General features: G+C 42.8%; 2 protein-coding genes across 2 annotated transcripts; both read right to left on the reverse strand.

Moving 5' to 3' along the window:
- Window positions 1-1,795: 1,795 nt before the first annotated feature.
- On the reverse strand, window positions 1,796-24,799 carry CDH17 (cadherin 17). The gene is made up of 17 exons (XM_009981096.2): window positions 24,755-24,799; window positions 21,623-21,721; window positions 20,837-20,974; window positions 19,152-19,290; window positions 17,799-17,957; window positions 16,925-17,124; window positions 15,040-15,171; window positions 14,029-14,179; window positions 13,104-13,319; window positions 11,769-11,845; window positions 10,461-10,652; window positions 9,007-9,251; window positions 6,997-7,127; window positions 5,577-5,813; window positions 4,787-4,903; window positions 4,564-4,680; window positions 1,796-1,905 (listed from the first exon to the last, which is right to left on the reverse strand). Exons 1-17 carry the CDS (start codon window positions 24,797-24,799, stop codon window positions 1,796-1,798), a joined length of 2,505 nt encoding a protein of 834 aa, XP_009979398.2.
- A 23,691-nt stretch (window positions 24,800-48,490) lies between these two features.
- Window positions 48,491-54,616, reverse strand: GEM (GTP binding protein overexpressed in skeletal muscle). The gene is made up of 4 exons (XM_009981095.2): window positions 54,283-54,616; window positions 51,090-51,166; window positions 50,403-50,607; window positions 48,491-48,768 (listed from the first exon to the last, which is right to left on the reverse strand). The coding sequence occupies exons 1-4, from the start codon at window positions 54,614-54,616 to the stop codon at window positions 48,491-48,493; spliced, it is 894 nt and encodes a 297-aa protein (XP_009979397.1).
- Window positions 54,617-60,948: the final 6,332 nt, after the last annotated feature.

The following is a 60,948-nucleotide window of genomic DNA, read 5'->3' on the forward strand; positions in this document are numbered from 1 at the left end:
TTGTTTGTCCTGGCAGCTCTGTTATCCACCGGTCTAAGGGCAGCTGTGCAGTGAATTCCTCCATGAGATACAAGAAATTGCGGCAATGCTTCTGGAGGCTGAGGAAAGGGAAAAGGTCCTGCTATCAAATGAGCCATGAATGTAAGTAAATAAGACAAGAAATTTTTGACTTTCCAGAAAAGAAATTGTTGAAAATAGGAGACATGTTTGGGTAAAATTATCAAAGAGAAAGACAGGTCAGGGAGATAAAGCAACATGAAACTTCTGCACATTTTCCCCATCTTTAGATAAAGCTGTATTGGTATACACAAGTACGACGACTCCTGAACTTTGACTCCTTTATTTATAAAACAATATACTAATCCCAATCCCTGGATACACTGACGTAACCGAATGTCATACTTTCCAAATATAATGGATCGCATTCCCATCATAAAATAAATACATTCCAGCAGTGAGCCCCGCAGCAAATAACTGAGCTCCAACAGCTGGGGTAAGAGGTACAACAATTGGGTTGTGTCGCTGAAGCCCAAAAGCAAAGTTTTTGCTGGCAGCATTCTAGGAAAACCTATTATAATGCAATGCTACCAAAAAAGTGCTCTTTTCTTTCTAGTTCTGTGCTGCATGCAAAAGCGATTAAAAAAATCCTGCATAAACAAACATACTCTTTTCCATATGACCTTTTCTTCAGTGTTTTCAAAGTATATTGTCTTTTCAGTTTAACACAATATTTGTCAGCTTTTATTTATAGCTTAAAAGAAAAGCCTCCCTCAAACTGTCACCAAAAATGCCCTTCTATAGGCATGCTGTCAGGAGAAAGGCTTTCCTTCTCTGAGTGTCGTCTTGAGCTGAAAAGCATTTTACTGAAATCAAGATACAAGTGCCTCCAGCAATCATTGCATCTTGAATCAGCCGGACATGTACCACTCTGGCCTGAGAGCCATTTTTAATCTGTATTATGTGAAAGTGAGGGTTAAATACGTTAGATAACTGAGCAGCAATGGTTTGCTCTCATGCACACTCTCTTCTTTTTTTTGATTAAATAAAATAAGCAGACACTAAAACCTTTAAAGAACATTTTTATTTTTATCCAATGTGTAGGAGGCAAGAACAATATTTGCAACAGTATGATAAAACAGCACATTACCCAGTTCTGCATGAGTCAACACGCATTTTTTAACTTAGAAACTGTAATGAAAGGCCGTGATGCTTCAAAAACTGGTTATACTCTGTGGATATCAAAAATGAAAAACTGAAATGTCACGTTGCTAGTGAATATTTCTAGCACAAATTCACCAGCATAATGTAAGCAGGCATGACCCAGGACAGATTACAGATTGCAATAAATTTGGGAGCTCCTTTGCTGCAACTTTATGGGAGATCTTCATATGTACCACAGGACTTCATTCCTCATTCTGCTATTCAGTAACTTATTGTGATGGAAAGAGCCAAAGATGTGCAGTTAGATAAAATGTAGTTCTCTTGAAAGTTCATATTTAATTCAGCTGCCAAGCAAAGAAGGCTGGTCCCAAGTATTGATCCTTGCAGAAGCTCAGCATTTGGTTGTGTCATGAGTTAACACTTCAGTCAAAGCTGATATTCTTACTAATGGCTGCTGCTGAAGTGTACATACATTTTTTTGTTTCATAACTAAATAGTATTACCTACAAAATCCTGGGATGCTTTTGCATGTTTGTATCCTCAGTTTGTGATAGTACACTTCTGGGTTTTGGGAGATACAAAGCTCACTCCTTCCCCATCCAAAGGGCATTTTTGTTTCTTGACGAAACAGTCATTACGCCAGTCTATTGAGTTCAGACTTATCCATTACTTCGTTGTGATGGCTCTTCTTTTCATTTTTCTGTTTATAATTCATGTGAAGAAACCCACCCCCTACAATAAGACCTGAAAAACAGAGAACACTCATCAGTAAAGGGAAGAAAAAACCTTCTGAAAAGGTATTTCAGCAAAGGATCTGTCACCCTCACTGTAATATCCATAACGCTTTACCTCGTGTTCAGGGACCTGTGGCACTGGTGGGTACGATCAGATGCCTCAGGGCTCAGGAGACTTCCCCCAAAGGAGAAGTTCTCCTCTAGGATCTGACCAGATGGCAGTGTCTTTTTTAGCCCCCCCTCCCTTTGACCAGTGATTTGTCATGTTTGTTTTGAATTGTAGTCCCAGGGTTTTTTCCCAATGGAATGGCAACTCTGTCATAGCAAAGCTGAGACTACTGCCAGCAAAACAGTTCTTCAGGAACTCCTTGGTATCTGTTAGGAGCAGCTGATGGACCCCAGAGATTTGTGCACTTATGGCCGAGAATGACTAAGATTTTCTTTTGGCCTGGACTAGAAATGCTTATACCCTTTATCATCCCTTGTCATATCCAATCTGAAGTGTCTAGATGTCTTCATATGCATACATACATCTATATATGTATATATACACATCAAATATGCATATGTGTGTATATATATATTTGATCTTTTCAGATCATTATGAGCTTGTTACACTGTATGTAAATTTATTTCCTCTCTATCAGCATTAGATTATCTATCACTTTAAACGTCTCTCTGTTCCTTTACTAAATTAGAAGTGCTGAGCTACTCGCCTTGCCTCATTCATTGCTCTGAATATCTGTTCTGTAGTTCTTATTTTACATTCATATTTGTGATATCTGAGTAGTTAATCAAGGAACATGCCTAGTATCTGCCACATGATGTTTATTTTCCCACCTTCTTCTTAGTGGGAGAAATACCTTACAGGAGAGAGACAGTTTGTCTTAACGAAAGAGTTTCTCCCATCAGAATGGATTGACTGAGCGTTTGGGGTGTATTTTTTGTTTTGTTATATTTTGTTGTCCACTGTCAATACTCTGTGTTTCTTTTAAAGAAAGTAAGACTGCAGAGGATCCTGGCTCTTAGATGAAAAGGTGCTGAGGCCTGAGAGAGGCCTTAGCTCATGCAGGAATTCATTCTGGTGTCAGACAGGCCCCCAAGAGACTGCTGGTTTTATGGTCATATGTTCTGAGCTTCAAGGCCAAACTCAATGCTTGTAATCTCCCCAGGTTTCATAACATCTTTAGATACTTCTCATTGGTTTTTCCTTGCCCATCTCTGATCCCTGTTAAATCCACCTGAGAGGCTATCATCTGATTTTGCCTTTACAGCAAAAAGAACTTCCTATTGAAAAAACCTGCGTATTCATTTCAGGAATTCTTTTAAAAATCCTTTATGAGCTACTGTGTGTTTCAAAAGTCATAAAGCAGTAGCAACTTCTACTGTGCTCTCTGAAGCTGACCAGCTCTCTTGTAACGAAACATCTTTAGTCAGTTATCCAACATAATTTTCACTTAAATATGGCGCTATACTCAGTGAGGGATCAGACTAAGGCATTATGCAGAAATAGGTGATGTGAGAAGCTTGAACAGAGATTATAAAGATGCAGTTTGAGGGGTTTCTCTGTCAGTTGCATGGTCTGAGTATGGCTTCTTCCATTTTAAGTTAAGGGCAACAAAGCTGGTGAAAGGATGGGAAGTCATGTCCTGTGAGGAGCGGCTAAGGACTTTGGACTTGTCTAGTTTGGAGGAAAGGAGACTGAGGGGCAACCTTATCGCTCTCTATAGCTTCCTGAGGAGGGGATGTGGAGAGGGAGGTGCTGAGCTCTTTTACATGATATCCAGCGATAGAATGCATGGGAGGGGCTCAAAGCTGCACCAGGGGAGGTTTAGACTGGCTATTAGGAAGCATTTCTTTACTGAGAGGGTAGTCAAACACTGCAATGGGCTTCCTAGAGAGGTGGTTGATGCCCCAAGCATGTCAATGTTTAAAAGGCATTTGTATAATACCCTTAATAACATGCTTTAACTTTTGATCAGCCCTGAAGTGGTCAGGCAGTTGAACTAGATGATCATTGTATGACCCTTCCAACTGAAATATGCTATTCTATTCTATTCTATTCTATTCCATTCCATTCTAATATGAAAAAAAGATTACCTCATGTTTTGGAAAAAGTTTTAAGCTACTTGTTGAAGTTGCATCAGCTCATGCCTGTAAGAACATAATACTGTTCTCTACCACTTAACAATATAACTGTAGTTTGTTCATGTAAATGCCAGTTTCTCATAGCTCAAAACAATTCTCCATATGAAAAATGAGATAGGTGAATGGAAACATAACTGTAAGCAATGGGTACCGACATTGTAAGCATGACATCCCTGGATGCTTCGCTATTTTTACTATAATCTGGAAGACAAAGACGAGGCTCCAATCCCTTCCCTGGTGGGCAAAAGGCAGTAGGAAACAATGAAGTGGCAATATGCTGCAAGTGCAGCATTTTCTTCCATCAGAGCTGCTTTCTGTGCCATTGTACATGCATGCAGAAGCACAGACTAAAGAAAGCTATTCCTATGACCAAAGACAAGTTTGCAGCAATCATGGTACCAAATAATGAGATCTTCCGTCTTTTGCTCATTCTGCATTCATGATATCTCTTCACCCAACAAGTGAATCAGTGTCAGATGTACAGCAGTACCATTATATCAACCAAGAAAAAGTGACCTACCAATGATGAGTAGGACTGCGATAAGAATCCCAATTGCTTGGCCAGGGCTTGGCCAGGAGTGCTGACGCTGTACTTCGATAAAACATGACTTTTCACTTGAACACCTGCAGATGTTTACTGCAAAAAGAAATGCCATGAGGTTAATGAGAAGTGTGGTAGTCCAGTTTGATTATTCATAAACATAACTGTTGTCTTGAAAATAATAGTTCTGTGCATAGTATACCTTCAAGATTGACTTTTCTTTCCAAAGGTGGGTTTCCATTGTCATTAATTAGTACTGGAACATTATACACCTTTTCTTCAAAGTTAGCATGTTTGGGAGAGAGGTAAGCATGAGTAGCTGTAAGTAGGAAATGAGACATTCATGTCAGTGCAACAAGGAAAGTTTGCTCAACATTCATCCTAGCTGCAAATGCTCTTTTTTAAGGCTGCTTTGCGCATGATGGTAGTTCCTGTTTTCCCCCATGTCTTCCCAAGTCTCATTGGTTTGCAAGCATTAAGTCAAAAGGGACCATCTGAATGTCTAGTCTGGCTTTCAGCATAACATGGTCAGAGAATTTTCTTCCTAGTTTCTACAGCAGGCCAAATCTGATCTTGGGTAGTGCTACACTGATAGCATCACATATAAACAAAGAATATCCCTCCATACTCATAGAAGCTATAACCAACTTAAATTGTCCCCAGGAAAACTTAGTAGGACAGACCATGCAGAAGTGATTTGTATTCATTTAAGGACATAGTACATTTTATTCTTATACACTTCTCTCGTAAGTACTAGTGAAATTTTAGCTTGCAGCATATTAGATGTAATCTCTTGAAAAAAAATATTGATGATGGAGGTGTTCAAATAAATACATGCCAAAATGCATGTAATTTCTCAACAATCTAATTTTTTTCTATATGGAATACTGGATATGCAATAGTAGGAACAAAAAGGAATTCAATATTTCTTTATATTTCCCAGAGTACTTAGAGAGTCCCATATCATTACAAGAATAGCTTTATTAACTTACCATTGACTTTCGAGATTTCCCAATTATTTCTTGCACTGGTATCATCCACGAGAGAAAAAGTAAATGCTGAAAAATACCACTGTTTATCATCATCAGTAGCTTTAATTAAAGTTTTCTCTCGTCCACTGATTGGATGGCAGAAGAAAGGAGTATAATCCATAGCTAACCGTGGAGGGTTGTCATTCACATCTTTTAAGTGTAGTGTCAAGGTTGTTTTGGATTTCTTCGCTGGATTATCTGTAGAGTTTAACAGAATGCAAAGTTACACGCACATCTTGGACTTACATGCTGGGTCGTTCCATGTGGAGGTGTTGCATAGGTACACCATCAGGCAGGCAGTAGGAGGTGGTGTTCTGTCTGCAGATTGCAGAGGCAAGGTCTCAGGAGGTCCTGAGGGACTCGTGGTAGCTGCCACCACTTTTTAAAAAGCATTGTCTATTTATCCCCAACTCTTGCTAACTACGGAACACTTGGAAGTGAAAGGAGGCAGATAGACCATGGTATCTAGTAAGCAGTAACATCCATCATATCTGGTAAGTGATCACATCCAAGGTGACCAGTGCTCTTTGAAGCACTCTCTTAAGCATAGAACTCCTTAAGTTTCCCATCTCTTTTCTATATATAGGAAATGCAAGCCGATATTCTGCCTTAGAGCCAAGACAAGGGGCCCAAGAAGAGCTTTCAGAGCTCTGTCATTTTTCCAGCCTGTTCCTGTAGACACAGCCCCACTCCATCTCAGTGCTTGAGGAAGCACTCCTTTTTCCTGACATACAGGAACTGCATCTTTACCCATATCCCCCAAAATGTTGGCCAGCATTATTGTTTATCTGTGTTTAATAAGGGAAATCTAGATTTATACCTCATTCAATCAGATACAGTCCAGAGTTTAAAATCTCTATTCAATGTAAATCATGTAATGAAATCTCCTCAGATGGGCTATCTGAAAGATTCTAATGGCTGGAACTAGGAGCCCTAATATATTTCAGACTAACTAGTGTAATAGTTAATAAAATGAAATTGTGTACAAGATTGCAAGTTATTCTCCAGGTATGTTTTTGGGAAGCCTAAACGTATCTACAAGAAAAACCAAAATCTTTATCGCTACAGAGGAAAAACGTGACAGAAAATGTTGATGCTGAAAACACTGAAGAAATTCTAACCTTCTCTATAGCCATGTGGCTCAAGCAAATACAAGGGCATATGATAGCTAACTTCATGAAAGCTATTTTAATCCTCATTATCTATGACATCAAGATTTCTTGGAAGAAAGTTAAATTCTTAAGAAATATATACTGCTGAGTACACATCATATGTGCCTGTACTTTTCACGGATTCATTCATGGGAAGTATGATAATTCCTCATAAAGCAGTAAGGGCAGGGGATTCCTCTGCATGTATTTGTAGTTGTTTCCTCGCTTACTTAGCTCTGATGCAACAACATCAACTGTGTACGTTTCATGCTGTTCTCGATCCAAAGTGGAAGCAGTGTATATCTGCCCAGTGGTTGAATCAATCCTCAGCCATTTCCTTATGTCACCTTGTAAGGAGTATCTTTGGAAAGAAATAAGAAAAAATCACATATACTATTCCAAATCAGGAAAAGCTGTTGACCAAGCAAATACTACTTTATTGATTTTATGCAAGTAGCTTGATTACAATTGTACTCAAGGAGAGAGTTCTTGGAAGAGTCCCAGTACTACAGCCATCCAGGAGAGACGGACAGAGGAAGAGAGGCCAAAATCATCGAGAATAAAGAGTGAGGGCAGAACCATGTGAACGCCACTGCTCCTCCAGCCTGCGTACTGCAGCATCACCTTCCTCCTAACTGGGAAACCTGGGGCTTTCCTGAGCTTTTGGTCCAGAAGTGTGCTCTGTCTCAACCCCATGTCCCTCTCTCCAGCACATCTCCCATGTCTTGGTTTTGATGGGGGAACAAGCCAAAGGCTGAGGGGCAGAGGAAGCAGTACAGCCAGGCACCCTTTTTTGGATCAGTCAGGGGCCAGGATTCCAAGGTAGACTACGAAGGTCATCTGCTGCCAGTCTGGAGAAGCCTGCCATTACCATAGGGGCAGCCTTGGAACAGAGAGTGCCTTAAACATCACCATATAATTGCCTTTATATTATTGTTTAAAAAAAACCCCAAGGTCTCTGGATATTTGCTTATACAAATTTAACCATGAACATACGACCCAGCTAAAGCACAGGCATTTGCTTGAGTAGATGTGACCTGACCTTCTCCTTCAGTGCTTTTGTTCTTTCAGTACCCCTTGCATTAAAGACGGCATGCTGACATGCTTGTACATCTTTTACTTTCTATACTTTTTATTTTATGTCCTTTAACCTATTTTTTAGCAGAAATGTGGTTTATGTAAATATGAATTCCTGTCATCTGTCTCTGTCATCATCCCCCAGAGCTTCTGGACTATGTGGCTCCCATTCAAACCAGTTTGACACAAGGTCAAATATGCTAAGTTCCCAAAAGTTAGGGGTGAGTAGAAAGCCAGATGAGAAACCTCTGGGAATAAAAATCCACGGGAAGCTTAACAGTCATATTCTGCAACTCCATTAACTACTTGGTGTTTTGCTGAATTTTAGTTAAATTTCAAAGATTTTTTTATTTTAGATTGATCTGTTCAGCATTCCAGCTTGGAACCATGCAGTGAGAGCCACAAATAATTCTTCTATCCAACTCTACTGTGTAAAGTGCATTTATACCATGCAACACAGCACTGTGCATAGATCTGTGAACTGGCAGAGACTCAAGGTGGCTTGACCATACAATATGGCATTAGGCTACCAAAAGAGCCAGTTTGAAATTTTGCATCCTGCTCACAAGCGTAGGAGTTGTCTTGCACAGAGCTTCACATCCGCAGTAGAAGCAGACCTATTGTCTTCGGCAGTTAGAAAATGAAATTAATTAATTATCAATTATAGACTTGAGCTTCACTACAGGTTGTGTGTTTTGGTGGAGAAAAAGCCCTGTCTGGTTTCCTGTGTAACATGAAAAGCAGCAACTATCCTGCTGATTCCTAGGGGTACACAGTATATGCCTCATTCATTAGTTAAAGGTGTTACAGATATGGAAACCCTGTTATTCTCAGACCAGCTCTGCATTTTTCCTGGATACATATATCGCCTTTCTTCCTTTTTAGTTTTCTGGTTCAAGGGTCCCACTGGCTGATGCTTGTCACAGGACAGAGAGAAGCTGGTTAGAAAAGCACTGCCCTGCAGTCTCCTTCAGATGAGTCACCGGCCACCACCCCACCACACCTTCCCCTTCTAGTAGGACATGAGACTTCCATAAAAAAGTCTTTTCCTGCATGCCAAGTATGGAGCATGTTTTCCTTGTACCTCTTTTAGAACAATTTTCTAAATCCTAAATTCAATCAATCAATCAATCAATAAATAAATCATGAACACTTTTTTTTACCGTACAGTATCCCCCTCAGGATCGTGGGCCTCCACTGTCATGACCAAGCTATTGACAGGAATATCTTCGGACACTTCTCCTTTGTAAACTGTCTTGTGGAAAACAGGTGGCTCATCCACATTTGTCACAAAAACTTTAAACAAGGTGAGGGAGCTTGAGTTGTACTGCACGCCTGACACCAGCGGTTCGGGGTTTGTAGCGTTGATCACCAGGTTGTGCACTGGAGCTGCTTCAAAATCAAGAGTCTGGATAAATCAGGAAAAAAAGATGCTTTAAGCAGCAGCCCTGCTGCTGCAGGGATCTCCCATGGAAAACCACAAAGTCCCCCTCTTCTCAAGGAGGATATTGCATCCCAGATACAGACGAAATAAGGAAGAGCTGTCAGGAGCAAAATGACATTGTGAACAGTCAATTTAAATGAAACCATATGCCCATTTGGAGGCCTCCTCAGCAATGGCATTTCCTAATAATGCTGCCACCTGCCTGACTAAGTTTAACAACTATATGCTGTTTACAGCAATAGTATTTATAGCTCTGTACGAGAAGGTCTTGGGTGGCCTCCGGGTGACAAAAGTCATGTGAAGGTTGTTACACCATGGAGTTTCTCACAATTGTCTCCTTGAGAAAAAATGATACGGAGGTTGAGCCTGAAGATGGTCCAGCAAACGCTGCATCTGCCTGTCCTTGGCCTGGCCAGCAGCAGGTGAACTGGATGCGAACAACATATCACCCCTTGGAAAACGAGCGATTGGTTTTCTGGACCTATAGCTCAAGCATCTTTGAGAAAGCTCATTTCAAAGAAAGAGCACTTTTGCTATTGAAATTCATGGATGCAGCAGAAAATGTTCCTTGTATTCCTGTCTCCAGCATTCAACATATGGGTTGTATCACCTACCCCAGCACGTGCTGACCTTAGCTTTTTTGCAGTTAATGTTTGCTTCAGCAGGAACAAACTGTCTCTCCATCCTGACATTGAGACATGCTGGTTTCACTTGCACCTCCCATTGCAAAAGCTGCCAATGGCCCAGAGCACCAGCAGGGAGGAGGATCTGCCCCGTGACAGCCCACCGCCACAACCACAGCCCATGGAGGCATTTAGCTGGGTTTCTCTTTTCCAGGAATGCTACTTCAAAATAACTCTAGTAAGGCCATTTTTTTTCTTTATGGTGCATAAAGACCTACTTCATTAGCCAGAGCCTGCTCTGTTGGAGAAGGGGCCAGCAGCAGAGCCAGTGGAGGGGGCTACTGGTGGCAGTCAGTGGGTAGGGGTCAGCGAAGGCAGGAAGATAGGTGTGCCTGAGCCCAAGAGTGAGGCCTCCTGCAGTCTGCACCGTGCTCAGGGTGTCCTCACCCCACCACCAGCCAACACCCTGCTCTGAAAATCATCACCAGGATAATTGTTGTTTATGACAAATACGTATATATACAAGAGAAGAATAAACCCATCTAGTCACCTTGTTGATCTTGAGGAACCCTCGGTTTGTTTCAGGATCTGTCTCTATGATGAACGTGTTGTTTGGATCGCCTTCCTTCACTTGGTAAATGATGTAGGAGCTACCTGTGCCAGGCTCGTCTCCATCAGTAGCTTGAATTTCTAATATCACTGTCCCTATCGGGAGACTTTCTGCAACAGTCACGCTGTGATACTGAGAAGAGAGAGATAGTTGAAACATGACACACCGAGCACCGTCTGCTGATAAAAACCTGAGTGCTACTACAAGCTTGTGACCCACAAGCGCGGATGCATTTTAACCCGCAGCAGCCTTGCAAGGGACGGAAGCAGTGGGTGCAGTTCACAGCAGAGACATAGCCAGGCTAGGGAGATGTACAAAAGCATCGGTGAAGTGCCTTGCAGCAGTACAGGTGAGCTACCTCGCAGCCCAGGAGAACCCAGAGCTGCAAGATGGACACTAGAGCCTCTGCAAAGTTGCTATATCCCCCTTTTCCCAGAAACTGGACCACTGTTTCTGGTTAAAGCAAATAAAGCCTTTGATTTCCATTCACCTTCTGGCTTTTCTGGATAGAGTAATAACGTGTTTGGAAGGGAACTTTGGAGATGTTAGCTTTTTTCCATTTAGCTATTTTAATTAATTGTGAAGCCTTTTCTTCCCCCTTTCCCTCCAGAACTTATATTTCTGGAACAAACTGTTTTAAAAGAATCATTTATTTCTGTACACATAGTTTCCCACTGAGCAAATTACCTTACAATTCAGAATTAACTATCAGTCAGTCCTACTGTTCACTGTTTAGATGCAGCTTGCCTACGGGAAAGCTGGAGAGGGACTTTTTACAAGAGCGTGTCATGATAGGACAAGGGGCAATGGCTTTAAACTGAAAGAGGGGAGATTTAGATTAGATATAAGGAAGACATTTTTTACTCAGAGGGTGGTGAAGCACTGGAACAGGTTGCCCAGAGAAGTTGTAGATGTCCCATCCCTGAAAGTGTTCAAGGCCAGGCTGGATGAGGCTTTGGGCAACCTGGTGTAGTGGAGGGTGTCCCTGCCCATGGCAGGGGGGTTGGAACTAGATGATCTTTGAGGTCCCTTCCAACCCAACCCATTCTATGATTCTATGACTCTATGATTATATGGTTATATGCAGGCTTTCCAGCAAATCCTTGCCTTTGTTTTCACTGGTGTATTGCTCTGTTACTTGTTCTGTAAATGGTTAGTTTCCCATTGACATTCTATAGATGTTGAACGTATGCTTGAACATTTGTCAAAAGTTATTGGGATATTGAAAACTGTGTTAAAAATACTCACATCTGATTTTTCAAAGATGGGAATCTGATCGTTGATGTCGATGACATGTACTTGCACGTCACAGGTTGTTTGGAATACTGCACAAAAAGAGAACAAACAACGTCACAGCAACCCTTCTGCCCAAAACAACTTTCCTCCAAAAGGGTTCACTGTGAACAAAAGTGAGCGCTGCCAAGTTACCCAATCCGAGCAAAGTTTTGCCGTTGTAAGAAGCACTTGATCTCCGATATCTCTTAGTCAGTGACAACCTCGCTCTCTAACTTACTATTCATCTTCCCAATTTCTTCAGCATTGTCCCATCCTGTTTCATTTCACTTCCCTCACATTTTTTAACCATTTGCCTTTACCAGGACAGTGATAGCTATGAATTGTGTTAGCTTTCTCATTATCACTTTTGCACATTCAAAAGTAAACACCGAGTTGTTATGCTGCCTTGTCCTCTTGCTGGGCCATCAGGCAGCACCCTCGCTTTCGTTAGAGTCAGACTTAAACTTCAGATCTATGTAAATCGAAGCACTGTCTGAGCAGGGGCACCCATAGCAATGAGTGTCTGTGATTTTAAAAGCGTACTCTGTCTGGTCATGTGCTATTCATATGTAGCTGGATTTTATTGTTCTACAGACGTGCTTCATGAGCCGAAAGCTAAGAAATATTCTAAACAAAACTGTTTGGATGAAATTCAAATAAACATCCAAAACAAATCACCATCTTCTCCCCCTGCAAAGTTTTCATATCATCTGCCTAAGTGATGCTATTTCATTTTCAGACATGTCACACTGCTTTCTTTACATGCCAGTTCCTCCATCCACAAGTTTTGCCTGACTATAAGGACTCCAACACAAAGCGTTAAGCTTTAGTACGGAGTTTGATTTCCTTTCCGTTCAGTGAACCACAAAGGACTCCTGGGAACATACATAATTGACAAGATTCTTTCTGAAGATTTATTTCAGCTCTTAATCTGAGCAGCTGTGTTTAATTTCTTGATTTTTTTCAGTGAGTCCCTTTGAAAGATTTTAGGGGAAAACCACAATCATGATCTCTTAAGTTTTTTTCCCCTGTGGAAGGAAATCTCTTACTGGTGTACTTGTTAACAAGCTTCCCAATTTATCCACACTCTGCCCTAGAGCTGGTTTCCTTTCATACTTGCATTATGAATCATGATTAACCTCTCTGCATCTTGAGAACAAGGCAGCACTACGCCAGAGCAAGCCAGCTCCCAGTGCTGCTGGCTGTCCAGGAAATCCTTCAGGTCTCCTGTCATCCCTTGGACACTGAGCATGGGGGATGTGAGTGTGAACAAGATTATTCCAATATATAACAGCAGGCATTACATACCTGTATCTGTCACCAGCACCTTCAAGGAATAGCTGGATGCAATGCGCTTGTTTAACGAACGGCTGGTTAACTGCAAAATCCCAGTGTCTTGCTGAATAAAGAACAGATTACTTGCAGGAACAGCAGGAACCTGACTTTCAATTTTGAACTGCAGACGAGAGTTAAGAGTGTCCTCCTCATCCCGGTCTGTAGCGAACACGGTGCCGATATGACTTCCTGTGGTAGAGGAGAGACCGGAGTCAGTCAGATAATGCCGTGGCCCTGTTCCTTCACAGAGGTGCACGCTGACAACAGTGACACCAAGGCAATAAAAATACATTTCTGTGGGAAGCACCGCAACGAACACCATCATTTGACTTCTGGAGTTTTTCCTTTAGCATCCCAACCAGCTAGGGGCAGCCCGAAAGGACAGTGCTACGTGTTCTAATCAGAAGAAGTGACTGTAACAACAGACATGTCAGCCTTGAAACCAAACAACTGATGAAAAGACTTAGGGACTGATTTTGGTAACGGTCTGTGGAAGTCAGAGGCGTTATGCTTGGAGGAGCATGTGGATGAGGGAAAATGGGCTCATGCCACTTTTAGAGTGGTATTTCTTATATTAGTAATAAAAGGGGTGGTTTTCTTTTTATGTTCTAAACAGTTGTCCAAAACTGTGATTGTGGGAAAATGCAATTTTATACTTTAAATGGAAGAGCATTTTTTAAGTAGGGATCTCAGGTCTGTCCTCCTCAGGTTATTGAAATCCTTTCCGTATGAATTATTAAAGTGAAAACAACAGGACTATTTGCACAGGAAAACATTTCCCTAGGAGAGCTACATTTTACTCTTTGGGATCAGAATTTCTAGCTTTATTTGTACCCAGCTGGAAAAAAACAACAGGACTAGAATGATGTGTATAAATTAGTAGAAGCTGTTTTCTTACCTCCACCTTCATTTTCTTGAACTTCAATTACAGTGAGGGCCTGCTGGCACACAGGAGGATTGTCATTAATGTCTTTCACAATAACACTAATTTGCAGAGGCTTGTCCACCAGTTCTCCCTCTTTATCTTTTGTGATCGCAAAGAAATTATACTGCAATAAGAATATTGAGATTAGATGTGTTGAATGTCCGCTCTGACAATATTTTGCACTTCAATGTGCAACTATGGGTTCCATTCAAATTAAATGTCCTCTCATATGCTTGTTCAGTATTTTCACTCTGTTTAATTCAGAACTCTTCCATCACACCTTAGTACCTCAGGTCTGAGTTCTCAAAAGAATTAAAAAGTCCTGAACTCTTTACTGCATTGTGAACTTTTTTCTTGAAAAATTCAAGAAAAGCAGGAGTCTCATTTTTGTAACTTTGCAAATTCATGTGTTACAAACAGAGATAGAATTCCTCCAGCATATCTGATCTCTGGTCTATTCTGTGTCCAAATTTCCTCCAAGAACAAAAGGAGACAGAGGGTTTTCTCTTTAAAAGTTCCCCAGGTGAGGATCTTCAGGGCAACTTTACAGTTGCAACTGCAAGTTAAACTCTGCTTCTGCTGTGGAGAGATCCCTGAGGCCCTGGGATCTGGAACAGATCCGAAACATCCAAATCTCCTGCCCTCCACAAATGTCATCGCCCACCTCTTGCTCACGCATCTACAATCCTGCCGTGGTTGGTCCATATTGTGCATTATACATACATCGTGGGCAGTGATTGCTACTGCCAGACCCATGGAGAAATGTTGTAGGGTACCAAACTGAAGGCTGTTTACAGTGTAGTAGATGAATGTGCTTTCATATCTATCAAGTCATTCCCAAACCAAAATGACAAGAAACAAAGTTTTTGGGTTTTTTTTGCCCTTCTATCCTTTCTAGTGAGCTTTCTCATATTTACTCCCACACCAATAATCAGCTTCCTGGTATGGTCTCTTCCATCAGTGAGGTTTTATGTGTTTACTTACAGTATCTTTTTCTTCCCTGTCCAGTGGTTGGGTCACATAAATAATCCCATTCCGATCAATGGAAAATGGGAACTTGGGCAGATTTTCTTTTACAAAAATGTCATAAATTACATTTGGCTCATTTGAGTGCACCTAAAAACACAAAAATAAGTCAGGATAGTAAGTCAGAAGTGTAGACTGAGATATAACAGAGATTATTTCTGAACCAAAACCAGAAAAGACTGCATTCCTGTTAGCTTCATAAACCAGAAAATTAACAGTTTGGCAGAGTCTTGGGACGAGCTGCAGAAAACCAGACTGATAATCCACATCTTCTCTCTGAATTGTTGTGGTGAAGCCATTTTACCTCAGTTTCTCCAGCTGTCCAGATGGGCTATGACACATCTTTTTACGGAAGGTTTTAGTTCATGGAGCTAAACGGTGATACATGAGAAGAAAGCATTTTATGTATTTGAATGTCTTGACATGAATTTATTCCATCTCCTTGCACTATGTCCATTCCTGCCTGTTGTTTTGGTTTATCTAATTCAGAGATGTGGAACAGCAAAACAAATATCCAGTATCTATCTGCATGTATACGTGTGAATGCTCTTTACATGCATCAAAGTCTGTGACGAATGATCTTTAGTGGGATGCTTCGGATTTAAAATGCAATGCAGTTAACACATTGCCAAACTAACGAAGGAGTCAGTAATACTATTCATGTTTTATACAATATAGCAGTAACTGCATTTCATTTTCCCCTAGGCAGAATCAACATGTCATTGGCTGCCACATGAAATATATATATATATATATATACACACACACAAGTGACCCCAGAATGGGAGCACTGTTGCACGTTAGCTTTTCTTCCACCTGTTTTCACTCTAGACTTCCTCGGGCTGTTACTGAGGCCAGTGGGAATAGCACAGAGTCAGTTACTCTTGCAGACAGGATCCGAGAAATCTTGCCATATCAAAGGGATGACAGCATTGGGGGTGTCAGTGCCAAAGCATTTTTCAAAGTCAAACATTTCTGAGAGGCTGCTGGCCTGTTAGTTAATATTTACTGATGTACACATCGCTATCGGTCTGCAGTTATGGGCAAAATATTTTGCATTTGCTCTGCAAAAAGAGGGAAAGCGTGGGAATGCAGGATGCTGAAGGAGCGCATTTCAGTCCTTCCTAGGTACTTTTGATATAGCAGGTGTGCTGCATCACACAAAACTGGTCACAGCATATGTCCCTGAGTGTGGGGGACTGCTCATAGCAGGGTTGCAGTGGAGCTGGTCCCCTGCCAGCGGATGGATGAAGCTAAGCTCAAAATAACTTTCTAACAGGTTAGCTCCTGATTCACCCAAAGACTGGGGGGCCCATGGTATTAAAGTGCAGCTGGAAGTGCTCAAAGAAACCCATCAGGAGAGAACAGCGGCACCTCCACAGAGGCACCCAACTACCACATGTCTGTCTGGGAGCTCACCTGGCGTGTCTCAAGAGCTTTATCTTTCATATTGTGCCAAATAGCCTTGTAAAGCACCTTTTTTCTTCCAGTCAGTATGCTGTAACAGAATTCTCCGAATGTTTCCTCTATCTATGAGATATTTTCACATACGGGCGGTGCTAACAGTCTCTCCAAACTGAAGGGCAAAGTCCAGTCACTCTAACATTTGTATTGACTGTATCTAGTCACCTTCAAACCATTAACTTTCATACTAACAATAAGTTAATGAGACCTGCACTAAAGATAATTTGCAAAGGATATCATATGATAAAGAACCGGGAGGCGCCAAAGTCCTTCTGAAGAGCCTGGTGTTAAACGCAGTGAGGACACTTCACAGTTAGCTGGGAAGAAATGACTCTGTGGCACCAAGGAGAGTGGCAGGGAGCGTGGCCAAGGGCCCTACCTGGCTGATGTTGACAGGGTGGACCCGGGTTGAATTTTCTTGGATGTAGATGGTGGGGGGAGCTTTCCACAGGCTCTCTTTTACAGTGATGATCACATCGGCACTGCTGGTGAAAGCATTCATTGTCGTCCCTGCCATGTCCTTCACGGCGACGACGAGCGTGAAGGTGTCCTGCTTTTGAGGATCTAAGTAATAAGAGCCTATAGACAGAGCAAAGAACCAAGTAAAACAAAGTAGAGGCTGTGAAGATGATTCATCTGCCCATTGACTCCTACATGCATTATGCTTCTTCATTTGCTCCAGACTCATTCCTTCAATGGGCCTCTGTGCCAAAACTCAGCAAGCCATTTCCTCTGGCTTCTCTGAACGATGCAGCACAGCGTCATGTGGACGTAACCATATGAGACTCCTTTGCTGTGGTCTCATGTTGTGCAGACGCATCACTGAACAGCCCTCACTCCAGTTAGGCACTTGTTCAGCCCAGCAGAAAAGACGGTGTTTTTAAACCATTGCAGTTTAGTTGGGTTTTAGGTGACCAGCTGAGTTTTCTCTGCATTTTTTATGCTACTGCTTTTGGGATTCTAGATTTCAAGGAAGCGAATTAATCCCAAGATATGACTCAGCATAGTCCTGAGGACCAGAGGATCTACCTCTCATCTCAATGTACTTTTACATCCCAAACTCCATTTCTGCTAACATCCCTTGAATTTGGTGGGACACAAAGAAAGTTCCCTAAGACCAGGGCCTCAGTGGAGTATGTCCTACTGACTACGTTTATTCAGAATTTAACATCAGAGCTGTGTTTTTGTTTTGTTCCTATGTACATTCAGGAACTCATGTTTGCTTTTTGACAAACAAGAATCTTTTTACATACCTGTCCTACTCAGTGAGATTTCTCCAGTTACATTATTGATCTGGAAAAGCATTTCCGCATAAGGATTGGGAAAATGATGGAGAATACTGTACGTCAGTTGTGCATGGAGAGTTGTAGGATCATCACGGTCAGTGGCATGGACAGACATGAAGGGCTTGCCTGTTCAGATTAGAGAAGAAACAGTGGTAAGAGGAGACCAAAATCTCAATACATAGTCCGTTTGAGCAGAGCTCTCAAACCAGGAAGGCAGCTTATGGGGAGCTGCTGTTGTTTCATAACGCATCTCTCATGGTAAGCCACTCTTGCATGTGGAGATTGCATTGCCTGTGTACCGTCCCACAGGTTCCCCCTCCACCAGCTCTGCTTAATAGGATCACAATAGGTGTGAAGACCAGTTGATGAAGATGACAGAGCAAAATCAGAGAGCTATCTAACACCCAAGAGTGCCTGCACCCAGAACGTAGCTCACTGGTATCTCTCTTTAAGACCACTTTACAGTCCTTATACAAATCAGTTCAATCCAAAGCACCTTGACAAAAATGCCCTGCAGCTGTGACACAGAATTAGAGGAACAATCCAATAGTGAGAAAAAATATGGAAATGCATGGTGACATAAGTGAATTTCTGCATTTTGATCAGCAATGCAACATTCAAAATCTTTTTGACTTGCATGAAGTTGAAGAACACAGTAAAATATTGCAGAATGGTTTTCTGACCCCATGGAGATTTACATGTGTATTCTTTGGCGAAATTTTCTTCTTGAGTCCATAGTCACAGTGATAACAGCTGACTGAGTCCTTTGTTTCATTCCCAAGATGTTGGTCTTGAATTGCTCTTTGATACTTTCCTGATTTCTGGACTGGGTCACTGCAATCCATAATCTAAGACTCTTCTAAATTGTAATGTTCAGACCACGTTCCAAGAAGCATTGGTCTCAGTAAACACATACCCCATATCTACACTGGCATTTTATTTCACTGATGTGCAAAGACTTACATATTCTTAGCATTCTCTTTCTGTTTAGTCTTTGGCAACCTTTAAACTTCTCCTAGCACAGGGGGTTTTTCAGTGCAATGGAGAGGGCAGCAATACTTGCCTGTTAAGTGATACTTGTAAAGCAACAAGTAGTATGAAACATTTCTGATTACATTCATCCCTTCACACCACATAGTGGTCACCTCTTTGCACTTTCATTATATTATACATGTTTGCATCCTTATTTTGTATAATCCTGTGGGAAGCGAGACTGATCTCTTTTGAGCTTGTTGAAGTGTATCACCTACTTTATCTTCCTGTTTAACCAATTTACCTAGCTTCCTATTAACTACAATATTCAATTATTATGACGATCACCTGGACGGTAGTTCTGCCTCACTACTCCAGTGTACTTTATTTGGTCAAATTCTGGTGGGTTGTCATTGATATCCTCCACATATATGGTAACAGCGCAGGGGCCTTTCACTGTGTTTCCCGTTTCATCCAGACTTTCCACCTTGATTTGGAAAAAGAAGGAACAGCAAAGGAATATTTTCATGTAGATAAATTAAAAGACATAAATGAACATCAAAATGGATGACATCAATGGATGTCAAAAGCCAAGTCATTCTTACTGTGACACAAATTTGGTGAGAGCCATCACTGAGTGGCTTCACCTACAAGGACAAATTTATCACAGTAGCCCACTGACAATAATTCACCACAGTATATAATGCCAACAAAATGAAATAACCCACTTCTGCATCTGAGACACTTTTCAGAGGGCAATTTCTCACTTGCAGTCTCAGTAGACTACTTGTATTTTTGCACAGCTTAGACTTCATGCTTTACTTTAATTAGATATTTTCTAAAGAACAAAGAGAAAACCCAACATGATATGGTGGACTCAAGTGTGCTATTGTAAATATCAACCAGAAAAACAGGCTGATCTAAGAGTTTGTAAAGAAAACTTAATTCTTAGTTGTGATTACATTTTTATTCTGAACAATTTGACTTCTTATTTTTCAGCCTTCTTTGACTTTAAAGCACCAAGTATATATCAGGTCTGTCAGACTTCATTTTGTTTGCACATAGTAGGTCAAATCATGATTATTTATGTCTAAACAACTAAAATCAGACCAGTTCTGTCATCACTTCTTCTTGTTTGTAATGGATCCCCATGTTTAGGGTTAATAACTACTGGTGCTAGAAAATTACCCTCTCTAATTCCAATTCAAGGGTGCTTTAGAGCTGAGAACATGAAACTATTAAACCTGAAGTGCTAGACTTTAGAAAGATAGCTAAGGCTAACAAAAACATCATTATGGACTTTGTTCAGATATTGATCCTCTCATGATTGTCTTCTCAGTTGCTTTGCCTCAGAAAAATACAATACGTTTTTTCTGACACAGAATAAGTGCACAAGGCTATCCTGAGACCAAAAGATCGCCTACCCGCTGTCCCACTCCCAACTGTGTTTACAATGAGATCCTTATGAGAAGAGCATAATAGCAGGACAAGCACACATGCTCTTTCCTCTAATAGCCTCCAACATCTGCCAAACAGCTTTCTGCTGTTACCTAACAGAGGTTAGGTCTGCGCCTCTGTGTCTAAGTGTCATTTGCTCACACCATTTGTCACTAAATAGATTATAATCTTCGTAAGTAAATTACAATAGTTTATTTTCCCATTCCAGCCGTGGAATTCACCCTATCAGTCTTCGGGGGTAACAAGCAAATCTCATTCATGGGGCCAGGTTTCACTTCCAGTCAAGTGTCCTCCTCGTATTAGAAGAATTAAAGGACTGGTGTTGGCATCAGGGTAATTTTTGTTTTCTCAACATAACCTTATTCTGCTAAGGAGCATTTTCCTGTGCAAAGTCTTTCAGAACTATAAAACCACACACCTTTCAGTAAAGCTGAATATTAAAAATTAAAAAGCTGCCTGTAAACATAGACAAAAGAAATAATTTGATATTTCAATGGTTTTCCCTTAATTTCAAGTTTACCAAAAAAGGGTGAATATGAATAACCAGCTCATCCTATTTTTCATTGAGTTTTTACCTGCAGCCTGTGCACTGCTTTGGTCTCCCAGTCCAGGGACCCATTGAGATACAGGATGCCTGTCTTCGGCACAATGTCAATTATTCCATCTTTTTCACCAGTTACTCTGAAACTCACAGCAGGTGGCTCAGATGTGAACTAGAACAGGGGAAAATCATAAGGAAAATCATCCTTTTTTCAGTATTTTCACCATAATCTAAGTTATTTCATGCTTTTGTGTCTTTGTCTTTTAAAATCCATTGCAAACAGTGTACTTGGCTAGGGGAATGACATTCCAAGAGTCTGCTCAAACAAATCTGCTCTTTTCTGATCCTCAACAGAGGAGATTTAACACTATTTCCTGAATGCTGCAGGAAATCCCAACTGTGGTTTCTTTCCAAAACAAATGTCTGCTTGGGACAGGGCTTTGTCTGAGCACGGGAATGGAAAAAAATGACACACATCCTCCATTTGCCTGGGAGCTGGTTCTATCCTTCTGTGGTTAAGGCTTTGGGAAGAAAACCTCAAAGCTGAAGGAAAATGATGACACAAATTACAACATGGAAACCCATTCTCTAGGAATGCTGATTTTATTTATCCTCTTAAAATGTGTTTGAGAGAAGGGGTTGTCTCCTGCTTTTTGCATGTAGACTCTTGAATTCTCAGACAGAGGAAGTCAAAGTTAATTTCAGATCCTCTCAGGGGACTGTCATCCCACCAGCACAGATGGCAACACTGCCTGTGAGGTCAGCACGTGCAAACTATGGGGTTTTTGACTGGAGTGGATACCAAGAGACACTTGATTACCTGGTAAATGAAGCGTACTCCCCCTCCTTCTGGAAGAGAGAAATTCATGTCCTTCAGAGGCCCACTTACATGCAGGTTCGCCAAATTCTGGCACATAGCCTGTGAGAGAGAGAAAGGGATGTAGGAATGCAGCTGAGGGATGTCTGCTGTCACCACACACGAACAGCAGCTCTCCATCACTGAGCCCTTTGCAAGTTATTTTGCTGCAGTATGATGGAAGAGACTCTTGTTGGTTTGTACTGAAGATTTTTGCGTTATTTAGTGCACATCCATTTTTAAAAGCAGCATTGTTTATTAATTAATTTGAAAACAAACATTTGAGCCCTGCTCTTTTCTAACCACTACATAATTAAATGAGATTTGATCTGCCTTCAAGAGCAAACAGAAGCACTGAAGAACTGAGGGCAGACTGAGAGCAAGAGGAAATTCATAAAAGCATTTCTGGATCACCTCTGTGTTCCCACCAGGACCAGCCATGTCCCATTCAGGAGCCGCACAGTCCTGTGGCCATGAGTATGTCCAGAGACCCAATGTCACACTTGGGGATGGGAAGGAATCGGGGCTCTCAATTTTCTCAGTGTATCACTACATTTTTCTGTAAGGGAAACAGGTGGACCTCCCCAGAGCCCCTACCCCACCACCCTCAGCGCCCCAGTGATCTGGGCAAGCCACTCAGGCCCTAAGCTTCCACAAGCCAGAGCAAACACATCTTGCTGATATCTGGCTTCTACCTCACAGCAGAAATGCCATGTAAGTCTGTCTGTCTGTCTTGGCCTCTGTTTTCTTCCTACGGCTGGCAATGCCTTCACATGGTGTTTTTTCTGGCAAATTTTTAATGAGTTGTATATAAGTTTTATAACCATCCCCTCCCTAGTGCCCAAAGACCTCCAGACACGCTCCTGCCTTAATGTTTCAGGGCTGTTCCTGCTTTCAAACAAAAAAAGCAAAGTAAAAATCAGCCTCCTAGAGTAGTCCTTGCACACAAGACAATTCCGTTTATGGTTCAGTTAATCTACCTGTTTCTTCAAAGGCAAGACCAAACTGCGTTTGAAGTTTGAAGGCAATGGATTTATACTGAAAGAGGGCAGATTTAGGTTAGATAGAAGAAAGAAATTTTTCACTCTGAGAGTGGTGAGGCAGTGGAACAGGTTGCCCAGAGAAGTTGTGGATGCCCCATCCCTGGCAGTGTTCAAGGCCAGGTTGGATGAGGCTTTGGGCAACCTGGTGTAGTGGAGGGTTTCCCTGCCCATGGCAGGGGGGTTGGAACTAGATGATCTTTGAGGTCCCTTCCAACCCTAACCATTCTATGATTCTATGATTCTATGCCTTAAACACCCACCCTTCTCTCTCTGTCACCCTCCTCTTGCCAAAACTGAGAAATCACCTACCAGATTTAGGGCTCCATCATTTGGCTGCACAGGTAAAACTCCCTTTCTTCTCATGTAAAAATGACTTTATTCTGCTTTACAGATTCAGAATGTCATTGCCACACTGTCCATCACCCCTGGTGTCGGGTTCCAGGAGTACATGTTCTCTGCTGCGTGACTTTTCCCCTGGATTTGGTCCTATTGCTGCTGGGACAGCTATTTGGCCTCTCACAGAAAAGCACAGCTTACATATTACCAAGGGAAAACTTAATTCTGGCTATGACAAAAACATAGCTAAGTTCAGCACAATTTACCCTAAAGTGCTCCTCTGCGTGTGTGTGTGTGTCACAAGTGGTGTTTCAATAACACCAGATTCTGCTTAATAATAGCCAGAGATGCTGCTCTCCTCGCCTACAAGGGTTTGTGACCCTTTTTGTAAACAGGAAAACCAGAATATTGTTACAACTGGGGAAGAAGGGGGAGGGATGCTAGTGAACACTACTGGCAGTAGAAAAATATCCCCAAAACCCATGTAATAGCTACGCGTACCAGGAAAGAGTACTTTGCAGCTACCCTTTACTATTTTTGCTAAATGCTGACTGCTGGCCTCTGCCAGGGACAAGAAAGCAAGACCCTGGATCGGACCTGATACAGCTGTTCCCATGTCGTGCTGATGGGCACAGCCTGGCTCCTGGAGGTTTTTCCCAGGGCCATTTTGCAGAGAGGTCTTGCTTGGTCATGTTCCTCTCTGTGGAAGAACAAAGGCTGATGCTGTAAAACCCAAGGGGTTCAAAGTGCAGGCTGTGAAGCAAGTAAGAGATATCTCTTCCTGTTGATTAAAATTACTTTATATGGACCATAAATATTTCCAAACGTATGTCTACAGCATGAATCACAACTCAGGAACCTGAAGGGGAAATAGGGCTTTCTCCTTGGCCCATATCTGGCTGGCATCCCTTTTGAAGATGGCTGTAAGGTCTGTGGAGTGGCTTCACAGGGGTTAGCACTGCCACGGGCAGCAACTCATGAAATGGGAAGGATAAAGGAGGTGTTCACTACTGCACATCAACCTCACCTTGAGGGTCTCCAAATTCTGAGGAAATTTTTTTGTAGACTTGAATTTGACTCATTTTTTTATCTTTTCCATTAATTTCAGTTGTAAAGTAGAAGCCGCCACTGTAGCCTTTACAGACATCAGTAAATCTATTGACTTTAATAGACAAGGATCATAAATAGCATAATTAATACATTTCAGTTCCAAAAAGTCTTCTAAACAGGGATTCACATAGATGGAATAATGAGGATAAATAATTAATATGCGTGGTTTAAACTATGTGCCATTATATGTCTTAGAATACATTTAATATGTCAGCACATGTATGTATAATACACACAAGCACGATACAGATGCCTTCACCATCTGGTGAATTGTTGGAGTATTTTTTTCCTTTTCTAGCACGAAATCCAAGTACTGGAAGAAGTAACATCTAAGGGGGCAACTACAAGAGGCAAAATAGGTAAATGGGTTTCTTCCAGTTTTTTTTACATTTTTTTTCCTAATGATTGACACATCTTCTTAACTTTTGGCCATGGGGTCACAGAGGTGTCGGGGCCGCACTCCCACACCCAGAGCTACAGCCACCCCGCCAGCACACGTGTCCAGCCCACCCTGCAGACTGGGACGCCCCGCGGGTGAGAGCGCAGAGGCTCGCAGAAAATCTTTGCCATTTGCTCCCCAATAAATGAAGGAAAAGCTGTAACTCACTGCGTGAATGACAAGCAGAAATTGAAGTCCACACAGCTTAAACATACTGGAATATCCTTTGCTTCAGCTCCTGCAAAGGAGAGATGATAGTCACTTTAACCCCATAGAGTTGTCCCAATCTATTTGCTAACAAAGGCTACAGCTCAGCTTTCCTGAAGCTGTAGAGACAGAGCAGCCGAGGAGTGAGCTCTGAAGGACCAGACACAGCTCTGCCCGTGGAAGGCGAGACGACTGGTGTCACCAGGCTGACCAGGAGGATTGTGCCCATCAGGCCTGTCCCCAGTAGTGCAGGAGGTGTCATATGCTCTGAGAGCCTCAAACAGCTGTCAGAAGCTGAAACTGGCTCAAAACGTCAAACCATGCAACCCCACTGTTGCAACGATTCTATGTCACACAAGCCCTGTTCTCATCTCTACTTTACTGAAGGCAACAACATGTTCACAGAAAACATGATCACAAGATGAAGGTCGTGCAGGGACATCCTGAGGTCTCTGTCTTTCTGTTACAAAAAACAACTGCTTAGTGCAGCTTGCAGAGGCAGAGGAAGCCAGAGGTGTCTGCACCCCTTAAAACAACACGACTACTGGAAACGAAATTTGTCCAAGGAGCAAAAATAATTCAAAAAAATGCTGAGCACATGCTACAGTGACTTGTGTTACATCCTCCTGGAAAACAGATGGGTGCCTCAAAAATTAAATCTTTCTTACTCACTACTTCTATCTACATCTTAACAAAAAGGACAAGGCTGGTTCTGGAGAGAGGTGAAGCGGGTGTACAGTGCTGCTATCTTCAGTGGTGCTCCGTGTTACTTGTCTCACACCTACAGGTATCCTTCAGCCACCACAGCTCTGACCCATGGAGGCTCCCAAGGAGAAGAAGATGGTGTTGAGGCACAGCTCCCTCCAGATGCCTTCCTGCTTGGGCTTCCCATCATATCTCTTTTGCCCCACTTCTTTTCTTTCCTCAACAGCTGACCAGAAAAGAGGCCTGTAAATATAGAAAGTGCTGCCCACACTGATATTGTCTCCAGCACTGATTTTAGGACATGCCACAGGGTTTTATCTTGCAAATCCCATTCTGAGCAGGGTCTCACTGTGTGAGCAATTATGCCCTTTGGAATTACTGGGCTCTTTCCTTGGGCAGGAGCTAACTGCATGGGTACCAGAAGAAAATAAAATTATGCTCCTTCGAAACCAGAGGTGATCAGGAAAAAAATTAGATTTGTCAGGAAACAAGGGCTGAAGGTGAACTCCCTGTAGCTGCCTGTAACCAGAGGAGCTGGGGCCTTCACAAGTAAGACAGAGGGGTAGAAAAGACACTTTGAACCTCCTGAGAAGACACTTTGAACCAAGACCATTGCTGATATTTTGGTTAGATAGTCGACGGAAGTTCATTCAGTTCCTCCATCTGTCTGACAGCCTCTTCACTCCTCTCTGCCTGGTCTCTTCTGAACATTTTCACCAGTTTCAGCCACACTTAATAGCAGGGTGGGAACTTCAAAAAGCTAATTCTGTATTAATTTGGGGTGGCAGGTGGGACAGAGCACCCAAAACCTGCCCTCCCTGAGGGTAAGGCTGCCAAGGGTGCCCAGTGGCTGCCTGCGGGGTGTCCCCTGTCCCTCCAGGGAGGCATGGCTGCACATACCTCTCCGCCAGTCAGCTAGGGAGGGACACCAGGCACCTAAAAGTCCTGGAGAGAGGCTGACAAGAGGTGAGGAAAAAGGGTATGAAGTGATTAGGGGATACCACGGTCTGGATTCAGGGAAAAGAGAGGAAGCAAGACCTACTATGGTGAGAAGAAAATTTAAGGAAGGGATGTGTCCAGCCTTAGTGTAGGAGACAGAAATTTCTGGAAAATGCACTCCTTCATGTGGCTGTCTGACTGCGCTGTGTCTCGGTCAAGTGTCTCTGCCCAGATCCAGCTACGAAAGACAGCAGTGGAAATGCAGCCATTTTGCAGGTTACGGGTTTGCATAAGTGTCTTTGCTGTTCTCTTCTCTTTCAATATAAATATCATTCCTTAATGTCATGCCATTTCCGGTGCCCATTGCAAGGCCAGGATAAGTGGCTTGATCCGCCCTCGAACGTTTTTTGCCTGGAAGCAGCTACCAAGTCTCGTGAAGCATCGCACTGCCAAGGACCAAAGCCCCGAAATACATACTCCTCTGTCACCCAGAATAGTGTTTCACTATATATAAACTCATGCAAAAGTTTTCAATAATAGACAGTTTCAGGATTAGAATAGGATCAGCTTAACTAATAGCAGCCTGAGATCTGGCTGAGGACTGGAGCCATATTTCCCCCTTCATTTCTCAGTTTCACCTCTGCACTATATCCCTAATAATCCCTTATGGTTCCCCTATCTGAAAAGAAATCTGTAGGATAACCAACATACGAATATCCCAGTGACTTTCAATAATAAACATTCAGAGAGCAAAGAATATTCCCAGAGGCTAAAGATCAATAACAATCACGTGTATTTGGTTCCACAAAAAAAAAAGTTGATTTTCTTTAAATGATTGATCTCAGATGTTCGAACTCAGTAAAGAGAAAACAGAGGAAATTGATCCAAATCAAATACAAACCAGACTAAGCCTTAGCACAGCAGTCATCCATTTTACAAGGACAGCTGAGTTCCTTTTTTCCTGCCAGAAAAGCCTTCAGCAAAACCCTTGCTTCAGCTTTTAAAATCTTTCCATGAAATGACAGTTAGATTATCCCTTACCTGTAACATGAAAAGCTTATTTTGCTCTAAAAATACTTCTTTCTTTCGGCTGCAGGAATCACCTTTGCACAGGTTGGTGGTGTCCGTCTGTGCTTCTCCACACAGTTTATAGTTCCTCAGACTCGCCCTAGAGGTTCGGCAGCTCAAACATTAACAGCATGGAGAATTATTGATTCTTAATGACTAGGTGTGGTACGAAACAGCAGCCATGTAAGGAAGCAGTGTAGCTCCGAGATAATTCACAGCCTTCTATGTTTTTATGTCCTTTGGGGTTTTCTTTCTGAATTCAGTTTTATCAGTGGAGCTGCGAGAAATGAACACGCAGGGCATGGGCTGGAGCCGCAGGGGGAAGGTTGTCCTTTCTGTAGGAGAGGAGGTGGAAAGGAGAAGGCATGGGCCTCGGGCAGAGATAACATTTGCTACTTGCCTAATTGCAGGGATAATTTCCATGCAGAAGACAAGAATTTGGACATGAAGATGACTTGTTTTCACAGCAGATCTGTGCATGGGAAGGACCCAGCCTAGTTATGAGAATAATTCAGCAGTCGTCAACTCAGAAAGGTCAAATTCTGTCTGAGCTCTGCAACAAATTTCCTTTGAGGAAATTTTGAGCAAATCACTTTACTTGCCTGTTTCCAGATACACATCTCATAATGGATGTAATCATTCCTTTCCCTCGTGTGTCATCTTTTATGTCAGTTTGTGTTTTCAGCCCTTCAAGGAAATCAGGCCTTGCTGGTCTCTGCATTATAGTACCTGTAGTAAGGGGAACTGAAATCAACTGGACTGCAAAGGACTATGGCAAAATAAATCATAAAAAAAATATTGGGAAAAATAGAAGTTTTAAAAAAATCATAATCCTTAAAATGTTATGCTTTCTGACAACTCACTTTTTAATACCATGCTTATTTCAGAAGTTTTGAACAGGCTTATTTTATTCTGTCATGAAATGTTACTTTTCATTCAGGTCGCGACTTCTGCTTTCAGTTTCCTCAGTATGGCAGATTGCTCTTGAACATTGTTAAATTACTTGTGCAGCACATTTTTTCATACCCAAAGAAACAAGCATTTAGAGTTGAATACAGAATCGAGTACAATTCTGAGAAAGATGAGCTTTCTCTTTGTGCTTCAGATCACACTTTTCCCTCGAAATCAGCATTTGTTTCTCAAAAAAAAAAAAACCCTCTAGATTGTGCTTTCAGCATGCTTTCAAACACAACTGTCCTCCATTTGCTCATGCACTCGGAATGATTCAGACTTTCTCAAAGCTGCCTGCTAGCAATGAGTTATCTTTAGAGCACAGCTCAAAACCAACAGTTTCCATTAAAGCATTAGAACTCATCGCTAATGATTTCAAAGTAAAAACAATAAGGGGGAGGGAACTGAACTTTCTTGGAAATATGATGACTTTAAGTGACTTAGATGCAAATGAATTGTGTACTAGTTGGATATGAATGAGAAGTACTTTCAGCATGAAATATGAGTTCCAAAACAGTCAGAATTCATACTGAAATAACAAATTCACATAAACAAGTTCCTAATGTCATTTTTAGCCCACCTGTATATGACAAGTGCAGAACAACTCAAGTCATGATGTCAGAAGTCTGAGCTTCATAAACAAATCAGGCATTTGTCTTTCAAATGCTCAAGTCTCTGCTTGGAATTTCAGTTATTATGAAATGCAGTGGGGTACTTGAAATACAAATTTAAGGTATCATCTAATATGCTTAATTGAATGCCTTTATTTTTTAAAGTCACTGGAAGAGACAAGCCTGCTCATCCCTAATGTCATTCTCTGGCTGAAATAATTTCCCAGCTGCAGAGCAACTGCTTACAAGTTGTAACCAAACAGGAAAAAAAAATTCTCCCATGTCAAATAACGTTACAAAGTCCAGAAGTACTTAAGGCTTTACAACAGTCATAGCATGGTGCTGCAGATAAAAATCACAAGAAGAAACTCAGCAGTGAGACTGATGCCTTGAGCCAGCTGTTTCTCTGAGGAAATCTGATGAAAAGAAGGCAAATGTCCAGGTGTTTATTGTGTGAATCATTGTTCAACGAGTCAGTTTTTCCAGAAACAACTCTTCTCATATCGTTAGTCACATCCTTTTCACTCTTCCCATTTATCAGCTTTGTCATTCCTTCCTTGCTCCTTTTTCATTTTTTCTCTTTGTCTTCTTACTTTTACTCCTGATTTTGATTCACCTCATGTCTCTCCATGTACCTGTTCCATTTCCAAAACTAACAGGACCTCCCTGACCTCAGCTTCTTTCCTTTTCTGCTTGCTTAGAATATATTTCTTTTATGGATCTCTTAGGGCATGATAATTTCACAGCATCATCAATACGTATCAAAATAAGCTAGCACCAATGGAGGAAAAAGAAGCATAAAATGATGCTTAAAAGAAACTTGAGTTTCTGGTTATCTAGTTCCTTTACTTCTCCTGAGGCAGAATCAGCCACACCTGCAACCTCCCTGATTGTGAAAAATGCAAATAATGGCCACTCCTAGTCTCCAAAGGTAATCTGTTGTAGTACTTCCAGACATCTGCTCATTCATATTGCTGTTCCCCGAATGCTGCTTAGTCAATCTCCACTTTTGCTGATGAGCTGTGCCCCAGATTCTCTCAGGTGAGACTTCCCAGTGCTGCTGAGGACAGGCTCTTACAAACAACATTTCCCAAGCAATGCAATGCTTATCGATGCACTTATAAAGTATGTTTAAAATTATGTTTTATAAAGTATGTTATAAAGCATGTTCATGTTATCTTCATTGCACTGGTAGTTCCACTTCCATAATTCTGATTTTGTCTATATTCTCCTATGCTATATACTCACCTTTAGTGCTGTAACCTGCTTTCAACAGTCTTGTGCTTCCTTTGTGAGTTTGAGGAGACTGAAGAGCTCTGATTTAGCAAAGTTGTTCTTACAACCCTTCCTAATACTACCCCTGCATTGGGACGTATTATGCCCTTCATTTCATTTATACTGAAACCCGGTCATTCCTGCTAATGCTTTTCTTTGGTTTATTTATTGATGAAATTTTTCTTACTGATAATCTTATTTTATAGACATTTGCTTTTTCAAGTCCATTGTGATTTTTTTTTTTCCTTTTCCCTCTTCCCCTTTGCAAGGACTGTGGATTCTCATCATGGTATGATTACCAGACACTTACATCACCCCTATCGTCCATACTCTGCACTTCAAAATGAATATACTCATCCTCATTAACATTTCACTTTTTCTCCTGACAGTTCTTTCTGAAGCATTTTACCCTTCTATAAAAACATTCTAGTCTCAAATTATTCCACCAATTCCACCAATTACTCCCCATGTTACAGGGCCTCATATTAATTGAGTTTAAGATGTTCTTCAGACCTTCTTTTTACACCTCTCACTCTATTTCGATACCCTTGCCCTTTCTACCGTTTATATCCCTGTTCACATTGAGATAACTTATGTTTATACAATGGTGCAAGATGTGGTATAGGTGGGAGGGAATTTGGACAAAAAGCACAAACCAAGAAGATCAGATGGACACAGCTTTGTGAGCAATCATTCAAAACAAGAGGCACCATAGTAAATGGGATAAACAGGGGTGGTGAAATATGTAGGTATATGTTGGGATAGGAGCAAAGCATGACACTGTTCAGCAAGTTCCCTGAATTATTTTTGTACTATGGGGCTTCACCATCAGCCTGCTTTGATCCTCGTTTAAACTCTTCTTGCTAGCTTAGCCAACAGGAGCACAAAAAGGGTAAGCAGATGTATCCAGCAGTTCACAATACTAATGCTTGATGGCCAGGGTCAATGAAGCTACACCACCTGTGCAACCCTGTTCCCTACCCAGGAGATATGGCCCTTGAAAGCCTTTGCCTTGAATGAGGAAAATCTTACCTGAATCAGCCCTGTTCCCAGAACCTGATTCTCAGTTTTGACCTGTTAACCTTAATTCTTGGACAGATTCTTGGTGCTTGTCCGGTCTGAGGGAGCAGGTAACAGCACCAGGAGTTCAGGAGAGCTACCTAGAATGGACACTGCCTCAGAAACAGAAGCACTCTCTGACTTCTTTCTTCCTTGGAGCTGTCATTGCGAATTGCTCGTCTGCTGCAAGACATGGGCTCTGTCTTTCCTCGAGGAAGCTCACAGGTCATTTCCACCCCACTGAGAGACCTGCTCCTTGCCCACTGTTGTTGCTCTATGTCTCCAGCATCTTTGTTTGGCTATCCTTGGAGGACTCCATGTCATTATATTGACGAAACTCTCTCAGCAACTGATGAGTCTCAGCCTAGTCACCTCCTCCAGCAGCCCTCCGCCCATGTAGTACCTTGTTCTCAGCTCGCCTTGACACCAATACTGTCTCGCAGTTCAATAAGTCCCCACCGCGACTTGGGCAGAGGTATCCCAAGCTGGTTTCATTCGCAGATTCCTCAAGGCAGGAGAAAGTTGAATCAGCAGCATGCCTGGCTCTCATGAGGCAGCACATCCCCACCTTGTTCCCAGAGGGTCTCCTTGAAGGCTTTGGTCAGCCCCAGCCCTGCAGAAGTTTCCCCACACACGTAGTGCTCCCAGTCACGACATCCATTTCCCCCAGGCACAGACATCTGACCTCTCCCACCGCACACAGACAGACCTTACTGGCTTGCCTTCTTCATTGCTGACAGAAGAGGCCTGTTGAGAAGTTCCCCCATTTGCTGCCATCAGGTCCTGGCCCCTGTTAGGTGCTGAGCTAATCCTGTTAAACTCCTGGGCTATTAAACTTGCCCAGGTCAAGATGATAGATTTTAGTTTCCCTTTTTCTTCTTGCAAGCAATGACATAATGGAACCAAATGGCTCTTCTGGAATAAACAATGCATATTCTAGAGATTACTTGTGTTTACACTACTTACTGCAAGACCTCCAAAGGAGATTAAAACTTGAGCTCCATACTGAAGCACAGGGAAATTCACTTTCTTTCAGAGTGCTGGTGTCCTCTAGCTAATTCTCATGATGTCTTAGAGTGGCATAGGCATTAGAAGCTATGAACTGCATATTTCAAAGTCATAGTTTTTTCCTTGTAAATGGAGAAGAAACAATTATTTTACCTCTTTTGTTCATTACTGCATACGTAAAAAGACATGTCCACAACTGGCCCAGCTCAAAATATATAACACTGTGTCAAAGCAAAATAGAAAACTCAAGTCTTTTCTCAGCTATAGTCTGTTTAGAAAGCATGATAGTATTATGACATGAAACAACCATCAAGCTGGCAGACTGACACTATTTTTTGTTTGTTCACACACGTGTGTAAATGCAGATGGCCTTAGGACCCATGAAGCAGATGGTCGTACATAGATGTACATGCCCACCTGTAGGATATTGAAATAGGCATGATAAAACAAACTAGTCTCTAGGGCTTTGTTTATCACTATCTTCACACATGCTGCTGCCTGGACTGTTTCATATAGCAGTCACTGGATAAAAATCAGAAATAAGCCCAGCAGCAAAGCCCAGATGCTAAGACTCCCCCTTCAAATTGAAGTAGGACTCAGGTGCTCTTCATTTCCCTTCTCCACTCATCAGAAATCACAGCCAGACAACCCCCATGGATCCCAGAGGGAGATATGGGGTTCTGGGTGCCAGATGTAGAGACACACACTTTCCTGCAGGCATCCAAGCCCCTGAGCAGGGACAGGTGCTCGTGTCCAGCCCAGCTTAGCCTTTCCTGGTCTCCAGCACTGTGCAGATCACTGCTTCACCTCCTCACTTCCTGGGTTTGCACTCCTGAGGCGTTTCACTGTCCCCTTTAGCAGGGTCAGGAATAAGATCTTGGAGCTTTGGGGTTGGATTTTACTCCAAGCACTTGAGAAAAAAGCCCAGCAGTGTTTGAGCTTTTTCTTATATCTGGTTCTCAACCTCTTTGTTAAATATACAATATGCATATGGTGCAATACACATACGATGCATATGCAATATGATGCATATGTATGTATGCTATATGTATATAGTGACTGACTTACAAAGTAAAGCCAAGCCAAAATTCACTGCACCATGCACACAAATCTGCAGTGCCTGGGCAGTCCCATGTCCCACAGTTCAGCTGGGAACCTGGAAACTCACCTTTGAATGAAAATATCGTTCAAAATCCAGCACAAGTGACTGGGAGCCGATGCCATTTGCCTCTCCCACCTGCCCAGCTTTGAATACAAAACGAGTTCCTGCTGCCCAGGCCTTCCTGACTCTCACTTTGCCCTGGCTGTGTAAAACCAGCAACAGGCAGCAGTCCAAGACCCTTGTATCAAGTTTGACTCTGAGAGTTCTCTAAATGGTGGGATTTATTGATGCCTAAGACCAGTGAAGAAAAAACTGTTTCAGCTTTATAGTTTATAACCAGTTTGTTCTGCTGAGATGGGTTAAAAGAAATCGTGCTTTTTCCCTAAGCAGGGATCAGATAACGATGGTTCATTTTCCCCTGGTTTTAGCCCCTCCTTTCCCCACATAGCCAGTGTTCAGACTGACACTGTTCCACATCACAGGGTGGAACATTTACAACCTGATAAAATACCAAGTGGCTCCTGTGAGCACAGTACCTCTCATAAATATTTGTCCCAGCAACTGTAACAGCCAGTAGAGCACCAAACTTGAGCTCATTATGAATCCTTACTGGTAGCTGAGTTCCCGGAGTACTTTTCCCTAAACAATATCTTCATTTTCAACACTGAATTGGCTTTCTTAAAGCCTTCAACAAGGCTAGTAATTGGTAGCAGGGGACTGAATGTTTGCATTGATTTTGGCTAGCAATGAAGGTATGTTATGTCTAAATATCAAATTCAGGCTTCGTTTTAGTGCACGTCCTTTCTAGAGGAACTGCGAGATGGCCATAAATGTAATTTCTGCTGGAAAAATTGTCACAAATCAGTTCTATTACCTCTCACCTCAGCAGGACAATGAGGTCTTGTTGCAGCCGTGCCTTCCACTGGAAGTATTATGAACTCCCAGAGAAGTGTTAGAAGTGGACTTGAGCCTTCTAGGGATCTGGTTATTTCATTTCAGAGTCAAGTTATATGGCTCACATCACAATCCTGAATCAATGTTGAGACTGACCTTTATTGGAAGAAATTTTACATGCATTAGAGGCCAAGCCAAACATAAATAATCTCATTTATTTCAATTGCCTACTTTGGTGAAGTCACACAGATGAGCCATTAGAAGACAAGGCCTATGGTCTGCAAGAGAGAACTGTGCACATTTTGTGTTCCAGCCACTTACAATGAACATTATTTAAAGTACTAATTCCTGTGCTTAGAATAGAAAATGCCAGAAATACAGCATAATTTTAAATTCTGCCAGCAGTGGACAACCAGCTTTCATTGGCACACTACACACAAGCTGGGACCTCAAGGGACTATTCCTGTGACTAAATAGCTGTGGCATTGGGCTATCGGTGTATGTACTTCATGTTCACTTCTTCTGTACTTCCAAAGATTGCAGTGCAACCATTTTAAGCTCCTTCCCTGCCTCATTTGTGATCTATATGGAAATGCCTCCCTGAACATACACCTCTGTTTGCTTGACATTAATGGAAACTGAATGACTTAATGCCCTCCCTCATCTCTCACTTTCAAGTCTCAAACTTGCACCTGTCTCATTACCTCTGAAGTTAAAAGGGCAGTCAGGATAAATTCATCAATTCAGAGCTACCTCTGCCTTTTTTGCATCTCAAGGTCAGTGCAGCCAGAGGATGAACCCGTGCTTTTAGCGGAGTTGCAGCAGTGCTGGCCTGGGCTGCTGGTACCAGCATCCATCCTAGACTACAGGGATCCAGGATTAGCAAAACTCAAACTAAATGCTGTGCATTAAGGGGTTAATTTCAAGCCCAAAGACACTGGATAGACTTCTTCCTGAGGAGCCCAAACACAATGTTAAAGGTTTCACTAAGAAACAGAAGTGCAAAGGCATTGCCTTTCATCCCAAGGCTCCAGCGAGCTGTTGCAATCATCTGGGCTCGGGTCAGAGCAGCACATCTCATCTGCTTTCAGGTTTGCTTTTCCTGTCCATAGCTACTTCCCAGACCATATCCCCGGCACAGGTACAGCAGGGCAGGGCTGAGCAAACAAGGCCCGGTGCTCAGCAAGCTCACTGCCACGGGGCAGATTCTCCTCCCAGTCCAAAAGGAGACCAGCACACTTTAGTAGCACATCTATAAAACAAAATCCAGCTTGTTGAAGAAGAGTTTACTTGAACTTCTTGATTTTATTAGGTCTTCTGTAAGTGCTGAGTGGACCCAGCAGTTTGTGGGATATTGAATAAATTATATGAATTATTGGTTAATCATACATTTACATTTAGATAATGCGTTACAGGAGTTCCAATTCTGCAAGACCTCTGTAAGTAAAATTATCTCCTTTCCACAAAACTAGTGCTGCTGCCAGTTCCAGGAATTCAAAAATTGTAATTCAGGCCCCAAAACACATGATAAGTTTAAAAAGGTCTTATTAAGAACAACAACATGAATTAATGTCTTTTCATTCACCTTTTGCTGTGTGACTTATAATGTTTCTTTATAGTTATAAAGATTAGACTTCTTTTGAACAGAAATAAACTTCTCAGATATTCATAGAACCATAGAAGATATCAAATAAAAGATAAGATTGTTTCAACACAATATGCTGAGAAAACAAAAACATAACTTTGTCTGAACTTTCTATGTATTCTTCAGATGAATTAGTTTGCTGTTTGGAACTACAGAGATATTTAGCTCCTATCTTTAATTTAAAGAATAAAGAGGTTGTTATCAGTCTAAGGACTTTGAGTTACGTTCGTGAAACAGTAGTGCTGGTAGTAAATTTTTATGAATGACTTTTGCTAGAAACTTGAACAGCACAACGAGCAGCTAATGTAGAAAGAGAAGTGAAACATGCCCAACACCTTTGATCTTTGTGTCAGCTACTGCGACAAGATCACAGAGAGGAGAGATGGGATGAGGACAAGGGTGTTGCTCTTTATGGGAGTTGGCTGGGGTTTTTTGATAAGACTGGAGAGGTTCTTTTTGTCCTTTGTTGCCCAAAACATGTTTAGCTATTATTTATTTTGGAAACATTTGAATTTTTAGTTCAGTTTTTAGATTTGTGCTTTTGTTAGGTTTTTGCTGAATTTATCTTAGCTTTAATCTATTTGTATCTTTTGGTTATGTGCTGCATTACTTGTACAAAAGGGTCTAAAACTTTTTTTTTTTTTTTTACTTCTCATATTTAGAAACTGAGAAAAGGTGCTCAGGAGGTGCGTCCATCACTTTTGCTCTTATGGCAGTGGTTTGGGGAGTTCACCAGCCTGCACACCACGCAGGCACTCCCAGGTGGGTGCTGGTGCACACGCTTCTCCAGCTGCATTTGATATTCCAGTTATTTTTAAAAGCAGGCACGAGAGAAGTAGAGGCTTTTGACAATGGCATAGCATTTCAGGTAAAAATAAAAGCTGGACTTGTGTGTACGCAGTTTGTCTTCAATGGGATATTTACAGTTAATTCCTACAAAGTACTAATCGCTCATGGATTTGGTAACTTCATGTCACTGCAAGTTTTTACTATATTAAACTTGGTGAGCATGACAGAAGCAAATTTATTTTCCTTATTTTGTTTTTGCTCTTTATTTTTGACTGTTTATGGAATCCAGTTTTAAATATGCCACATTTGCAGACTTTCTGCTACACTTTAAGAATGAAGGTCAGTTTTGGTGGGTTTAGATTTGTTTTTCTTTGCTTTTAATATCTAGCTACTATGGAAGTTATGTGTATATTTTTATGTAGATATTTTCTAGGTTACTTGCAGAAAGGAAAGCAGTTTGTTGAGTAAGCACAAGTATTTGACATAGTAGAAATGCTGTGAAGGACACATGGAAGGGAATGTTACATAAATGTCAGATAAGTTCTATTTAAATAGCAAGCCATCATTGTCTATTATGAATAGTAAAGATTTTATTTATATAACATATAAGTGCATGGATTCTTAATTTATTTATAAACATTAGCTCTTTATCTCTTATATGGCTAATATAAACACTTTGCTTTGTATCTTTAGCACATAGCTATGTATCTGCAGTGGTTGTTTTAAATTTTTGTTACTAATTTTTACCCAATCTGAAAAAAAGAACCACCTAACAAAGATTTTATCAAGGTATGCTGGAAATATATTTTCATGCCATTGGGGATTTCTGTAGCTGACTTTTGCTTCTGTATTTAGACAACAGTGACTCTTGCATGAGAACCTACGCAAGATGCAGATTATGATTGCAGCCAAGACTTGCTTTTACGGTGGTTTCTACTGATTGTTGAAAACTGGATTTCGGATGATCACTGGGGAAGTTTTCTTGGCCAGTGCCACAAACCACAAGGGCGGCTGGATGGTGGAAGAGTAAAGCTATTTGTGAGGAGGAATAAAGTTTCTGGATGCATGACAGATATGTTCTCTTATGAGAAAGATAATTTAGTTCTGAGGACAAGAGCTGTGGTCATCCTATGTGTCCCCAGGAAGACTTCCAGGAGGAACATGTGAGACCAGTTGTCCTAGTGACACCTGGGGCACAGCTGTCACCCACAGGAGGCAGCACGGCTGAGCTAAGTGGGCTTCTGGCACAGAGCAAGCCTGCTCTCCCTTTCATCTCCTGATGCTGTCTCACCAGTTCTGCATTGGATGCTGGCCCTGTGTTTTGCTACTGATTCAAATAATAATTTAACTAACTCCTGCCATTGCCCTACCACCCTTACAGGCAGAAAGGAAACTTTGTGGCTGGCTGTGTTATAGTTCCAAGCCACATCTAACTCACATTTACGTGTGCTTCAAAAGGGAAGTCTCACAAGAGAAGGCAATAAAAGGTAAAACTGAAAGAAAGAAATAAAAGAAAACACAACATTTTCAAGAGTCTTAATTATATTGACTTGGGAGAATTCAAAGCAAACAGATCACTGCCTCATTCCTTTATTTTTCTTTCCAAACAGGACAGTACTTCTTGTATGCCCCTCAAGGTCCTTGCTCACTTGCTGGTTTGACAAGGAGTCTATAGGAATATATAGAGAATCACAGAATCATAGAATGGTTTGGGTTGGAAAAGACCTTAATGATCATCTAGTTCCAAATCCCCTGCCATGGGCAGGGACACCTTCCACTGGATCAGGTTGCTCAAAGCCTTATCCAACCTGGCCTTGCACACCTCCAGAGATGGGGCATGCACAACTTCTCTGTTGAGGCAACCAGTTCCAGTGCCTCACCACCCTCATTGTAAAAAATTTCTTCCTTATATCTAATCTAAATCTGTCCTCTTTCAGTTTAAAGCCATTGCCTCTTGTCTTATCACTATATACCCTTGTCAAAAGTCCCTCTCCAGCTTTCTTGTAGACCCCTTTTAAGTACTGGAAGGCTGCAATAAGATCACCCTAGAGCCTTCTCTTCTCCAGGTTGAACAGCCCCAACTCTCTCAGCCTGTCTTCATAGGAGAGGTGCTCCAGCCCTCAGATCATCTTCGTGGCCCTCCTCTGGACTCGCTCCAGCAGCTCCGTGTCCTTCTTGTGTTGGGGACTCCCGAGCTGAATGCAGTATTCCAGGTGGGGTCTCATGAGAGCAGAGTAGATGGGCAAAATCACCTCCCTCAACCTGCTGGCCACACGTCTTTGAATGCAGGCCAGGGCATATATGCCCTGTTCGCTGAGCAGCCATGGATGGCAAGGGGCCAGCTACAGCTGAGCTGTTAGAGCCAAAGAGCTCTCGTCAGACCAGCCAGATGGTAGGCATGCAGCTGGGCAGCACCTCTGGCTGCAGATTCTTTGCTCATCACTTTTAATGCAAAGTTCTGTTGCAAAAGAGCAGAGATCTTAAGGGAGAGACAAGCCACACGAAGTGAGCAGCATTAATGCTACCTACTCACCCCAGGATGGCAGGACCTCAGCGAGCAGAGCAGGGGGATAGCGGTACGTGGTCTTCAGGGGGATTTTCAGATGTGCTGTGCAGGGAGGCTTCTGCTGTGCTAAAATCTTTGCAGACCTGTGGAGAGTCACGTCAAAAACACTGTGGGATTTCTTATTTAGAAATAAAATAGTTTCATTTTCTTTAGCTAGGCTGTTACTTACGATACACTTTAGCATGTGCGTCAATAGCTGACTACGGTCTTCTATTTCTGTAAATGTGGTTAATATTTCTATAAATGCTTTAAATACATATTGCATGTAGAGAATAATGTGGCTTCTGAAGACACATGTAATATTTAATCTCACGGTTCAAGGTCAAAATCCTGACTATATATCTTACATACATTGGCCTATCATCATGCTAAACTTCTTTTTTAATTAGAGAGGGAAGAGTCTGTTGGTTTACTTGTGTTTCAGTAAACTTTGGCAAAGACTTTGCCATGGATAGCCAGAATCACTGTGGTAAATACATAGTGACAGAGCCTGCACAGTGTCTGAGGCTACAGTGCTGCAGAAGGGTTTCCTCTACCACACATCACTTCAGACCGTTGTAACCAAGATGTTCTGACACCCACAGCAGGACCAGGAATAAGCATTTTTCCCCTCCAAGTTAGCACCCTGGAAACCAAAACTGTCACTGTTAGCTTGTCCTTTAGCAGTCTTGCAGCAAGTGCCATCCACCAAGGATGCAGATGTTCTGCACAGTCCCTGTGGCGTTCATAGCAAATCCTGCCATCCAGAGCCAGATATTTAAAACCAGCAAGAATTCTTTTGTGGATCTAAAATACTCTGGTCATTTCTGTCTTCTGTTTAAACAGAATTGTTCAATTACCATGCTAATGAAATACTGCAGGTAGGAACTATTAAAATAGTGGCCTTTGGATGTGGAGCTGGACCATGGGTAAGGTTTGCCTGGACCCCTCCCAACTGGCAGGCCCAGAAGTCCTCAGCCTCCCCGTAGCAGAGCCCATGTTTCTTGTCATCCTCAGATCCCTGGGGAGCAGATGCACTATGCTGTGCATGAGGGCTGGCCAGGTTGGAGGTCACCTCTTGCATCCTGAGGAACACAACTCCCAAAATGCAGCAGGCAGCTTTGAGTCCTGTACAGGCTTTCAAAATGATGTCTTTCCACCACATATGGTAGAAAAGGAGGCAGTACTGCTCTCAGCACACAGAGGGCAAACTGAGATATGTGTTTGTTAAGTAGCCTGGCTATAATCGAATCTGAAGTGAAGGAAGGGACCAAGAATAAAATTAAGATGTCATACTTAACCCTGAGGTTGCTATGAGCTCAGAGAGGACTCTTTCCAACCAAATTTTATGCATGAAATTACTCTTTCAGAGCAAATGTGAGTCAATTAGTGGATCTACATGCTATTTCATGATTTGTAGCCTTTTTTAATGGTTTTTGGTAACCTGGACAACAAGTTATGGAAGAGGTTTCCAAATGGAAAATTGTAATTGCACAGAATTTTGATTTTTCTCCATTCAGCATGCCTCCAGCTCTGAGCGGTTTAGGTAAACATCTGTATATAGTCTCAATAAAATATCTTGTTTCACTGTGTGCCAAAGTGCAGAACATTTCCAGGCCCTACCCATCAGAGATAAGAGCACACCTTAAAGAAAACATGAGATGGACCAGATGAAACCATGACGTATTCCCTTTTCATGTGGCAGAATGACATAACTGCTTACTCACAAACAAAACCACGGATGCTTTTTTGACACTTAGTCCTTTTTTGATTCAATAAAAAGGGCACTATCTAGTCCTCAAAACGCCCCTAGCGTGAGTAATGTCAACTGGGCTGCTTGCTTGAGCAAACATCTGCAAGCATTAGCTGCAGGTGTCTCTCTTCCTGCTTATTGTATGATGCAATCCCAGACACTGATAGGTTTGGCAGAGCTGCCCTTTACCAGCTTGTCACCTCTTTTCAGGTGTCATATCAGATTTTTACCTGCAAGGCAGCCTTGATCCAATAATCCTTGTGAAGACAAGTTTTGTTGCACTCAGAATATAGGAGTTGTATCCTGTGGCCAAACTTATATATTTAAATCTCTAATTAGGACGAGAATTGTGTAGTATAAATTGTCTGGTTGTTTTCAAAGTAATGCATAAAAGTGATGTTCACTGCATTTAAGTGGAGCATAGTTTATATAAAAACTATTTTTGGTGATGAAGGACCTCCTAAAACCAAGTGAGTGGACAAAAAGATGGCAGGTGACGGGTCGCCATTGGCTGTGGTCTGAAACGGATATGGAATGGCAGCCAAATATGACCTAATCAGGAAGAGTACTGAAAGCAGGAAAGAGAACAATGTTTTGTCACTCTCTAAAACCTTACATCTCGAGTGGTATGTGCTGCAGCCTCTGCCTCTCAGCAGGAGAGCATTACAGAAGGAACAGAGAAGAGTAACAAACACAGTTTAGTGGTTGGAGCAGCTGCCTTAGGGGAGACACAAAAAGGTTTGGGATTTTTCAGTTTAGAGAGGAGAAGGCTAAGGGGGAAATGACTGATATTTTCAGTTCCACAAAGCTAATGGAGAAAGTGAGGGAAAAACTGCTATTCATAAGGTCCCATAGGTGATCTCCCTAAATAGCATCTCCTATTGCCACTTTGCCTCCCCCTCTCAGACACAGCACAGGACTGGAAGCACCATGGATCCAAGGTGGTAAGGCATTTCTTCTCACTGGGTTTGTAGATTCCTTTTTGATAAATCTCCAGGGGCAGTCTGATGTCCATAAACCAAGGATATCTATTTGCTTTGCCAAAAATACCACAGGATGGATTTTTCTATGAGCAGAGCACTTATCTGGAACATGAGTGGGTCATATTTATTCCATCATCTCTCTAACCCCCAGGCTTATTTACTGCAAGCTCTTTCCCCACTTTCTCTCTCAACAGCCTAAGATGTACCTGGGACACGGACAGGAGCCCAACATGCTCCTGCCAAGGTGCTTTTGCACTTATTGATGGATCGTATCAATACAGCTGCAGTTGGCAGCTCTGTTCCCAGGGCATCATCAGCTGGGCACAACATCCTAACCACAGCACAGATGCTGGGGGAGCTTCCCTGGTGGAAGACCACATGCCAAAGGATTTTAGGCATATCCTAGTGGGGTTGGCTGACTCCCAAGTACCAGTGGTGGCAAAAATGCGAACAGAGAAGGTCAAGGAGGAACAAATGCAGTCATTCATGACACAAGATTTCATGAAGGGGAGGAGGAAAATCTTGATGCATGGAAGACTGAAAATACAGCTAAAAAACATCTGAAATGATATTATGGTGGCAAAGCTTAAGAACATCCTACTAGGCATCGCTCAGTGATTTAGCAGTATTTAGAGAGGAAATACATCCTAAGCACCTTCAGAGCAAAGCTGTGAATAGGAGAAACACACACACGCTAGTGAAAGCCACAGGCAGGCATGGAAACAGCATCCTGGCCATGTAAAAATTGTTGAGGTCTGGTCTGAGTTCAGTGAAAGTTAAACTGTTAAGTGATTCAGTGAAAAGCATGCAGAGTCAGAGGAGAATGGATGCAAAACTCAGCAGAGCTGGAGATCCTTCCTCCAGAGGGATGGTCACTGTGCTTCCCCTCACCCCTCCATGGGAGCCATGACCGCCCAGTGTCTGCCCAGTGCCCCCTCTCCAGCTCCTGTGCTGGCTGCCCTTGCCTGAGGTGGGCAGTGTCAGGTCCAATGGGGTATGTGACATCCCAGGGTTTGGCTGCACCCATGGAATGAGCAGTGCAAGCAGGAAAGAAACACTAGACCCTATAAGTTGTATGTACAGATGCAGCAGTTGAAGTCAGACATCATTGAGCGTATCTATGTGACAGTGTGAATTTTCCTGTTAAAAATTCCCACCTCCCTTTCCACTATCAGCCCAAAGAGCAAGTCAGAGTTTGGCTCGGGACAACTCGTGTCTAACTGGAGGTTTTTGAGTACATACATAGAGTCTCTGCTTGGAAACGACTGCCACTGAGAAAATCATTCCATTGTAAAGTTACTCAGGCGTAAATCTCCAAACCTGGAGGACGCGTGTTACGCTAATCGTTTTCCAAGCAAATTATTAACTGGGTGATGATACAGCGCTGGCACTGCAAAGTGAGACACACAGGAGTCGTGCGCTCTCACGTGGTGCGTTGTCCTTGCCATCCAGCAGTGAGGAACTCGTAGCAGCAAAATCGCTAAAATCACAAGTAATTAGTGCACTGAATTTCAGTGTCTCGGGGCAAAAAGCCACTACTTTGATGATCTTCCCTATATGATCACAGAGGATAAACGCCAAAACGTTGCAGGCACCTGTGTGAGGTGGTCACTGAGAGGGGAGGTCCTACATGCCCCAACATCTGCAGATTTCTGGAGCGAGAGCACCACGAGGAAGGGGCAGGAGGGGAGGTTGGGTGTCAGGCTGCCACTGACATGTCAAGCGGTCACTGGTGGTGGCAGATGCTGGAACTCACCCTGTTGCCAGCAGTTGTCCAACACTGGGTCCCTACACCTGCAGGTCTTTTCTGGAAGCAGTGACAGGAGCAATGCTTCTCCACAGCCTTTCTGGAGCATGGTGAAGAGCCTAACAGGAGCATGGTGAAGAGCCTAACATGACTGTGTTCCCTTTTGTAACTAGAGGGGTCTACATGTGGAGACACAGAGGTCTCCCATGAAGTCTGCCACATTCAAAAGAGCTGGTGGCATATGACCAGCAATGTGACATTTAGCAGAATTTTAACACAGGATGCCTTGTGCTCCTTGAGTGCTACCACACACTTAGCATTGCCTGGGTCCTAAAAGTGGACAAGCACCAAAGAAACCATGTTTCGTCCTGCCCTGTCAGTCCTGTGCTACCCCACTGAACCAGAACTGACGGGCACTGCAGGCAAGATGGGCAGTATTCATTAAATATTATTTTGTGAATCTGGAAGCCACATCTGTTAAACACCAGCGGTGTGCTGAACACCAACATTTTTCCCCCTAGTGAGTCCGGAAAAGAGAGTCAGATGACGACCAGCCCCACAGCTCTCACCGGCTTTTATCTCCTGCGCTTGCGGGTCAGACACAGGAACGATTTTGGCAATATGTTCAGCTCTGCAGTCTCCAGACGCGTTGCAAGGAATGAGTTGCAGGGTTCACTTTTGGAGATTCAAGAACTCATTAGTGCAGAGATCTCACCAGTAAAACACCATCAGTACTCCTTAACACCTCATCTCTTCTCCAGGTGCCACAGCTTTCTCTAAAAAGCCTTCCCAGAGAGAAAGGAGAGCTGGAGCTGATTGTAGAGGCAATACTGCACAGAAATCAACAGATTCCTTCCTCTTCTGCAGCCCTCTATAGATCACCTTATCATCACCAGGACTGCTGCTGTCAGGAGGCCTTTCTGCCATTTATACCTGCACTCCAAACAGCCCAAGAGAGGTAACTCTGGTCCATGGTCTTTGAAGCTTTCCAAGGAGTTGAAAGGTTTGTATGTGTGAAGATTAAATCCACAGTTCATCCATTGATTTTATTGAAAATGTCTTTCTTTTGCTTGACTAAGTTTTATCAATAATTCTCCCAAATCCACAAGCACGTAGCACCCTGCAAATCCACATAGTGCCATAACGATGAATAATTCCTTAGTGTAGTTTTGTCCCAAAGCATAAGTAAACTTTTCTTCTTGCAGTTAATCTGTCATGATTAAATTAATTAAAGCTGGACATGCCTCCTAATTCCTCTTGCTGATCTGATCTGTATTCCTAAAAAGAGCTTTTTATAACAGCTATTACACTGTAATTGGTATTTTGCGTGTTCTTAGACTTTTTTTTTCCTGTATTTATTTTATTTTATTTGGACTCCTTGAGTTTTGCCATTTTGGCCTTCGTGCGCTCAGTGCTGTGACTCATGTATTCCACAGCTACTGCCAGATCTCTGGGGCCGACGTTGTAATTATCGCATTAGGATCTGTCATTGTAGCCCTGACTTAATAAATAGCCAGAGCAGTTATTAGAATCGCTGATTGATCTGTTCCATGCTTTTGGACACTCACATCTCAGATGAACAAAGGGATTTTGGATTTTAAAGGTCTGAAACATCAGCACTCCAGGTTAAATTAGTATTAGTCATTCTAGGTGCACCAGCTGCTATATATAGTGAGCGTTTCTGTATTTGATAATCTGGTGATGATCAGCTAAAACCATGACTCAGATTCACCTCATAAGCTGCAGAAGAAAGCCCTGGCCCATCCTCTGTGCCTACAACTCGCTGGAGCCATGCAGCTCAGAGAAGATGACTGGGGTCACTTCCAGATGAAACTCACAGTGCACTTCAGGAGTACAACTCAGGCATTGTGGTCTCAAGTGGGCATTTGGTCCATGGGACCAAGCTAGACCTGGTCTAAAGCAAGAAAAGCCCTTAAATGTGCAGAGTGTGGATCCTCAGCACCATCTCTCTCGCTCCACATCCAGAGGTTGGACAGTGACACACCCCGACAGTGTCTGAGCAAACTAAAGCAACAGCTCCATGGAACGGATGCTATTGTTGGTGGTCCTTCACCTCACAGCTTCCTCTATGCTCTCCCTGAAAACTCAGGGCAAGCCAGGAGCCTGTAGAGTGGACCAAAAGGGCTTGACTGGGGCATGCCAGGCAGAGGCAGCTCTTCAAATTGTTTTGGTCCAGTGACAGTGTGTTGTGCTATTCAGAGGGACCAGCCCTGGTCCATCAGCAGCCCCAGAAGACAGACTTGCAGAGATCTCTGTTCCCCAAGGTCACAGGAAAAACCTAGTGATGTCGCATGCTGTGCATGACCACTGCATGGCTCGTTGTGGCAGCGCTGAGGAACGGGCCTACCACATGGGTTGTCTTCTTTAAAAAATCATATGTTTTAGAAGGAAATGTTATTATCCTTGGAAAGAGTGGGAGGAGAGGAGTGAGGGCATGAAAACTTACTAGGTAACTCCAAATTTTTATGATACTGTCTATGCATCCAGTGATGCTGCGAACCTGGATGACTTTTACCCCTAAAGGCTGTACGATCAACATGGACGTTTTATATTTCTTCAAAACCTGCGTGGTTTAGATTTGTTGTGTCCATAGAACAAACTAAAGAAATGTGCTGGTTGTGTTTAGCTATACTTGCAGTTCTTAAAAATAATCTCAAAAAATGTTTAATTTGCATGATCTTATTTCCATTCTTGAATGGTTCTGAGAGTGAAAAAGTTCTGAAAACTGGTATCGGAGTGAGTATCATTCTCTAGACTGCTCTGGGTTGACCTTAAGCTGCACGCTGACAGTTCCAAAGCATTCATTCAAACTCCAGCGACAGGGATCTTGTCTGTGCTCTATTCAAAATGTTGTTTTCTGTTCTTGCCAACGTTTTTTTCTAGACGATAGGAATTCCCTTCCAGGGAGATCTGAATACCGCACAAGTGCAGAGTCATCCTGCAACATGATATTTTACCCCTAGAGAACTGCTAAAAGTCATCCCCTCACCAGAGGCAATTTTGGGCAAACACTGAGCAAGCTCACCCCTTTTCCAGAGCGTTTAGTGCATGAAACCTGCACAGTCTGAGACAGGGAACCCAATTCTCACCTTATTAGTGTTGCATTTTGTTGCCTTCATCATCAAGGAAAATGAGCCACCAGCATGGAGGTTTGGCTTTTCTGAGCCATCTGCAGGCAAAATGTAATGACTGTACCTCTACCTTGAACTCTGCAGTGTGTCCACAAAAACCAGTCAGGAGGAAAACCCCACAATTATACTCAACAGTAATTAAGGATTAGGGCACACCGTGCCAGCTACCTGCTTTCTGTCCCCGCACGTAGCATTTCACGTCTTTTCATCCCCAAAATTGGGGTAACGGTACTCATCTACATTTCTAAAGTGTTTCCAGGCTTGGGGCCAAATACGTTTTTCAAGAATGATTTATTTTTATCTCTGTCACCACAACCACATTTGTACATGAGGGATACCGTGCACTCATAGCTTTGGGGCTGCGGGCAGTTCTTGCTTTGTGATCCTAGGTTGCTAAGAAGCCTGTGTTCAGAGTTGTAAGGAATCCTCGCTGTACTTGTCATGTAGCAATCTTGCCCAGCATTCAAAATATTTTCTCAACTTGAAAAAATTCTTAGGGATTTCCCACTGAGGCTCAAAGGCAGTAACATATTTTATTTATTTTATTACAAGGCATGTAAGTAAAAACTTGCATATCAGAAAAAAAGATATTAGATAGAAAACAGTAATAAAATTAACATTATTCTTTAAGAAACTTGGTAATAAATACATTTCCCCTCAACATTAAAATGCTTGTTATTTTGCACAACAATAAATACAGCATAGCTCTGGCATAAAGGCCAAGGCTGGATACAAGAAGTCCATGTGGTTTCTTAAAAAAAGCTCAGGTGATTTATAAAGGTTTGGCATCATGCACTTGATGCACTTTGATACAACTTGCACTTTAATTTTAAATTTTACTATGATCTTTAAACAGTCCCTTAATACGAAAATACAAGAGGAAAATTTGTTTGATTATAGGATTTTTCCTTTAAATATTTTCAAAGTAAGAGATGTGTAAACTCATTAAAACCAATCCTTGAAATAAAATACAATTTTTAAAAAAGTGTCCTGGTGGCTATTCTACAAAAATGCAGATTTTTCTGCTGTGGGTGCTCAAGCCTGACCAGCCAACTGGCAAAAGACCAGTCCCCAGTCAGTTCATCAATTCTTTACAGTTTTAAAAAAGAAATAATAACAACAAAGAGAAAGAGTAAAGAGTGTAGTATTCCCTTCCCAAGTCATGACGGTTCGAGGTTCTTACACTATTATCCGAAGGTGAGAGGAGAAACAACAGGTATATTCCAGAACACTTCCCAGCATAACTTTGGGTCATTCTGGTCTATACTTCTCTTTTAAAACTACCAACAAAAAAAGAAAGAGAGATATTTCCATGCACTGTGCTGTTCTTATGCCAGCACGTATCATCACAATCACAACTGTGAACCTAAGTCACTTTGATAGCCCAATCTAATATAGATTGATTGATTGTCCCACGACATAGTTACATAATGTCCACAAAATGCCACAAGCTCTGGCAGAGCCAGCGTTCTTAAAGTACCGATAGGTCATGGCAAGACTTGGACTTGAGTTTGAAGGCCATGTTCTTGTTGTTCTTGGCAACTATTTTGCCCCAAAACCGCCTGGCTTTCTTGGGGATGCTCTCTCTCCGTTTCTGGTACGCCAGCCGCTTCTCGTTCTTTTCCTTGCTGTCCCTCCGGAGCCGGACTTGCCGCACGATGCCTTCAAACAGCTCTTTCACATTGTGCTGCACGGCTGCCGAGGTCTCGATGAACTTGCAGTCAAACACGACGGCGCAGGCTCGTCCCTCTGCAAAATTGCAAGGTGGATATGTCACGAGGCATCACGAGCAACGGGGAGGCGCAGCGGCCACAGGCAGGGAGTCAGCGCCACCGGGGAAATTCCTCAAGCCTAATATAGGCACAGATAAGTCTTCAATCACCCGATGCTGCCTGCTAGCCCAGGATTCATCTGCTCTGTGTCACACTGCCTTCCCAGAGACGGGGGGGTGAATCCCCTCCTGGAAAAGCCCAGTCCTCGCTGTCATCAGTGAAGGGAGCTGGGGCTGACTGCCTTGTGCCAAGACATGGAAGGCTGAGAGGTCAGCGATGACTCAAAACCACCAGGTCATCTTACGTGCAGACTCCCTCAAGTCACATTAAAGGGTGATGACAGCACCCTCCACGCGCGCAGCACAGGATAGGAGGCAGGGCCCAGACCTCCTCCATGGGTTGTGGGTGCAAACCAGGGTCTTGGGGCAGTAGCAACTTTGGTGTGGACAGACACGTATAAAACCCTTAAATAAAGGCAGAACTATGTCTATAGCTTTAGAGGTACATCTGAAATCACCGTTCTTATCCTTAATTACTTGAACCTAAGCTAAACCTGACAGCTGTCTTTCACACACAAGCCAATTTATTCTGCCTTCTGGCTTGCTGTGAACTCATCCCCAGGATGACTAAAGTGACACGAATGCACCTGCGATATTTCAAAAGATTTTTCAAGTGGGGCAGAGAAGAATGAGATGGCAAACAGGCATGCCTGGGTTCCTGATGAGCTACTCAGTTCAAACTCTTCGCTTGGGGCAACTGTGACAGGAGCCAGAGGAACTGTGCACATTCCCAGTGAAAAAAAGTTGTCTAGCTCAAATGGGAAATAGAAGAGTAGCACAGCTGCAGAGAGAATAAAATGCTAAGCAGAGGAACCTATGTTTCCGATGAGTCAAGATGAGATCATCTAATGCATTGCTGTGTGTTATGTTGTGTCACCTAAGCCTCAGGAAAGACTCTCCAATAAGAGATTTTACTGACTATAGACCTTGGGAGCCAGCAGCAGCTTTCCCAGCAGTCTCTCCATTCCTGTTTATGCGCTTAGTGGTTATTGATTTGTGTGCAGCAGAGGGAGGGCTGGATTAGCATCCCAAAGCAAGGCAGCAAGGAGACCTCTCCTGAAAGGCTGCATAGTGCCTGCCCAGACTAGCAAAACAAAGGCTGAGAGGGAATTTTAATTCATCAGGGAGGACAGAGAACTGGTTATAAAGGAGAGGTAACCTTTGGCAGCAGAATGAAAGGGGCTAAACTCGTTATGCATAAATATGTATTGGAAATCCAGAGAGCTTCCAGCTACCAGAGAAATCACATACTCCAGTGGTCTTACACTGGAAGCTGGGAAAAGAGAAATTCAAGCTGCTTTTATGATGGTACTTAATAACTTTAGGAAAGGGATTACCTGACACATAACAGCATTACCAAGGGAGGGTTAAGGACCTGGCAGACTCCTCCCAGTCCTCTGCCCTCTGTTCCAGTCCTCTGTTGTTTTATTGCTCTTTTATTGCCCAGTCCTGATCACAGCACACTCCCACAGCCAGAGCTCTGCAGTTTGTTCAAAAGCTACTAGGTGACTCTTAACGTTTATGTCTTTTTTATGCTCATCATTTTCCTCACCTGCTACTGAAACTTCACGGCACCTGACAAGGTCACTTTTGTTGCCAACCAGAATAATGGGGATATCTTCTTTCTGTCGCGCCCTGCGGAGTTGTATCCTGAGTTCGGAGGCCTTCTCAAAGCTTGCTCGGTCTGTGATGGAGTAGACAATCAAGTACGCGTCTCCCACTTGCATGCAGTGGTCTCGAATCCATTCGCCCTCACGCTGTTCAAATGAAATGGTCAGATATCGTTATGCCCAGAGCAGGTTTTACTTAGAAAGTATAACATTAGAAAATCCAAATACATTCCTGCTGTAACTGTAATGGGTACGGTTTGAATCACAGTTATACTAAAAGTAATTCCAATGTGGTGATGGTATGAATACTTCACTACAAAGGAGGGCAAAACTTGCCCCAGATAATTCATTGTCCTGGCTTTAGACTGGAATGAACATGGTCTGGAAAATAGATTGAATGTTTTGTTTTATCATTGAAAAAACAAAGAAGGCTTACGCTTCTCAGGCTCATACTGCAGAGATGTTAGGCATGCCTGGCTCAGTGCAGGGATGGGGTTAATCCTACATTTTCCCTGATGTTGACATATGGAAAACACCTACTTTCTCTCCCGACAGATACCTACTTTTGCTATTAGCAGTCATTTATATGCACTTTTCTTTTGACATTTGATTAGAACAAACTAAAGTACCTTATTATCCCACATGTCGAGCAGTATAATGGTTGCACTTTCACCATCCACCATCAGGGTTCTTTCATACGTGTCTTCTGGAAAGAAAAGCAGAAAGGTTGGTAATATATTATTTTGTAGCCTCACATACATTACAGAAAACAAATAGTTGAATACGTATAATTTGTTCACAGTTCAAGTTATTGAGCCAAATTTTATGCTGGCTCACATTCAGTTCTTTCCTCATTTCCATCAGCACTGAACCTGCCCTCTGTTCATTACTGCTTGTCTTACTTTCCATGATATATGAAGGAGGCTGAAAGATCAGGAAACGAAATGTTCATTATTTTGGCTGATATTCTCTTTATCTTATGTGGGAGAGAGAAAATAGAACCAGTGGAAGAAATAACCAAAGGCTGAACATTTGCCCCATGGGAGCAGCAGAGTCCAGCGAGGCTGAGTAATGGAAAATATTTGCTTTCACTTTAGCAGGGACAGTTTACGGGTGAGCAGTCACTGCTGCTGAGAGCAATACAGCTAACAGCCTACCAAGCAGTGAGGACAGAGGTTTGTGAGACAAGAGCTGCTGAGTTTTAGAAAGACTGAGACTTCTGCTGCATCCTAGTTCTCTCCCATTTCACCGTTTCCCACGTTACCTTTGATGTCAAAAAGCAAAAGAATCAACAAATCACAGAACTTCAGTTACTTTGTACTAAGGTCACAAAAATCCATACCTAGATTATAAACACCAAAGTTCTGCTTAGATCTGAGGAGGCTGTTCCCACTCACAATTTTCATCAACCCTTGCTATGAAATCTCAGTCTAAGTTCTGCTTCAAATACTAATCTTCCTTTTTTTCCCCAAACCTGGCGGTGTTTGGATGAGTGATAAGGGGTTTGGACCCATCTCTAGTTTTGCATTGCTGGTCAGTGAAAAATGCCAAGCTTAGGCCTTCTGAGCATGCCACCCCTCTCACTGCAGCGTTCAAGGGGTCTGTCCTAACCACGCCTGTAGACAGGATTGTGTCTTAACTCTTGCCTCGTAACGCTGGGCGTTAATGGAGTGAACTTTCCCCTGAATTGTAATCAGAGCCTTTCCTCGAAGCCAGGAATCTATATCCGTGCAAAAGAATGAGCCAAAAATGCTACACATTTAAAATAAAACCAGAAAGACCCTAGGCTTGACACAGCTTAAAATGGCGAGATTAAAAAGACCGAGCTAATCGATAGGAGTGGTTTCCCTTACAGGCCCACTAGCATGATGTTTGTGTTCGTGAGTTAGCTTACTCTTACAGTCAGGAGCAAAGCCTGTCCATAAAAACAGCTGTATTCCCTCTGTGAGTTGGCTACCCTGAAACCATCCTCTCTCGTAATAAAATTTCCAGTTTGGAGAATAGTTTCTTCAACTGACCAAGAACTTCAGCTGTTTCCCATCTATGTGGGAACAAGCTCCATACACACCAGAGAACAATATCCAGAGGACTCCTTCTCCGCTCTGTTACGCATGGAGAGGCTACAAACACGGAATCATACTCCTCAAAAATATTATGCCCAAATGGTCATATTCAGCACTGATTTGCACCTTGGTCAATCCTAAGGAACTTCCACAGGGTTTAAAACACACTGAAAGTGAGCAACTAGTTCATCTCATGCTTATTTAGAAGCTGACATTAAAAAAGGAGAGATATAACAAGAACAAGTTTCCCAATACCTAGGAAAATCTGGCCTTGAAAATCTGTCACTGCTACACCCCAAGCAATATTGCTGGGAGTGCGAATGAAAGAGGAAACCATATGGCTTTGCGTGGAGGAGAAGAAAACTGTCTGACAAGGGTGTGCAAAGCAAATCAGCTGCGTTTTCAGACGGCTTGCCCAAGGGTTCTACTCTAATTCACTGGTTTAGCACTAGGAAATCTTTTATCAGAGATACTCCAGGCTGAAGAGCTGGTGGATGCGGGAAAAGACAGTGGTAGCAGCTGAGGACAAAGCACACCTGAATACCAGATTCAGAGTGACTGCACCATGAGGAGTTTCAAATCCCCCAAAGGCACGAAGATCTCTGCCCTCCGTCTGTGACAGAGAGCAAGGATAATATTGGTCCAACCTTCCCATGCTGGGCTGTATTAAATCCTGGGTAAAACCTTTCCTAACCAGAAAGGTAAAGACACAAAAAGCTGTCCTGCTTGTGCTCCACCGAAGGCTGGAAGAGAAGCCCAGAAGCTCTCTGTCCTAGCACTGCCACCGTTGCACCAAGGGAGTGCAGGCAGGAGAGGGAAGGGATACGGGAGAGATGAGGAGAGCCCTGTGTGCTGACGAGCAAAACCAGCCAGCAATGTGCACGTCCTCCGAAGGTGACAGCGTCTGCCTCCTTAGAGACACGGTGGATTTCTATTGTAGCACAACCCTTCCACATCAACATCTCACACAACATAGATCAGGGCTTGGTGCCACAGCTTCGCCTTCTGCATGATCTGATCTTTGGGATTAAAGACCACTTTGCACCCCTAAACAAAGCAGAGGAGGACAGCAAGTGGGAAACACCAAAGAAAATCCTATAGCTTGTGCATTTTTCCCCTGTTTGGGCAATAGGAATTTTCCTACACTGCTTAAGGACTTCTTTCTGTATTTCCCCTGGGGGAATTCGCGCTGGGCAAGGAGATCTATTTTACTCAAAATCCTATGCTGAGGTAATGTGTTTATACAGAAAGGCTGAGATGACTTCTAATGGCAAATATTTTGAAGGTGATTGGAGGACTCAGCAGTGGCTTTTTCTTCATATATTATTTCTAAGTATTTCATTCTCGTAAACCATAAGGACTTGCAGTTGTTTTCTCTCCCCCATAGAAAGCTGGAGTCAGCCTCATGGAGCCAGAGGCGACACAATGTTGGACCAGCATGAAGGCTGAACCGGCCTCCTGTGTAACATCATCACAGGCAGAAATGAGGCAGTTTCCAACAGGTATTTTGAAATTAAAGCATGAGAATCTAAACTGTTCTCTTTCAGAGACTTTCAATCCTTGTTGGTGAGTCTCTTACTCATCTTATTTTGCTTACTTGTTTTCTTAGGACAGATGCACGTGTTGATTCAGTTTTGATGATCGGATCCAAATGCTACCTCAATTTTTGATGAAATGGCCTCTCTGATTTTCTGTGTCAACTACTACTGGCAGGGCTGAGTGCAAGCAAACACAGACACCCCAGGGCATAACAACGTACCTCCCAGCACCTCACAGTCGCTGTCGATGCTGTCGTGCACCCCTGCAAAGATGTTGGCTAGCGAGGACTTGCCTACGCCGTGCTCCCCGATCAGCACCACCCGGTAGCAGTTGCTGCCGGACTCAGAGGAGATGACAGAGTCAGACGACTCCGAGGACCAGCTCCTTCTGTAGTATTCATCGGGACTGATGGTATATCGCTTCTGCGGGTTGTACTCGTTGGAGTCCTTCTGGACCAGCAGATTCTTTCCGTCAGCAGGGATGCTCCATCGCTGCTGCTGCTGCTGCAGGCTGCTGTTGTGGGTGCGGCGCATGGTGACGTTGTTGAAGGTCATTCTTTCCTCCTGGTGAGAAACAGGGAAATCACAGGCGTTACCCACAAAACATTTAGAAATGCATTAACACGCTCTTACTAACTTCAAGGCAGCAAGTCCTGCTCTTCTATAGGGATCTAATACAGAGCAAAAGAAAAACAAGACTTTCTGCACTCTTTCATAGTTGCAGAAATATTTCTAGTTAGTGAGTCAGAGGTTTTCTCCTAGGGATGATACTACCCTCACATGCTAAATTCTATCTTTGTTTAGCCTTTACAAGCTGATAGCAGTGCTGGGTGCAGCCCAGGCCTGGAGAGAACAAGACATTGCTGTGTCCCAGGAGAAGAGAGAAGAGGCAGCATTCACCAGGGCTGTCCTACATGGGAGCTGTATCCCTGCTGAGAGGCAGCCTACGGTACACGCAGCACCTACAGGTACTGGTCCTCGTCCTTTGTGCTCAATTAGGGGCAAAGAAAGGCACTGGTCCCGGTGCTCCCAGTACAGCTGGGTGTACAGGAGCTTTCACATTGCCTCAGTTAAGAGCTGAAACTTTTGAGAAAGCAAGAAGACATCACTGGGAGCACCCTTAGAAAACTCTGATGTGAGAAAAGAGCCATGCAAGCAAGTTTTGCTACAATGGGGTGGATTTGGATCTTGTCTACAGTCGGGTAAACAAAGAACGACTCTGCTTCAGACAGCAGCTTTTTGGCTGGTAAGAGGGAGGACACAGTCAAGTCCAACAGCTTTTCTGAGGAGGTACAGGTTCTAGCCACTACAGGAGGTAGTGCTGGGAGAAAAAGCTCATAACTTTACAGATATTAAATCAACAACCTAATTTCCTCCACAGTCAGCTAGATAGGTTAACTTTTCTTATCTAACCACGGTTCTTAATTTCATTTTACTCAGCAAACTCTATTTTGCCTTGCTTGGAGGCAGAGGACAGTGATGTCATTCTTACGGGCCAAGAGCTACCATTTTTAGGAAAGTTACTTTGATGCATTCCAGTTCCCAAAGTCACAGTTATTTAGACATTTTGCTTTTTGCCATGTATCTGATGTTTCTCGGCTCTTTTCGCCATATTAGTAAATAGGATAATTGTCTGCAAAATGCACCTGGTCATTTGAAAGCAAACCTGAATAATAAGTGGTGAACGAAAAAAGGTACAGCTAAGCATCAAAACAACACAGACAAATTGCTCTTCCTCATCACACAAAACTGTCTGAAAACTTCTGTGAATAAATGCACAGCAGGACATAGGGTAAATACACAGAAAAAGCACACTTGCTCTGTACTCCTCACCATAGACGCAATACTTTCTGTGATGCGCAGTACTTAGGGGCAAAATGAGATCATTCATTCGCATGGTCCTAGTCACAGTAACTTTATCAGGAAGAATATATCTCGACTAGAAATCACGCACCAAGCAAAGGCTGCTTCACAGACAAAATGAAATATTGGCTGCGGTTGAATTTTAAAATGCGTTTTTCCCTCGCAGTTTCCCCGCTGAAAAGACCAGATGAGAAAAGCCAGCTCCGATTCGGTCAAACGACAGAGCCTGACTCGCGACCGGCAATAAACAGCCACTGGCTAAACCGTCACAAACACGAGCATTTCATGATTTCGCCCCATCATTAAACAAAATGATCACCCCTCATTAAACAAAGCCAAACGGGTCCCTGTCACGCGCTGCGTTCCAGGTTCAAACTGGTTTTGATACCCCACACTGCGTTTAGCAGCCTGGGTCTCTAGCATCGGCAGTAAAAGACTGCATCCGAACCGACGCTGCCTTACTTCTGCCAGGCTCCTCCGGGCAGCCGGGTCCTTCGCTCTCGCTGCCCTTCTCCCTTGATGGGCTGCGGTGCGCTGAGCTGCTCAGCCGGAGTAAATCCTCTCCTGCTTTGGGGCTGCCTCTTTAATTCTTTCTCAGCAAACCTGGTTTATATTAAGCCCATCTGATCCGAGACAGGGCTTTTCCGTGACGTGGCTGGCCTTTCCATACAACAGCCAGCCCCCAGCTGGGAGGAAGCAGACATGCAGAAGAGCAAAAACTTGCAAACAATCTCTAAAGACTTACTCAAAATCATATGATTGTGTTAATATTGCCAGTAAAATAAACACATTTGGTTCTTGCACGATGAAAACAGGAAAGTGGAAAAACCCAAAATAATACATGCCGTTTCGCCTCACTCTGGTTTTGGTGCAAATATCATCAAAATTAATGATGTTTTTAAAACGTCAAAAGTTTCATTAATGCATAAAATGCTGTAAATGTATTATGGTCTCTGTCTGCAAAATACACTTAACCCCCTGCTGGACAAAACATTTCTTTGGAATAAAATATCTGAACATTATTCTGAAGTTATCCTAAAAATAGGAATATTATTCTGTTTTTTTTAAAAAATAAAAATCTAATATATACAATGCTATTTTTCTCTGTCAGCCTCCAAGTGACTGCACCCAGTTTCCTGAACTGCCTAATCAGCTGCAACCCTTTACTAACATGGGCCTGAAAAAAACATCCAACTACAAATTCAGTGTTGCTCCAGCTGGATGGTGCCAAAGATGCATCAGAACACAAAACGTCTGCACAAATTCGGAGTGGCACAGTGCTCATTCTGTCTGCAGTTCATTAGGAAAGACATATATATAGTGTAGGTGCCACAAACCCAGGGTCTGTTCCTTAAATTTTTATAATCTCATAGCTGCTGGCAGAAGAAATTTTGCCAGAAGGAAAAAAAAACAAATCTGTAATGTGTGCTGCCGGGTGACACTTCTAACAATGTATGCAAAATACTTCTCGATTAACAAATGAAGAGTAATAAACTTTCACAGAACTGCTCAGTAGGGATACCACAACTTATATAAAAGCATATGGAAACTCTGTAGTCAGCTCTCAATTATCCAGACTCTGGATTAACTACGCTGAGCTCAAAACCAAGTTCCTGCAGTTTTCCTTTATATTTACAATCTCCTGGTTACTCTATTAGGCCCTGAAACCAACAGGTGACTAATTCTTATCCTGCACATCTGAAATTTGAAAACTTCACTGCTGAGCAGGGACAAGAATATATTTTTTCATGTGCCTGTTCTTCTCAGTTACAGGCAAGCAAGTCTTTAACTGACAACGTACCTTTACCAAAAGGAGTAGAGAAAGGCAGAAAAGAATATCTATTGCTATGATTGCAGCCTCACATTTATTTCACATTCCTCCACTGTAAAATTGTTTTTCCCCTGAGAAACCAGACCTTTATGAAATTCTTCAGTTGAAATCTGCTTGCTTTGTAGCCCCTTTGGCTTTGTTGCATTCCTGTGTCTTTTGTGAGGTATCTCCTGAGCCCATTCGCAAGCTTAAAGAGCCAAGAGCATTTCCCAAAGTAATACGCTCTCATCAATTTACATGGAAATTATTCAGATCTGCCGAGGGGAGAGTTGGACAAAAACATGTCCTGATTTTCCTTCACCTGCATTTCACTGCTTGGCACCTGCTGACCTGGCTCCAAGTCCTGCGTCCCCACCTCACCTGTCCCTTACACAGCAGGCTCCGAGTCTCTGCGGCTGTGTGAAAATCCCAAAGAGCACAAAGGGGCAAGTCCCTCCACGTAGGATGTACAGAGCAGCTGTAAATACTTACTGCACAGAATGAAACAACAGCTCTGTCGGGGAAGGTTTACGGCATGGCCAGTGGTTTGCAAGAAGGAGCACTTTGCTCTTTTGCTTTCAAGGTACTCAGCGCCACTTCGGAAGTTGCTCAGGGCTTTTTGAAACATGCTGGAAATCAGGAAGGTGAGCGGGTGGCCAGAGTACTGTGCTCTGCACATCGGGTTCACTTAGGTCTCTTTAAGTTGTCTACAATTTGTCACCGCGAGTGAAAGAGCAAAACCCGTCCACCGCAGGACTGGAGAGATTTATGGCCAGATTGATCTCCGCAGAACTGTCGGCTCTAACGACTCACCCAAATGCTGAACGTATATCATAGTAGAAAGCATGAACAGCAGAAACAAACCAAAGACAGAAAAGCCTTTATGTTTAGTTATGGTTAGTGTTAGAACAGGAATTGCTAGACATCATCTTTCATATCCTCTTCATAAAATTCAAGGCAGACAAAGAAAAGGTGGCTCTTCATCGGCCACACAATATATCTCTTCTACAAAGCCATCCGTAAGGGTTGTCTCAGCCATGGCATGAAGCGCTTGCGCTTGGGAAACTTGCGCGTGTGTTTTCCATTGTACTGTCTTTTCCGAGCCTATTCTGGGTTTCCAACTAGACAATTAACTCTCCAGACCCCGTTCTGTACTACTGTCTGCTTCCACATGATGGAGAGCTCTTGTTCCTCAGGGAAAGGACTCATGAATTTCAATCATTATAACGTGGGGAAAACTTTTCCTTACTTTTTTTTTTAAGTTGGGGAGAGATGTAGGATTTTCAGCCTCCTGGTACTTATTCATGAGGGAAAACAGCGGCTCGATTAATGAAACATGAACTGAGCCCTTCTCAGTAGGGCTGACAATAGGCTCGGATTTCTAAATAGAGTCCCATAGACTGATGGAGGCTGATGCAGTACTGGACTGCTCAGCCCTCTTGCACTGGTCAACACTTCTGCAACTCAAACTGAGACACCTGCGTAAGGCCAGGAGCAATCATGAAGCACACAAGTGCTCAGATGTTACCACCTGGTGCAATATTAAAACTCGGAGCAATTGCTTTTCACCCATCTTATCCATTCTGTGCTTCAATAATCCACATCTTAAAGGAATTCTCCCTGCAGCCAGGATGAAGTAAACATCACAGAGTAACAGCTCTGCAATCCTTCTCCAGCCAGTTACAATTAGACCAGGTGATGCCTAGAGCAATTAGGCAGAAATCCTCCATTGGATATAAAACAGCAGCACTTTCTAGCTGACACTTAATTAGCCATTTTGTGTTTACATATATGAAGGCAAAAGTAGTTCCTCAAATCACCCTCTGGCATATAGGTTGTGCATAAAGAGGACCTGAATCAACTCAGAGGGGGAGAGAAATGCAAGAGGAAAAATCCTCAAAAAAAAGCAGGAAAAAAACCATTCAAATTTATTTTAATAGAAACTTAATGAAGAGTGTCTGAAAGTGCACTTTCTCCCTATGCATTTAGTAGAAGAGTACATCTTCATCTTTCCCCTCAAGGAACCTGACTTAGTAGACTGTGTTCCCAACAGTTAGTTGTCTGCAAAAGCAATGAATGAAGTCCACCGCCTTCCTTTCCTCCAGACCATTAAAGCATTTCACAGTTTGCTCTACTTCTCACATAGAATCACAGAATGGTTTGGGTTGGAAGGGACCTTAGAGATCATCTAGTTCCAATTCCCCTGCCATAGGCAGGGACACCTTCCTCTAGATCAGGTTGCTCAAAGCCTCATCCAGCCTGGCCTTGAATATTGCCAGGAATGGGGCTGTCACAACCTCTCTGTTGAGGCAACTTGTTCCAGTACTTCACCACCCTCTGAGTGAAAAATTTCTTCCTTATCTCTAATCTAAATCTGCCCTCTTTCAGTTTAAAGCCATTGCCCCTTGTTCTATCACTACACGCCCTTGTAAAAAGTCCCTCTCCAGCTTTCCTGTAGGCCCCCTTTAGGTACTGGAAGGCTGCTAGAAGGTCTCCCCAGAGCCTTCTCTTCTCCAGGCTGAACAACCCCAACTCTCAGCCTGTCTTAATAGGAGAGGTGCTACAGCCCTCAGATCATCTTCGTGGCCCTCCTCTGGACCCTCTCCAACTGGTCCATGTCCTTCTGCTGGGGACCCCAGAGCTGAACACAGTACTCCAGGTGGGGTCTCCTGAGAGCAGAATAGGAGGGAAGAATCACCTGCTGGCCACACTTCTTTTGATGCAGCCCAGGATACAGTTGACCTTCTGAGCTGCAAGCACACATTGCTGGCTCATGTTGAGCTTCTCATCAACCAACACTGCCAAGTCCTTCTCCTCAGGGCTGCTCTCAATCCATTCTCCGCCCAGCCTGTACTTGTGCTTGGGAGTGCCCCGACCCATGTGCAGGACCTTGCATTTGGCCTTTTTGAACCTCATGATGTATGCACAGGCCCACCTCTCCAGCCTGTCAAGGTCTCTCTGGATGGCATCCTTTCCCTCCAGTGTGTGGGCCACACCACACAGCTTGGTGTCATCAGCAAACTTGCTGAGAGTGCACTCAATCCCACTGTCCACATTGCCAACAAAGATGTTAAACAGCACTGGCCCCAATAGTGACGCCTGAGGAATGCTGCTCGTTGCTGGCCTCCACTTGGACATCGAGCCATTGACCGCAACTCTTTGAGTGTAACCATCCAGCCAATTCCTTATCCACTGAGTGATCCATCCATCAAAT

The sequence above is a fragment of the Tauraco erythrolophus genome, chromosome 3 (assembly GCF_009769465.1).
Source record: "Tauraco erythrolophus isolate bTauEry1 chromosome 3, bTauEry1.pri, whole genome shotgun sequence".
NCBI classification, from domain to species: domain Eukaryota; kingdom Metazoa; phylum Chordata; class Aves; order Musophagiformes; family Musophagidae; genus Tauraco; species Tauraco erythrolophus.

What these genes read in the sequence shown, in the direction of transcription:
- CDH17 (XM_009981096.2), bottom strand. Translation starts at nt 24,799, where the DNA reads ATGTTTAAGCTGTGTGGACTTCAATTTCTGCTTGTCATTCACGCA. An exon ending in GAGTACGCTTCATTTACCAG is followed by an intron (nt 20,975 to 21,622) that starts GTAATCAAGTGT and finishes CCCCTGTTCTAG; the next exon opens with TTCACATCTGAGCCACCTGC. An exon ending in TCAAGAAAATGAAGGTGGAG is followed by an intron (nt 13,320 to 14,028) that starts GTAAGAAAACAG and finishes CCTCTACCACAG; the next exon opens with GAAGTCATATCGGCACCGTG.
- GEM (XM_009981095.2), bottom strand. Translation starts at nt 54,616, where the DNA reads ATGACCTTCAACAACGTCACCATGCGCCGCACCCACAACAGCAGCCTG. An exon ending in CGACTGTGAGGTGCTGGGAG is followed by an intron (nt 51,167 to 54,282) that starts GTACGTTGTTAT and finishes TTTTCTTTCCAG; the next exon opens with AAGACACGTATGAAAGAACC. An exon ending in TCGACATGTGGGATAATAAG is followed by an intron (nt 50,608 to 51,089) that starts GTACTTTAGTTT and finishes TCATTTGAACAG; the next exon opens with CGTGAGGGCGAATGGATTCG.